Source organism: Notechis scutatus, chromosome 2, assembly GCF_049901735.1.
Source record: "Notechis scutatus isolate UNSWTSFEM ecotype Mainland chromosome 2, rNotScu1.2, whole genome shotgun sequence".
Taxonomy (NCBI): Eukaryota; Metazoa; Chordata; class Lepidosauria; order Squamata; family Elapidae; genus Notechis; species Notechis scutatus.
In genome coordinates, this window is record NC_142010.1 from 79,292,030 (window position 1) to 79,364,118 (window position 72,089).

The following is a 72,089-nucleotide window of genomic DNA, read 5'->3' on the forward strand; positions in this document are numbered from 1 at the left end:
CCGAAAAGCTGAACAATAATTGTACGCTATGTGTTTTTAGCTGATTTAATACAGGCACGGCCTTAATATGGATGTTTTGGTTAATACAGGTGCTTTCGCTTTCCTTCGTGCACAATCTTGCTCTCCTACTAGCGGCTCAGCTCGTAAAGCTTGCTCAGAAGGAGTCTAGGGAAATGCAGAGCGCGACGTCAGTTAACGGCCAAGCGAGCTCAATCTTTCAAATAAACCTCGTCATCTTCATTGCGCTATCAACCCCGCCCAAGGGAGAAGAGAGCGCTCTAAGAGAAAGCGCGCGCTTACAAGCGGGATAGCTTATTGGCTGATGCTTTTGGCCATGGGCGTATCGGCGTGGCTTTTGTCTCCTTTGGATTTCGGCTCAGTACGTAACCGCTTGTTTCATGCGCGGCTGCTTAAAGCAGAATGTGATAGGTTCGTTCCGGGCGTCAATTAAAGGATTCACTCCGCCTCAAAGTTTTTAAAACGCGCCTCGTCGCTCGGACGGTAAAGTTGATTGGCTTTGGGATCTATCATTCAGTGGTAACGTAAGAAGGCAATGGCGGACGGTTGTTGGCTCAGTCGATACTCCAGGAAAGGAGGTGTGTCTCGCACTGCCACGGAAGGCGGGCCCTTTGGCGTTTCCTTTGTGTGGGCACCAGTGGCTGGCTGCGAGCGCGCCTGAGGAGGAGTAGAAGTCGTAGACGCCATTTTGTACGTTTCCTTTCCCCACCCCCTTTCCCCGTTCTCTGCCGGTGGATCTGGGCTGACCTGTCCCACCACGAACATTGCCTCGTAGCGCCTGTCGATTTTTATCCGGCGGCAGCTGCCCCCTACCGGCGGCGGCAGCAGCAGCGAGGAGGAGGAGGAGGCGTGTGACGGCCGCGGCTCCGGCATGGAAAACTCCCAGCTTTGTAAGCTGTTCATTGGCGGCCTGAATGTGCAGACGACGGAAGCTGGGCTGCGAGAATACTTCGAGGCCTACGGGACCCTAACCGACTGTGTGGTTGTGCTCAACCCACAAACCAAGCGCTCCCGATGCTTCGGATTTGTCACATACTCGGCTGTGGAAGAAGCCGATGCCGCCATGGCTGCCTCCCCGCACGCTGTCGACGGCAACGTGGTGGAGCTGAAAAGGGCAGTTTCCCGCGAGGATTCCGCCCGTCCCGGCGCCCACGCGAAAGTGAAGAAACTCTTCGTCGGCGGCCTCAAGGGGGATTTGGGGAGAACGACCTAGTGGAACACTTCAGTCAGTTCGGCCCCGTGGAAAAGGCCGAGATAATCTCCAACAAGCAGAGCGGCAAGAAGCGGGGCTTCGGCTTCGTCTACTTTCAGAACCACGACGCCGCTGACAAGGCGGCCGTGGTCAAATTCCACCCCATCCAGGGCCATCGGGTGGAGGTCAAGAAGGCCGTGCCGAGAGAAGACATCCAAGCAGGAGGCGGCGGCTCTTCCAGGTCGAGTTGGGGCGGACGGGGAAGAGGAAGGGGCGGAGGTGCCGGCAACCGGGACCATAATGGCCTCTCCAAAGGAGGAGGAGGAGGCTACAACAGTTACGGAGGCTACGGAGGAGGAGGCGGCAGCGGCGGCGGAGGAGGCGGCGGCTACGGCTCGTACGGTGGTGGCTCTTACGGCGGAGGTGGCAGCGGCGGCGACTATGGCAACGGGTACGGCGGCTTCGGCAGCTACAGCCAACACCAGTCGTCCTACGGCCCTATGAAAAGCGGCGGTGCAGGTGGAGGCGGTGGCGGCAGCTGGGGCCCCCGCAGTAACAGTGGACCATACAGAGGCGGTTATGGCGGGGAGGTTATGGAGGCGGCTCTTTCTAAGCGGGAATTCCCACCGATCCTTCTGGGGGACATTAGTTTTGTCTGCATGGAGTATGTTCTCCGTTTGTACCGGGCCGGGCTTTCAATACTTCCCCTACACTTCGCCTAAAGGCACCTTCATACAAAAAGGTTCCAGTGATGCGAAGCAGATCTCGAATGTTCCTGGTGGGGTCGCTCTGCTGCCTGTGTCACTTTCTTGAAGATGTACTGGGTCTTTTCACACAACGATTTTGTGTTAGTCATTGATGGACTCTATTTTTTTATTGCTTGGACATTAGTCGTTTTTTATACTAGGAACAAGATATTGTTTTAATTTTGGTTTATTGGGTTGGGAGGGAAAGTCATGATTCTGAAGTAAAACTTGGGAGGGAAAGGGAATTAACTTTGTAAGGACTTGGAATATCTACACATTTTTTTCTACAATGATTCCATCGCTGTAAAAGAGGTTAAATCGTTTTTACATTTTTATTTTTTAAATAAATCATTGTGTTCATTGACCTTTACATGTCTTTTTTCCTAGGGTTCATTCCGTACATTTCAAACAAAAGTTTAAGCCAGTAAAACTTAATGATGCTTTAGTGGCTACATGTGTTTAAAAATATTACTTTATTTCAAGTAAAGAGCCCAACTCTTGCTGCCTCACTACATTGGTTTTCTTACTGCTAAAGAGTTTGTGCCAGTTTTTGAAATATGTTGGATGAAGTTGGTTAAAATACCTTATTCTACATCCGCAGTTTTGCAGTTGGGCATTTGCCTTGCAAACACAGTTGGTCTGTTCTTTTATATAGGAGTTATTCATAAAAATGTTCTAACATTTAAAGCATGTGCTTTTTTATATATACATGTTCAAAATGTCAGATTTCTTAGTTTCACATTGTGTTATTTATTGGCTTGTCTGTAACAATCCATTTTTAAAGGGGAGAATGCTTTCCCTTATAAATATTTTGTTTGCATATTGAAGTCATTTCAATTGGATACTATCTTAATTGTTCTTATTAAAAAAGCCAAGTATTAAATAGAGTGCCATCTACTGGCAGGCTAGTTGACTTGTGTAAGTTTTATTAAAATGAATTGGCTCTCAGAATTGTAGACCATTAGATGGCCAGAGTTAAATTAACATGCCAATAAAATATATTGGCTAAAATACAAAAAATTATTGATTGACCAATTTAAGTATTCAATTTTTAAAATTTGTGCTCAGTGAACAATAAATGAGCCAGTAACTTAGGCCAATTGTAAATCAAAATTTCTGTAGTCTGCTTGATGTATTTGTAGCCCTTTCACATAGAATTAACGTTGTTTGTTCTATTAACAATGTTCTAGACAGAAACTGACTTCCTGAATAGAAATATAGAATAGTTATGAATATTGCAAATAAAGAATTGAATTCTTCACATGCTTCAGTGAGTATGTATGAAATGACTAAAATATTGATTTTATATTAGGATTTCAACCAAAGTATTTTACTTGAGCTGCTTTATATTTCAACATTTGCTAAATCAAAATTTTACATAGAACTGAGGTGTTAAAGACAAAATAGGTTATATTTTAAAAGTTTATTTGACTCAGTAGATTTCATTAAATAAAGTTCGATAATTTTTAATAGATGATAGTCATGGTTGAAGATAGGAGCTAGCTACTGAATGTCCTGATGTGTCTTTGAATACACATTTTTAGTATCATTTACTCTGAAAGGTCTGTTATATTAAATTGAAATAACAATAAGTTGACTTACTTTGATGCCCTACACTTCTATGTGTACACCTGTAAATTTGATTTCTACAGCAAATATTTGTTCAGTGTGATAGGGAAATTGATTAAATCATCTGCAGCTTTGTTCTACATAAGCCTTAGCAAAGTTCTAATTCAGTTAGAACTGTACACGTACTTTATCCATCAATACATTCAATTTTCTAGATTTAACAAAATATGAAAAAAAAATTATCAAAAGTTACGCTGTACAAAAAATCTTGGGTTAAAACAGTTTGAAGCAAATTAGAACTGGAATAGGTGGCTTAACCATGTTGAATAAAAACTATTCTGGTTATTTCATTAAATTTTAGCAATTTACTGGTGCCTTTATCTTTTGAGGGAAGATAAGGTACTACTGAAGTCAGATCTCTGGGACCCTTGCCTAGAACAAAAACTGGCTTTTAAAAATTATTTGCCTTGTAGCTATAATTTGTATAATAACAACCTTCTGACTTTTCAGGCCCTTAAAATGCTTTATTCTAGGCTTGATATAAAGGTAGGCTGATTATGCTAAAATTAAGTGTAAAAAATCCAGTGAAAAATGCCATTGTCTTTTTTAAATGTGTGGTTGGTTGCATCATTTTCTTTATCTTCAGCATTAGAGTTTACATTTTTTTACACCTGGGGTATGTTTGTCTAAAAGAACAGGACTATACACAGCTCTCAATAATGTATATGAATACTCCCCCCATAAGGGGTAAATTAAGCTGTATTAACAGATTTGGTGAAGATAATGCAGTGATGTTGTTAGAAATTGTTATGTGCAGACCTTTGCAAGCTACTTTTTTGGACAGTAAAATTTAAATGCTTATAATACTTTTCTGTTTTCCAAAAGTACATCATGGTGATAAAACACTGTTTGTTATAATAGTAAAAACAGTTGTATATTGCCTGTAATGCTGTCTCCTCATATTATGACCTTTCAAATCTTCTGTGAGATAATAATCTCATATAATGAACTACAGACTTTTAACAGTAATTCTTAAATAACAGGTGCTATACACCCACACAGAGGTTGATTACCAGCAGGAAATACTTTTTGAGTCCTGAATGTATAAAATCTTACCTATATATTTGGAAATATGTACATGATTCAATCATACTGTTCATTACTGTTTGGTTAGGTTAGAATATCTGGTTTCGTCTAGTTTTCATATGACAGAGGCAGAATTTGCCAATTTTTATACATTATAACTGGCTCTTGAGTATTACAAAAATTAACAGAGTAAAAAGTTTTAACAAAACAAATTTAAATTCCACTATTTGAAATTTCAATTATGTATTTTATTGCATATATTCTAATTATATAAACCTACCTTCTTTTGTATTGGATGCAAGAAGTTGACTACCCTAACATTTTGTACTTTATGAAAGAATGAGTTAGCATAGAACATTGAAGACCAACATTTGGCATTAATAATGACAAGTCTAAGAACTGTAGGTAACCTGAAACTCTTTAGTATGTGAACGGTATCATAGAATCCAATGACACTTCACATTCTTTTTGCAAGTGTTTCAAGATAAGCTGTGTTAGGCTGTTCATGTATGGCAGTGTGCATTGAAATGAGGGCTGTGTCTTCATAGACCATAAATTTGAACTGTTGTTCATTTGGAAAATAAGCCTGGTGATATTGAAATAAATTTCGCCAATCAACCTTAATAATTCTATTTTAGGCCTGTGACTGTTAATGTCTACCTGGTGAATTAAGAACAGCATTATGTTTTATTATGTTTGCTTTCTCTGTATTTTATTTTAAAGCTATGTTGAGAGAATATGCACATTTTTCACAATTTTGTACTCTAGATGATGTGGACTTAAGCTCCAGTGATTTCCCAGAGCCAAAGTCCAACATATCTGAAGGCAAAAGGTTAGGTGAGTCTGGACTGCAAGCATAATTAAACTATAAAGATACCAGATTGAAATGCTTTATATGAGTATATTATATGAGTTTATAATCTCTGACCATAACATTTCTGCAGTTTTGGACATTTGTCAGTATTAGCAGACTGGTCAGCCATAGAAGTACTGTTTCCTTCTAGCTTGAAACCCAAAATTTGTAATCTGCATATCAGTATGTATGAGGGAGGGAAGGAGAGGGAGAGCAGTTAAGTTTCCTACCCAATGAGTTATGCAGAAAAAGTTTTTTATTAACAGTACATTGTGACACATTTCATACAAGATGATGTAATTTCAACATCCTGTCATGGCATCCTGAAAGAAAGGTACAGTTTAAGTTCAGAATTTACATGAAAAATTCTATTTAAAACTTACCTATGCATTATCTGATGTGAAGTTGTATCTTTGAACTATTGTGATTAGCTTTTAGTATTTTTAGACATTTTAATTTCAGATCTAACATAATCTGAGGGCCTCAGAGCATTCACAAGATTGGCAAGTTTAATTGCTCAAAATCCTTTGGGTGCTTGTATGTGTTATAGTGTTGAATTAAATGCTTCTGCTTCTCAGAGGCTTGGTGAACTAGTACGTTTATTCATATAGTTGCATTCTAAAATTCAGGCACTTTTTGGTTACATTGTATGTTTCAATGAATCCCTAAATGAAAAGTGACACAGCTTCTAAATAGTACAAGTAACAAATTTCTGTAAAGGTGAAGACATAATATAAATGAAGAAAATTGAAGCCAAAAACATTCAGTAATAAATTATTTGAAGTATATATGGAAATAACCATGAAATGTAAGAAAGGTTTTCAAATAGCCCTTGGATATTAAATTCAGAGTGGGCCGATCTCATGCTCTTAATATTTCTAAGGGAAAGTGCTTCTGCAAGGAAGAGTGAAAAATTCCAAAAGCCATTGCAGAGAGGCTTAAATGCAGTGACATCTGTGTGTAAGAGTGTTAACAAAAGTCAAGATGATTGTACCGGGAGTAGGCCCATCAAAGCCAGGTATAAAATGCTGTATGTGTTGTAAAGCATTAAGGTATGAATTCATTTGTGTTGTGACTGACCTGGGTTTTTATTTGTTTTATATTCTCCCCTCCATCCTCAGGCACTGCATCTTAACTGGCTATCAAAGACATTTTTATTAGATTTTTATTCTGCTTTTTAAAAAACTTTATAAGGAACTCAAGGCAGTGAGTGTACCTAATACTCCTTTCTCCTATTTTATCATAACAACCCTGAGACAAAGTGACTGGCCCAAAGTCACCCCAGTTGGCTTTCATGCCTAAAGTGGGATTAGAACTTTGTCTCCTGGTTTCTTTTTATAAGCATCTCAAGGCAGTGAACATATCCAACACATCTTCCTCCACCTTCCTCCAACAGCCCTGTGAGGTGGTTTGGGCTGAGAGAGAATGACTGGCCCAAGGTCACCCAACTGACTTCCATAACTAAGGCAGAACTAGAACTCAGCCTCCTGCTTTCCTGTTTGCTTCCTTAACCATTAGACTAAACTGGCTGAATATGAGGACAATTTCAGTAAATCTTGATTTCAGTTGTCTATCAGTAGTAATGATGTATTTTAAAAATTCAATATTACACAGGAAAATGAGTAAATCAATATGACCTATAGTCTGTTCTGCATTATAGATTTTATTATATGCTTGTATGGACTAAACTCCACTGGCAGCTCAGTATTTCTATATCTGTAATCTGACTATTGGGCAGATGCTAAACAAACAGCTTAAAGATGCTTCTGCAGGAAGTAGCAGAATATTATGGTAATGTCTGGCAATTTGCAAAAGAACAAATCTTACCTCATTAGGGAAAAAACTATGCTTTAATTTACATTTTTAATTTAATTTAAAAATGTAAAATTCTTAGGATTCTAAGATAGCTTTATTTTATCCAAATCTTCCCATTGGAACCAGTATGGTAAAAGTAGGGCATATGTGTACTGAGTTTTTATTTTTCAAAGATTTGGGCTATTGATAATTCTGTTGCTGAGTTTTGCTATAATGCACCCTTCTGCCCATGCCAAAAATGTTAATGAAGATTTAAAAAGACTGAATGCATAGGGCTGGTCAGGATCATATACTGAATAAAATTGAATGAATATTCTGTGAACCTATACCAGGGCAATAATTTTATACTGGTAGATATATATGTGACCTGTTTGTGGGTAGTGTCTTGTGACTGTGGCGAACGGCTACAAGAAAGTTGGTGAGATTTCTCCCTGCCACCCCACATTCCCTTTGTTTTTGGGGCAGTTGAATACGCAAAGCATTGGGTTATGCTCATCTGTTGTTATTTTTAAAGGGTATCTGTAGGGTACATGTGGTACTCAATGGCATAATAGCAAATGAAGATGCCAGAGGGCCAATGCTTGGTTGTAGTATGTCACCTTTCCTTAGGAAAAGAATATAGTGGAGCCTTGGGTCGTGACCATAATCCGTTCCGGACCCTGGTTGTGACCCAATTTGGTCATTTGGAAGCATGACCGACTGCGCATGTGCGCTGTCAAAAAATTGGCGCCGAAGGGGAAATCGGCATGGAAAGAGAATCTCTGCGCTGATTTTGTTCGCACCCGATTTTTGAATCATGACCTGATTATTTTGTTTTGTTGATTTGGTTGCGAACAGGAGCATTCGTGAGCTAAGGTTCAACTGTAATAGGATAGAAACCTAGCAAGTACTAAGGTTCATATTTATTTCTGTACTCAGTTATATATAAGTACTGATTTTGGTTAATTCACTTGCTATCTTGCCAGAATGACATGATCCACATACATGTAATTGTTAGAAGTCTAGAAAGCAGAAGATTGCAGAAATACAAAATACAGTAAATTTGCCTGGGAGACAAGGTATAAAAACTAGTAAGTAAGCAGCCCCAGATGGTATGTATGGACTGCCATTTGTTGGAGAGAGCAACAGAAGACATTCGGCATGTAAAGTCACATGTACAGATAGTCCTTAACAGACTGCAACGAGGACTGGCCACTTCATTGGTAGACCATGCAGTTGTAAAATGGAACATCATTTGACCAAGCCTGACTTACATTATCACCTTCAGGTCTCATTAATCGAATCTCTGGGTGTTAAATGCAGTGTCACATGACCACAACTTGTGACTTCCTGTCCACTTGTACGTTGATTTTACCTGTTGGAAACAAGCTGACAATTGCATGATTGGGATGCTGCTATCATTGTAAATCTGCACTGGTTGTCAAATGCCTGAATCACTCATGTGGCTGCAGCATTTTTCAGTTTTAAGGAGCCATCATAACTCATTCTTTTTCAGCACCACTGTAACTCAGGGCTGTCAATGTGTCACCTGCTGCCTATGTCCATGCCCAATTTAGCGAGGGGAAAAAGTTGCTATATGTTCCCATGATGACACAAGTTTGACGCTCCTGCTGTAACTGAATGGTCACTGAATTAATGAGTAAAGACTACCTCTAATAATTATGGGATAAGGGTAGAAACTGGGAGGTGGAGCCTTCTGGTCCTGCCTTAGACACAACCAACCTGTGATTCAGGGCCATTCTTGGCTCCTGGAATAAGCAATACACATTTGAAAATTGCCAAGGAAACTTCAGGGACTAATCTAGAAAATTACAAGGAGTCAAAACTGACTTTAAAACAAACAAACAAATGGTTTATTTGGTTTATCTGGTTTATCTAGTTTATTTGGCTGGCTGCAAACTCTCAAGTCTAAAAATACATGCCCCATTATGTCTTTTCCAATTCCAATAGTGCATTGATGAAAGTGACATGTTAATATAAATAAGGTCAATATTTTGGTCCTGCATCCATATTTGAGCTGGTAACTAGTAACTTCTAGTTTTATGACTGTTCAGCTAATATACTAATATATAATAACTGCATGAGATCGGATTACGAGTAATTATAATTTACATTGTTCTAATCCAGAAAAATTAGGTGTTTTATTTTTTTACAAAACCTGGGTTAAGTGTGACAAGTAAATATCAGATGTAAGAATTGTAACAACACTAAAACTATGGTTTCCACCTCTACATTTGAAGCTGGCAATCTCTGCATTGAATATGAAAGCGTATACCAACTAACAGTCTTGTTTATCATTTGTATTTGTATGATCAAAGATTCAGTAAATATTTAAGCTATTTTTCAGTCTCCATTCTATTGCTTTAAACCAGCCTGAAGTATAGCAAGGTGTCTATATAATTTCAGTTGAACATGTGTCATTTAATCCCTGCTATGTTGGAGAATAAAGGTATTAATAGCCTCTAAACCCCATTTTGATTCTATGTCTTGGTGGGGATATGGTTTAATTGAATTTAAGTTGCAACTTATCTATTTTTTTTACTGCTCTGACCCTGACAATCTATCTGAAATGTAAATTATGTGTATAGAAGAGCACGGAGAATGAAATAGTTGGTACTTTACAACTGAAATAAGAGAATATGGTTTTTTTAAAGGAAGTCCCCTCCCTCCAATCCGTGCTCCGTATACAAGCTGTATACAATGCTGACACTTAACAAACTGGAATGCCTTTATCTTGGTTGCCAAAAATGATTCACCTGCTTTTACTTAAGCTAAAAACTGGCCCTTAGTAAGAGGGCAAATGGATGTGCGAAGCTAATATTACACTCACAATAGAGCACATTTCGCCCTAACAACCCTGCCGCCTTTTAAAGCTAGGTTTGTTTCAAAGAATGCTGGAATTGCTTCCCTCTTTTTAACGCACCTTTTAAACATGGGTTAAATAGATTTCCCTAGCCTAGAGTTTTGGAATAGGCGAGACCGAAATCCGAAAAAGTGCGATGTAAGGAGCGCGTGTTCCGAAACACGCCTCCCCTTCCCTAAGCCATAAACCACGGGACCAAGACCAAAAAAATCGCTCCCTTCTCTTTCCGCCCTTGCTGCATTTGCTTCGTTCCCTTTGTCGCTCTTTTTAAAACCGAGCAGAACCCCGCCAAAAAGATGCCTCGGGCAAATGCAGCAGCCGGGGTGGTGCAATGTACCTATCCGCACAGCTGGTGTTGCCAGGAGACCGAGTCGCATGCTCGGAGCGGGAGAAAGGAAGGCAGAAGGGAGTGGGCTGCCGAGGCTGGAGGCAGAGTAGCGGCGGCGGCGGCAGCGGCAGCGGGGACCTCTGGGAAGGGAGTGTTCTGGCTGCTGTAAAGTTAACCTGCCGCTGTTGCTTTAGGCGTGAGAGGAAACGGCGCAGGGGCGAGAAGGAAGGCGGCCAGCTGAGCGCAGCCAGATCAGCGGTTCGCTGCGGCAGCGCTGGAGAAGCGAGCGGGCAGGAGGCGAGGGCGCATGCAGCAGGGCTCCGGCTCCGCTCCGGCGGCGCACAATGGACGACGAAAGGTTGGTGCGATGCGCTCGGCGAAGAGGGCAGGCTCCTTTTTTTTTTTTTGCTTGCGTCGGGCGCGGTAGGGGTGGGCGCGTGGGCGCGGAAGCCTGGCGGAAGATGTCGCCGGCCGGATTCGGTAGCATCCTCCGAAAGTTGGCTGCGGTCCCCTCCAAGCGACGCCGTTTATTTGCGTCTCCTGCTGGATCGCGGGCCCCGGAGATTGATCCGCCGCCGCCGCCGCCCCGAGTTGGGAGAAGCTCCCTCTGACGAATCTTCCCCTTTTCTTAGTGGCGTTTCCTCCGGGTGACTTTTTTTATTTTTCATTTTTTTTTAACCCAGGGTTCATTCACCGCGAATCTCTTTCATCAGTTTTACCACGCGCACACAAACACACACGCACGCAAGCACACACAAACACACTTCCTGTCTCCGGTGGCCCTTCTTTGAAAGTGTCTCCCTCTCTCCTTCCGTTCCTCCGCCGAGCCTCGACGCGCACTTTCTAGGGTCTCCTTCGAAAAGCGGTCGGTCATTTTGGGCAAGCCGGTTCCTTTTCGGCGGGGCAAACTTCGTGCTCCGGGTTTTAATACGCTCGTCGGAAAGATGGTGAGGTGAGGAGTGTGTGTGCGTGCGTGCATGGGTGTGTTTGACCTGTGAGTGAAGATCCCGGACATGAAGAGACAAGCGCAGTGATTAGATTCGGTGCTGCCGATTCGGGCACGAACTCCGCTTTCCCTTTTGCCTCTGTATCCCCCCCCCTCCCCTTCTTTCCACTGTTCTGCAATTCGTTTTTTAATCCACACATACACGCCTGCTTAGTTGCTTGGCACGGTAATTAAACATAGGTGAAAGGTTAAATTGTTTGGGTTTAATGAATCTCAAGCTGCAGGAAATATGTGTGAGTGGGTGCCTTTGCCGTTGCTATGGGAACATTTTTGTACAGCTACACCGGGGAGATTCACACAATCTGTTCTCAGTGTGGGATGCTGCTTGCTCTTTGAGAGTTGTGGTGGTTAGTTGTGACTGAATAATAGCTCCGAAGTGGGGAGCAGTTTCATATATATACACACACGATTTCCAAGAGGAGCTTCCATATGATCCATTGGCAAGTCCCTAATATTTAACCATAATCATAAGTTATGACTAAAATACACTGTGTATCACAGTGAGTGTTCTTGCTCAAGGATAGTAAATTATGCAATTCATTACATAGGTAAAAAGCTGAACTCTTGTTTCCAGCTGAGTGCCAAATGATGTCTTCCAAAACATTGTAACCTGTAATTTTTCTACTGTTTTTGATGTTTGGCATTTCTTTGATGTTTATTTGGGATCTTCTTAACCTGCCTATTTTTTTAAAGAAATCTAAGAAAAATACAATATATTTACAAAGATATTATTGCAAACACAAAGCCAACACTAGTTATGACTTGTAAGATGCCAGATGAAGATGCATTAACATCTAATAAAAAGATGACTAACCTATATCAGAATGCATGAATTTTGGGGCCCAAGGCCAGAGTTATGAACTCAGAACTAAATCCAAAAGGTTGCCAGAGCCAGAACAATGACTAAATTTGATGTAATTTATGTTTATGTTTAATTACAATTAAATTTAATGAAGTGCTGTTCTTATGATGCCTGTATTTAACGTGCCATGTCATGTTGCACTTTTGGAGGAAGTCTGAAGGATCCATTTAAAACTTTTGAGTCTGTATGCAATTATGGGAACTTATGTTACAATGCTATTAAATGGCAAGGTGTATGAAATAAGATGGGAAGTTGTATTGTTATTTCCTAGTAATAAAATTAGAAAAGTGTTTTCCTGTGACTGTGGGAGAATTCAGATTGATGACCCAGTGGCCATTCCTACCCAATGCAAACTCAAATCTTGCTCTCTTGAAAAAAAACAGGATATGTCAAGCACTTCCTTTTTACATTGTTAACTGGACTTGTTCAGGAAAAAAATAACACAGACAGACTGCTGTACTGTAAGATAGAACAGCAACTGCTTGCTTTGCTACTGTTAGTATGGGGAAAAGTGCTCCTATTCAAGTTATTTTAATGCTTGGGAATTAACGCTATTAAAGTGGGTGAGACGTGCCCTCTTTTTCTCTCTTTCCGTGGCCTGGTTCACTAAGCCGAAAGGAGAGTGAAAATGTTTTGGGTCCAGTATATTTTTCAAACCTAGACTTTTTTGACAATAAATTATAGTTTTGTGACAAGGTACAGTGTGTGAACCCAATCAGTTGTGGTTTATTTGGCAAACACTGATCTATAGTATGATTTATAGTATTTATAGTATGATTTGGCACAGGAGTAGGCAATATTTAGAAGCATATTTAGAATTTCAAAAGCACATAATTAGGATACAGTTACTCCTCAACTTACAACCATTCATTTAGTGACAGTTTGACATTACAACAGCACTGAAAATGTGATTTATGATTAGTTTTCACATTTACTAGCATTGCAGCATCTCCTTGGTCATGTGATCAAAATTCAAGTGTTTGGCAAACGCATGTATTTTACACTGTCCTGGGATCATGTGATCACTATTTGTAACTTCCTTAATCAGCTTCTGACAAGCAAAGTCAATGGGAAGCTAGGTTCACTTAATAACCCCATGATTCATGAATGACTGCAGCCATTCGCTTAACAACTATGACAAAAAGGTTGTAAAATGGGATACACACAACTCATTAACAACTGTCTTGTTTAGATCAGAAATTTAGGGCTCAGTTGTGGTCTTAAATTGAGGACTACCTATATTCACGAGACATCTGTCATAATACATATAGTCCATCACAAAATTCCCGCTTATCAGAAGAGCGAATGTGGTATATTGGTTAAAGCACCAGGGTAGAAACTTGGAAACTGAATGCTAATCAGGTATGCCAGGAATCAAAATTGACTCAAGGGCTTGTGCGTACATACAGAAGGCAAACTAGCATACTAAAGTGATCACTCCTACAGGACAATTAAACGTTAAAATGAACAATGATAGATAGGTTGAATCATGCCTAAAAACCCCTAAAAGCTTTTGTAAAATGACAGGTGTGACAGGTGGAGAATTTCAGGTCCTGCTTCTGAATGGGGAAGGGTGTTTATGGAATTGTCTTCTCTGGAAATCAGATTGACCACACACATTGGCTTTCCCTAAGCTTTTAAAAAACAAATTGTTTTGGAGATCCTAAAGAAGAAGAAATTTATCCCACTGATTCGTTCCTTGATTCATTTTATTTTATAATTTTAAATTTTATATTGTGATTTTGTTATTGTAAATTTACTGTACTATTGATTTTACATGGCTTTTGTTAACTGCTGAAAGTCGAAATGGTGGCAGGGATAAATCTACCGGTAATCAATAAAAACCAACATATGTATTTTAGAACAAGCAGTGTTTTGACAGTTATGCCATAGTTAACTAAATACATAATTAACATGAAATAATAGGGATATGGACACATGAATAAAAAGCAGTTCTCTACTTCTCCCCATAACCTCAAAATCAAATTCAAATAACTAAATGGATTGCTCATTTCGGTGATTAAAATAATGTTTGCATTAGAATGATAACATTCATTTCCTTGAAAGTGCAATAGAGGATAATCGTGTTTTAATCTGATAACTAAAAACAGGTTCCTGTCTGTTGAGGTATTTCCCGTTAGGAGAATGAGTGCACTCAGGGAAACGTAGTGAGAGTGGTGAGGAATAACACACAACCAGCATACAGATACACTGAATAGTAAAATGTAGGTTTTACTTCCTGTAAATGGATAAACAAAGTCCAACAAACAGTCCAAATCATACATGGTTAAAGCAGGTAGTATTCAATACAATCAGTCCAGGGATAATCCAAAAACGAAGTCCTTTTCTTTACCAGTATCATAAACAAAGTTCAGTAAATGGAATTTGCGAACAGTTGCAAGACTCACAGCAATTCAGGCAGTATGATGTTCAGGCAAAAAGCATAAGGGAAATGCAAGAAGAGAACAAACCATCTTATGGCTGTTGGAGGAACCTCAGCCAATCACAATTACATCATTCTCTTAAAGATATAACCGTATTAAATGACTATCCTGGTTTATATATTGCCAACCCAACTGTTAGGTGACTATCATTCCTAACACTGTCAAATTCTTCTATGAAAGGAAACCCATATTTTGGATACCAGAACTGGAAAGGGGGGAAGAATCTTATTGTTGTCCTCTCATTTTTTGTGGCTGGTGGCACTTTGAACCTACCCACTCCAAAACTGGCAGGAAGAGCAACTGTATATAAAAGGGCAGTCAGTGAATCCTATATTCATTTGGGAATTAAACTGTTTTATTATCATTTCTATGACAGGCAAGGTAAAACTATATAAACAGTCAGCAAAGCCCTTATTTATTTACACTGATGATGTTACCTGTTTGGGTAGTAAAATATCTATAAGCAACAACCAAGCTGAGAGAGCACTGAGAATGCCACAGTTCAACCCTGAGCTACAGATATTCTCTTCTCTTGAAGTTTACCCTGATCATTTGACATGGGTAGAGATTAAAGGAAATGTCCTCCACCCCCCACCGCCCCCAATAACTCCTTGCATCAAGAGCCTGTAGTTCATTTTCACCGACTGGCTTTTCTGGTTTTAGTGGAATTGCTTTCTTGTCCTGGCATTTACTCTACCAACTGAGGACAACAATTTATATAGCATGTTACACCTGATTTTTTATTAGCCTGCAGGTAGGGATAGATGACTTGTCCTCTAGCATTCACATTTTAAAATTCAATAACATATTTTGTATTTTATAAAGAAAGCTTTGTTAGGATACAAAAATGGTTGCCCTCCAATATAGCTTGACTTAGATGGACAAATGGCTTGGCATTGCTTTCTTCCAAGATGATCAGGAGTCGGTGGGTGGTTTCATTTTTGTTTTTTACTCTAACTACTCTGTACAAGGAGAGATTTAACCTGGAAATAAGGAGAAACTTTCTGACAGTGAGAACAATCAACCAATGGAACAGCTTGACCTCGGAAGGTGTGGGAGCACCATCACTTGAGACTTTCAAGAAGAGATTGGACTGCCATTTGTCAGAAATGGTGTAGGGTCTCCTGCTTGGGCAGGGGGTTGGACTAAATGACCTACAAGGTCCCTTCCAACTCTGATTATCTGTTATCTGTTACTATCATATTATTAATGCTTCTTATTTTGAATGTCCTATATGTCCATATACTGTATTTTTAGTGAAGCCACTTCTATAGCATTTGGGTAATTCCAAATGGGTTTTTTTTCTAAAAAAAATTGGAAGAAAGAAGCTTGGCTAGAGAAGAAAGAACATACTTTCAATTTATCTGTTTTTTTCTCCCTTGCCCATTATGCATAACTCTTTTTTTAGTAAATGGACATGTACGCGACTATGCTGCTCTCATTCTGGAGGGGAACAGTTTCCATTATAGATAATATGATATAGATATAAATCTACATTTAATCAGTTCATGGCAAGAATCCTGAGCTTGTAGAAGGATAATCCACTCTGGCTTCTACCATTTCATGTTACTCTGATCTGACATTCCAGTGGAGTGTCTCTTCACATGGTTTATTCCAACGAAAGATATGCATGGCATGTAGATTGTTTTAACTCATCCGCTATCCTTGGAATGTGTTTAATAGCTATACACGCATAGATCCTTCTTCATTGAATTTTCTGTTGATTATGCATTATGTAGTATAAAGTATGTTTTAATGTTGTCATAAATGTTGGCAGGTTTCCTGCTTTTCAGTGTTGAAAGCAAGTTAATTTTGCTTCTGGCAGTTTGGAAAACTGACCCGTGCCTAAAGCTGAGATTTTTCCTTTTCTGGTAATTAATATATTGTGACAATTAGTGAATGCAGGAAAAAGAAGGAACTACCATAGTCTCCTCATTTTTCATGAGAGCATTTTAAAAATTATTTAATGTAATTTTAAATTTATTTGTTAAATGTGTATCCTGCCTTTAGTTCAGCAGCTCAGAGTGGTAAAAGTAGCAGATTCAGATTTAAAACAATAATGATGTCTTCTCTAAATCTTTTAATCTACCTTTTTAATAGCTTTTTGTTTTGTTCTGCAGTTTTCCCTAACTTTGTATGTTTCTTGATTAGCAACTGATTAACTGAATAATCCCAGTTAATCAGTTATATATTCCTATTAAAGGCAAAGTCATTAATATAACATGCATCGTGTACAGATTAATTCTATGATATTTGCAAGATCTAGGACTCTAGCCTATTGGAAGAATGTCTGAAGAGAATGCAAAGCACTTACTGGTAGAACAGAATAAGTTCATACTGCTTTTTCTAATATCCAAATAACACAACAGAGCACCCATAATTGTTAATTTCCTTTGATTGTTAGGATTTGTTTGGTAAAGCTTTCCAGTCCATGATTATCTGGGATATCTGATGTCTGGGATATGTTTATTGTCATTCCATTTTACAATATCTCCAGAAAACATATGTTTTCCATTGTTTTTAGTCATGTTAGTTTGTTCAGGAGGAAGAAATCTGAAAAATTGTGGTATTTCTATTAGAGCTGATTAAATCATACAATACCAAGAAACCTTTCAAGTTCTTCAGAAGCACATATAAAAGGAGAGGGAGAAAAATGCTATAGGAAGCCCAGTTTTTCCATTGGAGTGCTCAGTTTCCCCTTGGTGCAATAAAATAGTTAAAAGACAAAACCTAAACAATACTAACAAGAGAAAAGGGGGGCGGGGGGAGTTTGACCCAGCCAAGCACATACTGTATTATTAGTAGTTGAGAAGTATTACTGGTCCTTGTGGTTTTAGACTGAAACAAAAAGAAGCAGAAAGAAGGAAGTAAGACAAAAAAATCCAACTACCCCAAAGCAGAAAAGCTTCTTTTGTGGCTCTTGGGAAAAAAAGTTTTCTAAAATGTAAAAGCTTCAGGGTGTATCTAATAATTTAAAATAACAATACAATAAACCTTTGATTTAATGGAAAATCTCTACTAGATCAAAATTTTGTCCAAATTTCAGTCTGTAATACTATTCAAACAAAGTCTGTTGTTTAGTGGATTGGTATAGATAGTAATCTCTGTTTACTTTCAAAAAGTTATTAGTTTTTATCTTTTATCTAGTTATTACTAAAATAGGCTTTTTCATGTAAGAGTATGTTTTTGTCTTTAACAGGCATTTAATTTATTTCCATTAGTCCATTATTATATTAGTGATTGTTTCTGAATTTGGGAACTGAATGCTTCTTGCTTTTTAAGCCCATTTCTAAAACAGCAGATGTTCTGATACACTAACTATAATTTTTAATTCAAGTTATGGTTTTACTCTACTCCATTTCTTGCTATGAGTCTTGAATGTGCTCTTACAAAAGTACTTAAAGTGTTTTGGTTCTGTGTTTTACTTTATTTGAAATTCACATGGGCAGAATTTTGATTTGCTTGCTGCTATCATTTTTACGTTTCCATAAAACATCTTGAGAAAAAAAAATTCTAATTAAGTCTAGGTGCCTATAATCTCACAACACATGAGGATTTTGCAGGAGATGAGATTGTCAGAATCTTGCAAGATCTGGACTATTTTAAAATTGGGTTACTGGAGGATTGGTACTTGTTAGCAGGAAAAAAAATATCTGATTGCTGCTGTAGGATATGGCAAGGATAGGTAATTACTTTGTGGCAGTCATTAACTATTCTTTTAATTAGTATCTTTTTCTGCCTACATCATGTTATGATGGAGTACATTATAAAAGAGGGTGAGGCTGATTTTTTTCAACTTTTTATATGGTGTGTGTGTGTTGAGTTTTGTTTTTTAACAGTTGAAGCTTAAATCTTAAAATACTGGAATAATATTCAAATGATAGACCACCACACTGCCAATTTTCAATATTTTCTAGTTGCATTTCAGTAGTGTTTGTGAGCTGCAGATTGATTGAGATTAAATGCTTCCAGTCAAAAAGAGGCATATTTCTATTTTAATACCCTTTGTAGCATTGCTTCAAATAAGCCTTGGGGTGAAAAAGTGAATTGTACCGCAGTCACCAATGGAACTGAGCATCCATTATGAACTCGGCCATATATACATTAGAGCTGTCTTCATTCCTGAGATTACAAATAGTAAAACATAATTTATTTTTTCCATTGTTTCTGTTTGTATTTTCTTCTTATTTTTGTATGTTGTGGATTCCTGCTGGGTAGATCATGGACATAGGGTCAAGGCTTGGGCTAAGTCTATGAATTCCAATCCCATCAAAAAAATCTCCTTGCTTTGCTAGGAAATGGTTATACTTTATAAATCATTTCTTTTTTACCCTTTAGGTGCTACACTTTGATAGGGCTCAGAAAATATGTTGCTATCGAAATAGAACAAGCTGTTTCTCAATTAGTGTTCCAAAAAATTAAAAATATAATGTTCATATTGTACTTGGCATTTCTTATTTTAGAACTCTTCCTTATTTGCTTCCTTTCAATTAGTTCATCTGTTCAGTTCTTTTGCATTTTATTCATGGCTCAGGATGGAAGCTGTTGGGTTTGTTATGGACAAAGCAACACACCTTTAAAGTATGTTTACATTTGTACCACGTAAACTGAATCTAAATTCCTGGCATTGAAATGGTCACAATTAATTACAGGTAGTCCTTGACTTACGACCACAACTGAGCCCCAAATTTCTGTTGCTAAGCAAGACAGTTATTAAGATTTGCCCCATGTTATGACCTTTCTTGCCACAGTTGTTAAGTGAATCACTGCAGATGTTAAGTTAGTAACATGCTTGTTAAGTCAATCTGGCTTTCCCACTGACTTTGGTTGTCAGAAAATTGCAAAAATAGGATCACGTGACCCCCACAACCATCATAATTAACATGCCAGTTGCCAAATGTCTGACTTGATCATGTGACCCTGGGGATGCTGCAATGGTCATAAGTGTGAAAAACAATCATAAGTCACTTTTTTTCAGTGCTGTTGTAACTTTGAACAATCACTCAATGGACTGTTGTAAGCCAAGGATTACCTGTAATGAGCTGTTTGATCAGTTTGAAGAAAAAGGTTTTGTATGTTGGCTTTACTAAAACTTTGATCTAATTGGAAGGGAGTTTTACTTGCCCTTCAGGGAAGTGCTATAAGTAACCCGAAAGCACATAAATGCAACTTTAAAGCTTTCAAAACATGAATGTGGGGAGAAGAGCTGTTTTTCTATGTCTTGGCTAAGTGGAAACATTTTTCCCACTTTTTTTCCACAACAAGCAAAATGTTCAAAATGTTTTTATGGGTTAGGCCCTACTGAAATATGTCCCATTTCTTCTCATGCTTGGATCCTGTGTATCGGTTGCTTTTGGGCCAACACTTGTGATTTTGCTTTTAAAATTCTGCTGAAATTTCGCACTTGGCTCTAATCAACTGTTTTGAAAATCTTGTCTGCCTTTGTTATCGGTGTTGCATCACCAGCAAATAAGAGTCAGGTTGGTCTACTGATTATAAAGTGCTGGCCTGGAAACCACAAGACTGTGAGTTCTAGTCCCGCCATAGGCATGAAAAATTGGATGGATGAGCTTAGGCCAGTCATTGTCTCAGCCCAATTCACTCCACAGCAGGGGTGACAAACTCACGTCGTCATGGCAGTGTCACGTGACATATCGGGACTTTTTCCCCCTCCGCTAAACCGGGCGTGTGTGTGTGTGGCCAGCGGGTGACACATCTGTGGGCCAGGAGTTTGACAGCCCTGCTCCACAGTATTGGTGGGGAAAATAAGAAGAAGGAATATTAATTAACTTTGCCACCTTGAGTTACTTATAAAAATAATAAAAGCGGGAAACAAACAAACAAGCCAGCCAACAAATAAATGAATGGCTCTTTTGTAAGGGTTTGGGTGTCCAGCTGCACTTTCTTTTTCCCTCTAATAAACCATCATTTTATTTAACATTGCTTGCCCTCTCTTTTTTCTCCAATCCAAGACAATCATTCTAAATCTACCAGCCTAAGTATATAAAAACCATCTTGACTGCTTTTTCCCCACCCACTGAAGAAAACTCCATTGTGGGCCATTTTGCCTGGTAGCCTGGGCTGGTACATTGCACAAGCCTTCAAAGGGTGAAGGGTGAGGGTTGAGAGATGCTGTAAAAGTTACCTGATTGCTAGACTGTTTTCTCCAGGTTAAGGAGAAGCCTTGAGGGGAATGCCTGATTTTCTATGGAGCCTGAGGGAATTGAATACAGGTAGCCCTTGACTTACAACAGTTTATTTAATGACCATTCAAAGTTACAGTGGCACTGAAAAAAGTGACTTATGACCGTTTTTTTCACACAACCGTTGCAGCATCCCCTTGGTCAGGTGATCAAAATTCGGATGTTTGGCAACTGACTCATCATTCCTCATGGTTGCAGTGTCCCAGGGGTCATGTGATCCCCTTTTGTGACTTTCTTACAAGCAAAATCAATGGGAAGCTAATAACTGCAGTGATTCACTTAACAACTGGCAAGAAAGGTCATAAAATGGGGCAAAATTCACCTCAGCAATGTTTCACTTAGCAACATAAATTTTGGGCACAAGTGTGGTCGTAAGTCAAGGACTACCTGTATTGCAGGAGGGAGACACCCAGTGGGATTATTTCCAGGGGAGACAAGTTTTGGAGAGCATATGAAGTTGTGTCTGAAAGGACAGACGGGATAGGAATGAGGGCAAGGAACAGCTTTCCTTAAAAAAAAACCCAGAGGAGGAGGAGGAAGCATAAGCAAAATCATCCAGTTCTCCTCCATGCTGCATCGAGAGCCCAGGATGGGTTGACTCTTTCCGATGACATCATAGCTGAGTCTGTACTAAGATATAAAAGCCAGCCCCCGGGAGAGACCCCAGCTTTTGACTCAGCTCCTTTCAGTCAGTAGCTGTGTCTCTGAAAGCGTTCTGTTAGATAGCAATCACCAGCGATCTTCAGTACTTTTTTCCTCTCTTCAAGCAGCTCCCAGGGATCTGGGCAGCTGCTCTTCCAGGAGAGCAGGGCTCTCTCTCTCTTTCTCCTGCAACGTTGGGAGCAGCGTCACAGAGCTCTGTGCAGGGAAGCTGGGCAGCGTCTGCAGACCTCCCCCACGCCTGTAGTTTGGAGGGATCGTAAACACAATCAGCAAACTGATAAGAGCTCAAGCCAGCTGATCGTGTAGCTGGTTGCTGTGTTTTTCCCTCGCTGGAAGGAGTCAACCCACCCTGGGCTCTCTTGCAGCATAGATAGAAAGGGCGTTCACGGTAACTTCTACCAATGCCCATTCCCAGTCTCTAATGATGGTGGCTAAGGGCCCAGTTAAAAAATGAAAGCTGGCTTTGTGAGATGCTACGTGGGTAGGTTTGCTGTTTCTTCAGGCTCATGATGCCGTCTCTCTTTAGGGAATGGTTCAATTAGCCTTCTGTCTTTTCAGGAAGCATTTACCTACAGCTGAATTGGCCAGTGAATGTGTTTTTTGTTTTGTTTTGATGGAACCAGTTTGGCAAGATTCTGTGTTTGTTTCTGGCCTGTGTGTAAGTAGAAATTGCCTTGCTGTAGAGCTATTAACAGATGCTTTTGGATTAGGTAGTACATTCATGCCAGTAGTCCTCTCCATTTGACCTTGAGCGTGCACAAAAATATTGGGGAAAAATGTATGAACTGCTTTTTTATGTCAATGAATGAAGTGCTGAATATTTTATTTCAGGTTGTGGCTGCAGAGTGGTGGTTGTTAATTGTGTTGCCATTCAGATTTGTAAATCCTGGTTTCATACACTTGATGTGGGTATTTCATGGGTAAAAACAAAAACATTTCCTGATGGTGTCTTTATTTCAGGTGCAATAAATAGATCAGTTGTAATTCTGACTTTCTACTTTTTAAACCAGATGGCATACTGTATTTACCAAAAAGATGGTGACTACATTTTCACCAAGAAGACTTAGATAGACAAACTGATCTGCCTTCGTTACCTTATTCTTAGTAAATCTAAGAGTCAGGGAGTTAAATACATTACTTTCCATGTGAATTTTATTTTTAAGAATTCCACATACATGTGCATAGTTCTTTAAAGCCTCATGTGTGCTATTCACAAATGCTTGTGCTGATTAAGCAAAGAATTTGTGCATGTGTTCTGAGCACATAGTTCACATAGTTACATCAAAAGCATTCACTTTGGCACAGATGAGATATTAAAATAGGATTCCAATTACACTAGCAGACATAGTATGGACAGCTGGTTGTGTAAGCTAAACGCTTGTGATCCCTTATAACATGTGACAACAAATGGGATGATGATTTCATGTTAAATTTTTAGGTCATATTTTATCTTAGATCTTGTAAATTATAAGGAAGTGTTTACTTGCTTTTCTTTCTTGTCTTCAGCATCAAGAGGTGCTCCCAGTCACCTGAGGCAGATGGAGATAAGGATCAGCGGACAGTGACCATCAATCCTTGTCATATGGGAAAGGCATTCAAAGTCATGAATGAATTAAGGAGGTACTTCTTCATGCCCAGTTTGCGTCTCTGTGCAATTATTAGGCACTTGCTGGCTGGAGTTGGAGGCATCTAACTTGTAGAACACTTTGTTCAATTCAAGCATGATCTTCAAATCAGTTGCTGTACTTTGTATGAAGTTCTTCATTTGGATCCCCCAAATTATATGGTGCTTCAAAATAGAACACAATCACCAGTGTTGTTGTACAAATTAACAAGATTGTTTAAGCGATTTGTTGGACATTGTACTTTAGCAATATAGATACATTTATTTATTCTGTTAACAGTAGATTTGCCTGAGTCAACAACCTAACTGGGAATCTACAAACCAGGACTTACCTTGTTTTTACAGGACCCTGATAGCCTCCTTTGCCTTCCGACTCTGCTACTGGATTTTTTTTCCTTCCCCACTTCCACCTTGGAAATAACCACATATTTGCTTCTCCTCTCCTCTCCCTGTAGCTAGTTTGATGTTGGTTGTAATAAACTATAGAACCCTAGCAAAAGGGGCAGGGAGATGCTAATCTAGAAAGCAAGAACAGATTTCTCAGGTGCTGAAAGTATATGAGGTCTGTTGTGGACTGCAGCAAGCACTGACTTGGCTCAGGAGGATCTAATGTCTGACTAGGAAAATTCAAACAGTAGGACATTAAAAAAAAATATCAAAGGACAGGAACTGTATAGTACTGCTTTCAATTCTGAGGTAGTGCAGTTAAACTTCAATAGTGTACAATTGAAAAGAGAAGGCAAAATAATTTGGCCAATAATGCCAAGATGGGTACTCTGCAGCAATCACAGGTGGTTGCCTTTATAATAAAGTGCAGTATTGTAGAATGGTACTAACTGAATTGCCACATATTGTCCAAAAAAATGGCCAGGACATGGACCTAGTCCTTTCCAGAGGTACCTCTGTTGCATTCCTTGACTGTGTCACCTACGGAACCACTGTCCAATGAGTTCACATAAAAATCAGGAATTTAGCCCCCATACTTTTTATTAACATGTCTTTTAAGAAACCATGTTAGTAGGAAAAAGTATTACTGGGCTCCTGTTTTGTTTTGATTTTTTGCCCCCAGAGACTAACATAGCTCTTCCTACAATGAGTTCACAGAAGTGCAACTGAAATGTTTAACAGCTCATCATCAGCCATTACTTAGTGATACACAGACCTTGCTTTATAACACAACAGTCATACCATGGGATGAACACATGGAAACCATTCTCATCCCTTGTCTAAGAAGGCACCAATCCTGAGTGAATTATCTTGGTAACAAGTTGCTTTTGCCCCTTCTTTGCTGGCATAGAACGTGGAATGCTGGAGGACTGTGGATTGTTTGGTACAAGCAGATTAATATGTTAAAATACTAGATTATTCTATTTGTAACTTAATGCTATGGGGGATAATGGGAGAAGACAGCCTTCTTCTTAGAGGAACTAATAATATATGCTGCCTATGATGCCCTTCTAAACAAGTTACATAGCAGCTGCCCTGAAATCCCTCTAATTTCTTCCCTTTCCTGCTTACCACTGATTTATTCTCAATACTTTTGCTGCTGCTGCTGCTGCCGAGCCATGGCAGAACTGAAGTTTGGCATTTGTTGAATACTTTAAAGTGGTAGGTGACAGCTGATTGCCAAAAGCAGGGTTATGTAGAAAAGGAACTGAGGGGCCACTGAATCAATATAGGGACAGGAAAAAGAGAAAAGCCCATCTGCCTCCAGTAACATTCTTTAAGAAAGGGATATACTCTACCCATGAAAGGAGGAAGAGTCTTAGCTGGGAAGACTTGATGCTGCCATCTGCCCATATAGCTTGGGATTCCTTAGTGCCGGTGACCTTAAAAGTCAGCTGCACTCTGGAGTCTTCCCTGTCGAGGGAGCTAGTCCAAGAATGGCTAGTTGATTTGACCTGCCATTTTGTTAGCTCTGGAGCTGGAAAATTCAGACATCATTAAATTATGTTTACTTATTGATTATCCTGATGTGTTAATGTTTGCCAATCCCCAGATGAGCCTACGCAAATGCAATGTATACGAAACAAGTTTGTTTCAATGAAGTTTTCTGTACACTTGAGCCTTTATATAGATAAATAAGAAATGTGATCTTTGTATTTTAAAGTCAAGCAAGCAGCCGAAATAGGACCTGTACTAATCCTCTTTTAAATAAAGAAACTGATGCTACTCACCCAAAGCCTTGTAGGTTGAATAACAGTGTCCTTGGGGTCATCTATTTTAGTTTGCAGCAATTATGCAAATTCAAAATAATATAAAAGTGGATGTTAAATATATTGATGGAAGTACGGGTAGTCCTTGACTTACAACCGTTTGTTTAGTGACTGTTCAAAGTTACAATGTTACTGAAAAATGTGGCTTATGACCATTTGTCATGCTTAGGATCTTTGCAGCATCCTCATGATCATGTGATCAAAATTCAGATGCTTGGCAACTGGTTCATACTTATGACCTTTGTTGTGTCCCAGGGTCATGTGATCACCTTTTGTGACCTTCTGACAAGCAAAGTCAATGGGAAAACCAGGTTTACTTAACCTTGTTACTAACCTATGAACTTTAGCGATTCGCTTAACAACTGCAGCAAGATAAGTTGTAAAATGGGCCAAAATTCACTTAACAAATGTCTCACTTAACAAAAGAAATTTTGGGCTCAATTGTGGTTGTAAGTTGAGGATTACCTGTACCAGTTTAAAGAGGGAAGACCAGACAGTCACGGAGTTAAATAACGCTGAAATTAACTTCACCTTTAGTTTTGGCCAATTGTCCTGCTCTAAACTAAGCTTTAAAAACAAAACTAGAGGGTCTTTAGAGACAGATGAGGGTGAGCTAGTGAAAATTTTATCCAGAAAGATAGAGTTTGTAGGGATTGAGAAACAACCTATTTCAGATTGAGTTTTACACCAGATTTTAATCTGGATTGTACTTCTGAGGGGCCAAATACTGAGTTCTAGATTCAACACTAACTGGGAAGTCTAATATAGCAGTGAAAGTTGAGAATGTTTTTTACCAGCTTAGATTGATTTTAGTTGTGCATGCTTTGTAGTCCAGCCTTCTCCAACCTGGAGTGCTTTTGATAAATTTGAACTGCTGCACCTCAAATTCTTTGTTGAAAAAACTAGAATCTGAGAGTTTTTAGGAATTGTTCCAGTAACTCTGAAAAGGTTATCAACTTGAGTAGGAGGCTACTCTGAGTTGTCATGCTATAATTTGCAGTAGGTAGGCCTATCCCATTCAGAAATTACAAATGGTACAACTGTTGCTTGCTAATGCATGCAACCGCATTGTGTCACATTATATCACTTTCAGATTGTGCGCAACCACTCTCTAGCCCACATTAAATTGCCTATATTTGTAAAGAGAGAAGCAGTTTGAGTTGAAAAATCAGTCGACCAATCTGCATAATAAATAGTTGGCACTGTGGAGCCCTGCTTTTGTAGCTCATTATTTGTTTCACCAGATTGAACAAGGCAAGGGAGTGCTATTTCTCAGTTGTGACTTGTTTGTGACATTGTTTTCCATGGGAAATTTGTTAGGCTGTATCTCTCTAGTCCTCTTAAAGCTTACAAGACTACCTTAGCCTGTAATTGAAACTGAACTCAGTCAAGGGCACTGCATACATGACCCAGACTCATTGGAATTGGGAATGGGTGGGGGGGGAGGTTATTGTATAATTGATTTTCTTATTATTGTCTTGTTATATTTTTGTAAATTTTATTATCTGGGAAGATTTATTCTAATAGGTGGCATATACTGTAGATCCTAATAAAAATGTAAACAAGCATGGCAACTATAGCCTAGTTGCCTAGTTCATTTAGCATTTATTTAATAGTTCTGTATTTGCCAGATTGGTTCTGAAACCACCATTGTTGATATGTTCACAGCAAGCGGCTTCTTTGCGACGTGGTAATTGTTGCTGAAGACATTGAAATCGAAGCCCACCGTATTGTCCTAGCAGCTTGCAGTCCATATTTCTGTGCAATGTTTACAGGTAACTTTGTTTTCCAAACAAATAACTATTCTTATTTCGGGAAGAGTAAAGAGAGAATGTTACTTGGTGGTGTTACATGAGATGCTGTTATATGGATGAGGGATGTTAAAGAAGTGTTCTATCAGAAGAAGGAAAAAGGAGCACGAAGTATATCACTTACAGTATAAGCCAATATTCCTCATTGTTAGTGAATGTCTTATGGCTATGGAGCTTCACATTGTGGATTTGATTGTGGACATTGTGGAAGTTAAAATTAATATACTCTTCTTAGTTTAGGTTTTTTTTTTGTTCTTTGCATAAAAGCTGCCATTGGACTGGCTTTGATGGTAGAGCCTAGGTGTTAAAACCTTTTGGCTTGCCTGGGCAGCATTGACTGAAGTCAAATATATACGGGTGGTCCTGGACTTACAACAGTTTGTTTAGTGACCATTCAAAATTACGATGGCACTGAAAAAAGTGACTTATGACTGTTTTTCACACTGCATCCTCCCCATGATCATATGATTAAAATTCAGATGCTTGGCAACTGGCTCATGTTTATGATTGTTGCAGTGTCCTGGAGTCCCTTTTTGTGACCTTCTGACAAGCAAAGTCAATGGGGAAGCCAGATTCACTTAACCAGCCATGTTACTAACTAATCGACTCCAGTGATCCATTTAACAACTGTGGCAAGAAAGGTCGTAAAATGGGGCAAAACTCACTTAACGAATGTTTCACTTAACAACAGAAATGTTGGGTTCAATTGTGGTTGTAAGTCGAGGACTACCTGTAGTTAATGTATATAAATCACATAAAAATATTAAAAGTTTACAATCTTTGGATTTTAAAGAGCCGGAGTAGTGTAGTGGTTAGAATGTAGTACTGCAAGTTATTTCTGGTGACTGCCAGAGGCTCAGTTCTCACTGGCTCAAGGTTGACTTAGTTCCATCCTTCCGAGGTGGGTGGGTAAAACGAGGACCAAGATTGTTGGGAACAATATGCTGATTGTGTAAACTGCTTAGAGAAGGCTGTAAAGCATTGTGAAGTGGTATATCAATCTTAAGTGCTGTTGCTATTGCTATCTTGCGAGACTGCATTACTGGGTATCTAGGGCTATGGGCTGGACACCTGTGATAGAGGGTAAGACTGTTATTTGAGCATCAAGGTGATGACTGGAACTCATCGATTTAAAACAGATACAAGCTCCATGAACTTTTGTCTCTCCTCCATTTTTTGCCTTACATTATCACCTCTTTATGGCAACTGGGGTTATGACATCATCCCAAAAAAGAGAAAAAAAATCATTTTTGAGTATAATATCACCCTTGAGGTGAATCCTCTGCGGACTATAATTCACTAAGTATCTTACTTGTGTTACTACGTGCCATCAGCATTTATTTTACAATTAATAATGAGCTCTTTTGGCTTTTTGATCACAGTCATTAAAAAACCATGGTTTCTTTTTGGTTGAGCAAATGGCATGGAAGAGTGCGTGCATGTGTATGACATTTGATACTGGTAGATACAGTCTAGATTTTTAAAACATTTTCCTTGTATGAAGTGATCTTCAAAACACTTAAGTATTCTTTAATGGCTGTAGCATTGCTATTGTACAGACTGATTTGGCTGCCTGCAAAGCGCTAAAAAAGAAACCAATCTCCATTTCTTTGTTGTTCAAAGTACATGAATACACAAATGTTAATTGATCTACTGCTAATTAATCCTACCTGCTCTATAATTTGTTATAGTATCTTGCTACCAATGGAGGGATGTTTATGAAAGCAGATTATATTCTTGCTATCTTAAGAAATATCCTCACTGATAATGCTTATAGTTCTTTCCAAGCAGTATGCGCCTATTTTATAAGGCCTTTAAAAAACAAAAACAAAACTAGTCTCTCTTTTTTGTGCATGTGCCCATAAAGGCTGTGCAGATTCAAAGGGAGAAAACATATTCAATGCTCTTGTTCATTTTTTCAGCAACTCTTTAAAGCAGGTGTGCCTTTTCCCTCCCGACCATGTATATTCCCCATTGCCTTTTTCTCAGATCTACTGTGTATCATCCTTTGAAAATAAAAAAAGCCTCCCCAGATAATTACATTAGATAATAAATTACCAATTTTCAGTTGTTGTTTTTTCCCCAGATCAGGCAATGTTGGCTAGATGTTGCCACACATTACAAGTGACATTAGCCATGGAATACAACAGTGAACAACAGGAATAGTTTCTGTGCTGAAATACTTTGCTATGATAATGCAAAGTACTCCATGATTCAACTGTATGGGCAAATATTTTACTACTTGGTGAAGAGCTAAGGATTTGCTATATATCTCAATGTGTGACAGGAAAAGAATAAAGTTCACACTTCATATATTAGTGATTTAGTAGAATATTTACTGAGGAAATTCATTGCCAATAATAGGTTGGAATTATGTTGTCCTCCATGGTTAAAACTTACTAGTGATAAATCCAAATGAATGATCTACAGCCTGGAATGCAGGGATTTTGTCTTATTCATGGCATTTGGCCTCATTTTGAGTAATGGACAAAATCGCTTTTTGTGTAGGAGAGGCAAGAAAATATTTTCCTCCTTCCTAGGAATATCAAGCAAGAAATATATTTGGGAGAAAAAGGAAAACATTTGGGTAATGGATAAGTGTACTGACCTCTTTTTCAAGTCAATTAAATTTGAGATGAGGGCTATAAATAATAAAACTCTTCATTTATGGACCAGAAATTATAGAATTTAGCAACTTTCATATATAGCGATAAGAATTTATAATGGAAAGATACAGCTTAGATTTTCAGATTTAATTATACAGTACTATCCTCAGTTTTTTATCCCTAGCTAGTTAAAATCCATTCCCAATCATATACCAAATACATTCCCAAATGCTGTATTTTTGTCTACTCTGGATTTACTCAAACTGTTTATTCTGAGGTTTGGATGTAAAGGAATACAGAAATTGAAGAACTTTTCACTATGACAATCTCAGTCATGTTCTTAATCAGAGGATAAACACATTTACCTAGTTTTGTAGCAGACCCCCCGAATAAAAACTGTGTTGAGGGCATAAAATTTATCATTTCAGAAAAGAAACAAAAACATGTCGGTTTTGACTTTTTTTGGTATAAAATTAGGTAGAACGCTACAGATTGTAAATGATGGAAGGGATTTAGAAGATTGCCTAGTCCTAACCTCTGACCATTCCAGCATACTCAATAGGTTCTTAATAATTGGTTCAAAAAGAGATTTGGTCACTTTCCCAAATGTATTTTTGGCTATTCAAAAGGTTTGTTTTTAAAATAAAAAAAAACCTGATGGAACCTAATGGGAACTCTGCCAGCTCAGACTCTGACTGCCTCTTAAAATAATGTCTAAAATTGCATTTCAGGAGATATGACAGAAAGCAAAGCAAAGAAGATAGAGATCAAAGACGTTGATGGACTAACCTTAAGCAAATTAATTGATTATATCTACACAGCAGAGGTAGAGGTCACAGAAGAGAATGTCCAGGTGAGGGAAGCTGACAAGAATTTCTTGGTTACTATGTGGTTTTGGCAGCTCCTTGATGCTCCCTGCCTTCAAATTATTTTTGAATCAGCTGTAGAATACCTTCTATCTTATAAGGCTTTTGATGATGATTTTCAGCTGATTCTTAATTTTAGTATTTAACTAAAATAAACAATGTGTCAATAACTCCTCGAGTATGAAATATGGCAACATAAGAAAACAGGTAAAACTATTTCAAAGTATATAACATTTGAAATATTAAGAAATAGAGCCATTTTAAACTTCCATATTCAATATTAGTATGCAAAATAACAGGAAGCTTGGAGGTAATATATATTTTCAATCTTACCGATATAAGTAAAATGCAGAGATCAATGTGGAACAAGCAACATTTATCGACAGTAGGGTTGAAGTGAGGGTCCTTGGTGAGCTCTGAGTTTGGTTGTTTTCTTGCAGGTGTTTCTTTACTCGAAATAGGTAACATCATCAGAGAGTAGCAAGGACACCTCAAGCAGTATTTAAAGAATACCTGAGGCCTATTTGCTAACTCGTGAAAAAATCTCTTTCGGCCAATGCTGTTTCCTATATTGTTCAAAATCATTCATCTGAATATATGTGTATTTTAGTTCTGTAAAATTTTGCATAAGAAAATACTTTGTGTAAATTATTGGAAACTGAGGTTAATAAACTATGACAGAATTTATTACCAAAAAGAGTCTTTTTAAATATTTTGTTCTCATTATTTTGTTGCTATTATTGCATTTTACTGTATTATATTGTACACATCTCAGTCAGAAGATCCACTAATTTCAGGACAATTTATCCAAAGTAGAGAAAAAAATTACTGCTTTTCTTATGTAAGCCGCTTTGGAAAGTTTTCATTTTTAATACTGGGCAGAAAAAATAGCAAAGTGCAGAATACATTTTAGGTTGAAATTTAGAATGAATCATTGTCATTTTATTTATTATAATGTGTGCATGAATGTACACATACAAAGTTTGTATTGTCTTTTGAAATTGAGTATCGCTGAAGAGATTAAAAATACAGAATGAACTACATTTGACATGCAATTGAAAATATAATAGCTTTGTCTAGTTTGGTGTTTAAGATTTCAGTTCAGGCAGCGTTTAATAAGGAGGATGAAAGTTGAGAGCTAAAGATTTGAAATGAAATTTACAGTCCACTACAGTGTGATTATGCACACCCAAAATTTAGCGTTCAGTTCATATTATCTGGCTTTGTACATTCCACCACCTGGTGCTATATTCTAGTTGAGATCATTTTAAAACCCTCTCCGGGTATTATAAAATAGGAAGTATGGCCAGGAGCATGATAAGAAGTCATCTCCATCTGTTCCTGCTCCCTTGAATTGGCAGGGAAAGTCTGTATTGAGCTGTCACTGTGTCTGTCTTCTCTGAGAAATTATTCACCAGAGAGAGAATCAGCAACTCGCAGTTTAGGATTTCCAGTTCCAGAAGACAATGAACAAGAGATGAAACACCTTTAAACCTTTCCTCTCAGTTTGAGGAGATCGGTGAAGGGGTTTCTAAAGGATAGAGTCTGGGGAGTCCAGTTTGCCAACAAATTTTGAACGTGCTGGCTCTTGTTCTATGATACTCCAATAATTTAACCATTGAAATACAACATGGATGTGGATGCTCCCCTTCTTGGGAAGCGTGCTGTTAATTGTATTTACATTTTGTCCTTCATCATTTGAGGAGAATATTAAAACCTTTTAAAACTGATGTTAGCTGAAAAAAACCCCAATTATTATTAGTTTCTATTAACCAATTATTCTTTAGTTTCTCTTTACTAATCTATTCTAAGGATCAAGGTGTATTGAGGCCTAGAGACTGATAGTTTAATTTTATTGATGCCTGTTGGGGTTAGTGCTCTCTAAAATAGTTACTGATTTGTAATATTCCCGTGTGATCCAGCTGGGTTGGATTGTTCTTGCTGGAATAAGAGAATGAATGCACCCCAGGGTATACTGCAGTTTTATTGTTCTGTTTGGCTGAAGTATGTTAAAGAAGTAGAGAAATATACTGTTGTTTTTTTCTTGCTCAGCTGAGTTATGGTATGGTTGGTTTTTAATACTTTTAAAAATCATGTTTTAATCTTGTTTGTTTTGGAGGAGCCAACGTGGTACTTCAATTGCTAATTCTTTGTTGCCTTTTTTTTCTTCAAATTTCAGGTTTTACTTCCAGCTGCCAGCTTGTTACAGCTGATGGATGTTCGACAGAACTGTTGTGACTTTCTTCAGTCTCAGCTCCACCCCACAAATTGCCTTGGAATTCGCGCCTTTGCAGATGTGCACACCTGCACAGAATTATTGCAACAGGCCAATGCCTATGCAGGTGATTGTAACAGCCCTCAGATGTTCCTGGCTTTAAAATATAAAAATATTGACGTCTTGAATACTTGTACACAAAATCATGGCGATCCTCTTGCGTAATAAGAGGACTTTTTACAAACATAAAATGCTACTGGTGAAATTCAACTGATGATCTAAATCCCTCAAGTAGAGAAAGGCAACATGGCATCTCCTACCTATTTCATGAAGAATTTTCATAATTCTTGAATAATGATCATGTTGGGTGAAGTATGTCAAAGTTGTAGTTTGGAGGTCAGTATGTTTCATATTCTTAACCTAGAACAGCCACTCCAACCTAGATGCCCTTCACAAGTTGGACTTAAGCTCTCCAAATTCTTTAGCCAGCATGCTGAAATGTCTGGAGGGACAAACATTGGAAAAAGCTGCTATTAAGATATTATCTAAGTATACATCTGGTATTTTAAATACACCTTTTCATGCTAGATGTTCCAAACAGACATGAGAATTACAATATGCTTTCAACTTACAAGCGGGCAATTTTACAGAATCTTTTACAAAAAATATATCAATGTTTCAAGGCAGCAATGTTGAGTAAAATGACCATTGTATGTTTAAGATGTACTGAAACAACAATCAGCCTTATCCTTCCTAATAGTAATGGTCTGCTTCCTAGCCAATTCTTAAGTTAATATATCATTAACTAGAAAAGGGTATGGGGGAAGTTAGGTATAATATTGAGGTTCTACTTGGGCTCATATCTTTGCTCTCTTGGACATACCTTTCACTACAAGAGCACCACTGAGTTTAAAAGTCAAGGAACATTTTATCTTTTGAACAGGAAGGTGGTGGAATCAAGTTACCATAGGAAAGAAACACCATGATGATTTTTTAGGGAATGGCCTAAAAACCAGAGAAGGTTAAGAGAGCTATGGAAGGAAGCAAATTTATAGCCAGGTTTCTAATATAGAACCACTTGGAAGAAGAAAAGTACACAATATCTAATGAGAAGTAACCAAAAAAAAAAAAAAAAGATGTAAGTAGAGAGAGCAAGCTACAATGAAGAGTTTGTGTCATAAATAAGCAGATATTGAATGAGTTGAAGTTACAAAGAAGAGAATTTTATCATGTGTAAGTGGTTGTTTGACTAGGAGTTGAATAGAAGGAGTATTAGGAAAATATAAGATCAGGTTGAAGGGCAAGTTTTTAGTGAAAATATGCTCTTCTCTTTCTGCTGCAAACTTGTCTCAAGTATTTCTATATTGAAATACTTCTACTCTCACCTGGGAGAGTAGGAAAGGGAAGTGTTTTTTGCCTCACTAGGGTGCCTCTTAGTTGAGCTTACAACGCTTGAAGCTAACTGATAGTTTTCCACAGGCTCGTAATAGGATTAAAAGGTAGTATTTTTCTGCAGCTATAATATTAAAGAGTTTATACTCTAATCACTGGAAGTGAGCATACAGTATTTGGGAGAAGTTGCAAGAAGATGGTCTTGTTCAATTTCCAATTGGCAGGTTTCTGATATGGGGAGCACTTGAACCACATGGTCTTGTTACATGCTGTGAGAAGAATAAATAATTATAGAAAGTTATGGGTCAAATAGTGAAGCATACAGTAGTGAATCTTAAAGTATCCTCCCACTATTGTAATTTATAGGTCCTGAAGTCAAATGCTTCAAGCAGATCTGCATGAAATGCTTTACACTGAAGCAAATTCTGTTTTTCTCCAAAGATTTCAGATATGTTATGAATTGGTGCATTGGTTGAATTGCTTATCAATAGGAATTCTGCTCTGACTTCATTACATTAGTAACAGGACCTTACAAAAACTTCTTCCATAGTCACACCGGAGCTTTCATCATAATTGTACTCACCTGGAGCTTTCCTTAAAGGAATGGAAGTGGTGTCCATATCAATGACAAAGCCTTCTTTTTTGATGATGGTGGTGGTGGTGATAACAGTAGTACACCATAGGATGATTCTATATAGCTGTAATTCTGTTTCTATTCTCTTTGTCCCAATAAAGTGGACTTGGCTGGTAAATAAGGAATTTTCAGTGTGAATCAAGTTAATTTGCAAATCCAGATACAAATCTTTTCAGCATAATTTAATTGATGAAATGCAGTGGGCATGTGCTAAGGAGACAGATGCTTTGATATAGACCAGAGGTCTCCAAACATAGCTGGCTGGAGAATTCTGGGAGTTGAAGTCCACAAGTCTTAAAGTTGCAGAGTTTGGGGACCCTTGATATAGACAGACAATTTTCATATACCAGGATCTCTTGAAGAGTGACTAAAAGGAGAATTTTGGAACATGACAGATAGGTCTAGGCAAACATAAGTGCATTCTCTGATAAGTGTAGAAAAGAAAAGGCAAATTCCAGACTTAGAGGCATTAGGATAATTATTAGCATAATTTGTTTTATGTACTTTTGTATTGACATAGTCACTAAACAAAGCAGATCTAAAGGTTTTTACATATCTGCAATGTTGATCTTGTGTTTTCTGTCTTTACTTAAGTGCAGACGACCTTTTTCACATGTATAAAATAAATTTTTGTAAGGTCTTGTTACTGATGTAATGAAGTGAGAACAGAATCCCTATTGCTAAGCAGTTCAACCAATGCACCAATTCATAATATATCTTTGGTGATACTTGCACTTAGAGCATGTATACAAGTTTTCATCAAACCTTGGCTAATTTGAGAGCTGGGAAAGATATAACCAAGGTCAGTTCAATATGATAATGGGGAGCAGCAGTTTTATTTAAAAAAAGCTACAGGGTTTAGATCTGTTAACTTGCAGCAAAGGTAGTTAAGAGGGGAATGTTAAAGTAGTGTTTTCAACTTGCACAAATCCAGATCTTGTGGACTTTATCTCCCAGAATTCTGTATCCAGCAAGGTCATTGCTGATAATTTTGGGAGTTGTTTACATATCTGGACTATAGCTAGGCTGAAAAATGCTATCTTTGAGGATAGTAGGTATTTATTATCCAAGATAGTGGATAGTAAAATGGTGCATTGTATAGACCTATGAGTAGGGAGAGGTTTTTTTTCGTTTGTTTCTTACAATGTCAAAATTGGGGGTCATTCAGTATAGTGAGATTCAACCTAATATGGAGAGATTTAGGACCTGTAAAGAAAGCACTTGCTTAATAGCACTAGCATTAGCACTTAGACTTACATACCACTTCACAGTGCTTCACAGCCCTCTCTAAGCAGTTTACAGTGTCAGCATATTGCCCCCAACAATCTGGGTCCTCATTTTATCAAACTTGGGAGAATGGAAGGCTGAGTCAACCTTGAGCTGATCAGAATCGAACTGCTGGCGGTGGTGGGAATGCAGAGTCAGACTGCAATACTGCACTCTAACTACTGCACCACCACGGCTCCTTCAACCTTTGAATTGGTGATGGTAGCTATCAGTTTGGGTAGCTGTGCAGGTAGTCCTTGACTTACAACCATAATTGAGGCCAGGATTTCTGTTGTTAAGCCAGGCAGTTGTTAAGTGAGTAGTGCCCAATTTTATGACCTTTTTTTGCCATACTTGTTAAGCAAATCACTGTAATTAAGTGAACCAAATTTCCCAGTTGACTTTATTTGTTGGCAACTGGTTTGGGGAGATTGCAGATGATCACACGCAGCAGCATCCTGGGATGCTGCACGTGTTGTAAATATATACCAATTGCCAAGTGCTTGAATGTTGATCATGTGATTGTGGTGGGGATGGGGTGTCGGTTGTAAAAGTAAAAACTTGTTGTAAGTCTTTTACAGTGCCGCTGTAACTTTGAACGATCACTAAATGAACGGTTGTAAGTTGAGAGGCTGCCTGTAAAAGATTCCAGGGAAATTATGGATTATCATTGTCAACAAAGATGTTTGTTACAACAGACCTGCCTTGAAAATCAAGCCGCTAAGTTTAATATTTTTATTGCGTTTTAAAATATTGTAAAATACAAAATACAAAAGTAAATAGAAAAGCAGTTGGGGGGGAGGAGAAGTGAGGAAAGATAAGAAAAAAAAGAAAGAAAAAATAAACATTGACTTCCTACTCTCTCTGTTACAGTAAAATAAGGCACTAATATGAAATCACAACTTTTTTTTGCTTTTTTTCATCATAATATGAACAAGCCATTTCTGTAAAGGTCTATCAATCTCCTTGGTAGAACCCAAAATCAAAGTTTCATACGTTTTCACATCAAGCACAAAGTTCAGAAGCGGTCTCCATGTGGAAACAAAAGTACTTATGTTCTTTTCTTTAATCAAAGTAGTCAGTTTTGCCATTTCAGCCAACTCCATCAAAATCAGCGGCTAAATGAAGCCTGTTGCTGACTTTGTCCACATTTCTGAACTTCTTGAATGTAGGGCGTTTAGAGCTTTGCTTACTTTCTTATATATGGGACAAATAGTTAGCTTTAAATGCTCGATTTCTAAAACCATTTAATCTTTAACCAGACCAGCACTGAACAACATTTAATTTAAATCTGGTTTAATTGCAAGAACCGCTCTTGAGGTTTTGTTGCCCTTCATGAAGAACATATTACTTTAACATCCCCCTATGAAATGTTAATGAAAATATTCCAGAAATGTATTTAAGATTCCTTTGGCTATACATTAACTGTGTATAGTGAAATAATTTGCATTTTAAAGCAGCAGAAAGCAACCTATGAGCTCATTGAAAACCTTCTTTGAGAAATGCCTAAAGCTGATAACTTGTGTTATCATTGTGATTTATTTGATTTTGCTTTAGTGTGCTGTATGGTCTACAGTTTAGTTACCACTAGAGTATAAATGTTTGTCTTCATGCAATTTTAAATATTTCTTCAGAACACTATTCTCATTTTAAAAATGGTTTCTGTAATAAGATACTGAATAACTGTGATAGTTCATTATAATTATTAAAGTTGGGTTGAGATGTCTGTTCTCAAGAGCCCCCTGCTGGTGAACAGAAATATTTTACAGAGCCACTTTAAAGAAATATTTGGAACTGATACTGTAAATGAACAGTAGTATCTGTATTGCAGATATTCTCTCCCTCCCTCCCTCCCTCCCTCCCTCCCTCTCTCTCTCTCTCTCTCTCTCTCTCTCTCTCTCTCTCTCTCTCTCTCTCTCTCTCTCTATTATGGAGTACTTGTCTCAAGAGAAATTCAGTTTCTTTATGCAGTTTTCTATATTAGTACCAGAAGCTTCTTGAGCCTGACCTCAGAAAACATCATTATCAATGTAGAGTTATTATTTTATATGTGTAAACAGTCTTTACAATTATAGTTTTTACAAGCTTTTTCCAACCAAGCACTTCCCAGATCTTTTGGACTACAGTTATATCACCTACAGTCAATGTAACAGGTTGTACATTGGTTGATAGATACTTCCTGCAAGGTTTCAATTAAATGTTTCTTCTTGTTATCTGTACATGGTTGAACCTGAAACTCCTTGCATGTCAAGTATGCTCTAAGCCAGTGGACCCCAACCTTTTGGGCGGGGACTGGTTCTATGGAGAGAGGTTTTGCCAAGGACTGGAGGGGACGTGGTTTCATGTGCTGCCTACATCCTGTGGATGGGGCTTTGCTTGTTTGCATGGCCCGGTTTCTGGTATGTCCTGGCCCAGTGCTGGTCCACGGACCAGAGGTTGGGGACCCCTGTTCTAAGCTGTGGCTCTTCTCAGTATGTGTACGAAATTCAAAGTTTCACACACTCATAGCAGCAGGTTATACATTTTCTGTTGTGACAGTGGAGCTCATTTTCTTTAATGGTGTCACCCTTGAACACCAGTCACTCTGCTTTCTTTTTCTTCATACGCTGTAATTCCATTGTTATTCAAGCTATTATTGCTAGTCCTTCGTGTTGAACGAAAACTTGGATTTTCATTATGATCTTCCTTTTCTTAATTTCCAATTCTTTGGAACAGAGCAGCATTTTCCTGAAGTGATGCTTGGTGAAGAATTTCTTAGCCTAAGCTTGGACCAGGTTTGCAGCTTGATATCAAGCGACAAGCTCACAGTGTCATCAGAGGAAAAGGTATTCTTGATTTGTGTCTTCTGTAATATGGAAATAGAGCCTGACTGTGTAGACAGAGGAGAAAAAGAAAGATCTGAGCGTTCAGAGAAATGACAGCTTTCGCTAGCTGTCATATGGATATGAACATAAATATTCTTCTTTGAGAAGAGCCTCCCCTGAAGTTTCCAAAGCACAGATATGCTGCCATAAATAGGGAGTGATGTTTTTTTAGGTATTTGGATCTCAAGCTAATTAAGGTTTTAAAGACTGGCACATTTATGTTCAGAAGCGTCTGCAAATGATGCTGTCCAGAAATAAAAGAGAAACGGAATAAACTCCAGCAGGCTTTGAAAGTCTCTAACTTAAAAAAAAATCCAGTGTGCCTAAAGGTAGAAGACTTCTATGATGAGGAAAGGGATATACCAAAATGGCCACTAATGAAGCTGAAAAAATTAGAAAGCATACAGATCAAGGCTCACAATTTAAAACATTGCTAAATGAGTATTTGATTAACCTTTTGTAGAAAGTATAACAAGCTGGATGGAATGCAATTAGTGTCACTTGCAATTTAATGTCCCATTTCTAATTTACACTGGCTGAAGGATTCAGTTTTTTTAAGTGGCACAAGTGTACAAATGTGTGCAAGAGCATCAGCACCTTTAACCTGGACATCTCACTGGCGAGTTTTTCCTATCGCACATTCATTAAATGAAGCTTCTTTTTTCATTAACGTTCTTTCTGATGCTGTCAGATGATAGGTTCCTATCATAGCTTGGAGGTTCCTTATCAGGTACAACTCCCTGTATTGAAAGAAATTTGCAGTTGCTGGTGATTGGATGATTTCAACACAAACCAAGATTTGATATGTACAATTGTTATAGATATTTGATTACATTTGTGAACTAGACTATTTGATTTTCTTTCTCTAACTCTCATCTGTTCTAAACTAAAAAGTAGAATTTCCAATGGCTGGTATACATCTTTGTTCATTTCATAGAACTCCGTGATTTTTCCATGCTCCTTTTGTATTGCCTGCTGTCACATACTGTATACTCTAGTATCCTCTTTCCTATTATCTTTTAGAACACTATAAGTCATGCAGAATACCCCAAACAGGCACATTAAGTACAACTTCCAAGCACATTTTTATTCTAATGATGAAATCAAAATATGAATATGTATTACTTATGATTATTATTACATTCATTGTCAAGAGTACAACATGTATACAATGAGATTGGCTGAGCCTCCCTTCGTACACAACCCCCTCCCGCCCCACAAACACAACTCACAGTGAGAACAGAAGTCCCTAACCCAGTCCCAATCTTATTACACTATGTGACCTTGTTGCACAACGCTCTGGCCTTATGATCCCAATTAGGCCCAAAATTTCCATTGCTAAGCAAGACAGTTGTTAGGTGAGTTTGTTCCACTTTTCTTGCCACAGTTGTTAAGTGAATCACTGCAGTTGTTAAGTTAGTAACATGCTTATTAAGTCAATCTGGCTTTCCCATTGAGTTTGCTTGTCAGAAGGTCTCAAACGACGACCACATAATGCTGGAACACTGCAGCTGTCACACATATAAGCCAGTTGCCAAATGTCCAAATTTTGGTCGCGTGGCCATGGGGCTGCTGCAATAGCCATAAGTGTGAAAAATGGTCACAAGTCACTTCTTCAATGTTGTTGTTAACTGCAAATAGTCATTAAACAAATAACTGCTGTAAGTCAAGGCCTACTTGTATTGCCCTTGAGGTTTTAAATTAGATTCAGAATGCTAACAGTTATAATGTGTACTTATTGCACGTGAAAACAAATTGAGATCTCTCTGAACTGGAAGTGTGCTACACAATTTGAAATCTAACTGTGCAAGGTATGGCTTATTTAAATGACTGTATTTTCATCCTGCGCACGATCACCTTTCCCCCCCTGGATTTATAAATCTTATAATGTCACTATCCTTCTTTCTTTTAAAAAGTGCTTAACTCGTTTCTGCGGACTTAATGTTACATAATTGATGAAATCACTGCTTCCAAATTTGGGTTCTGTAATGGCAAATTAGGTCTCTTTTAGGCAAAACAAGTTTTGCTGTTTGCAGGTCTTTGAAGCTGTCATTTCGTGGATAAATTATGACAAAGAATCTCGCTTGGAACACATGGCAAAACTGATGGAGCATGTTCGTCTTCCTCTCTTGCCCAGAGACTATCTTGTACAGGTTAGTAGTCATCAGATCTTTGCACAATTAAAAATATTACAAGCTCCAGGTGCTTCTTTATGACTTGACATCCATTCATCTATCTCCCTTAGGAATCAGAATCTCTGTAGCCTTCCAATGCTTTTTTCACACAGAGGCTTGGTTGGATAGAACAGGGATTTCATTTATCTACAATAAATGGTGCAAGAAAGGCTGCCATTTGGTATTCTAACAATACACAAATTTGGAATTTTTAAAACCAACTTCATGTAGGATAGGGTTTTTTTTAGTGGTGTAATCACTGAGAGATCATTTAGGGCAGGGGTGTCAAAATGGATTTCTTGATGGGCTGGATTAGCATTGTAGTTTTCCTCCACGGGCTGGCCTGGGATGTGGGGAGGAGACGGGCTAGCCGGCCTCCAGTAGCACCCTGCTGGCCACAGCGAGGCATGGGGGGCTGTGGGTGGCCCCTGTGTGCCCCGTTTTTGGCCTGGACAGCCTCCTGCAGCACCCTGCCAGTCAAAACAGGGCACAGGGGGCAGTGAGTGGCCCCTGCACGCTCCATTTTCGCTAGCAGAGGCACTGCTGATCAGTCCTATTTCCAGGCTGGTCCCGCGGGCCACATCTAAACAGCCCATGGGCCGAATCTGACCCACGGGCCTTGAGTTTGACACCCTTGATTTAAGGTAAAGGTGTAGCCATGTGCTGATGATAATTATTTCTACATCTCCACCTCTGGCTGAAGATGAGAGGTTATCAAGATTCAGTTCTAGCAAGCTGAAGTAGCTGTGGACTTAGAACTTAAGCATTGAATAAGGTTGTGCTCCCATTCAAAACTCACCCATAATCTGGCAGGTCCTCTTGGATTCATGGCTCTTTCTTCAAGAGCAGGTGGAGTCCATGACATAACTCCATCCTATGAACCAATTGTAGCCATTTGTGGATTGAGATATTTTGAGGACTCTTATGCCATTTGATATTGGGACTGTCATAATTTGATTTAGATGCACCAGGCTAGAAAGTGGGAGATGGTGAATTCTAGTCCTACCTTGATCATGAAAGACAGCTTTGGGCCAGTCACACACACTCAACCCAGCTCACCTGACAGAGGTGGTTGTTGTGGGGAAAATAGGAAGAGAAAGATGTGTTAGATATGTCCGCTGCCTTGAGGCATTTGTAAAAACAATAAAGGCGGAATACAAATAAATAAATGCAGTAGTCTGAGTAGTAATGGGCAGTAGCTGGTTGTTCCTCCTTTAAGAGCTGTACCTGTTGCCATTGGGCTTTCCAAAACTTTTTATACCTTAGAATTTTCATTTCTACTTTGTTTTGGTGGAAGTTTCCTGTTATTAAGACCAAGTTGGGGAAGCTTGCTGTAGATTCTGGTTCCAGAAGTGTACTGTTTTGGAGTGACATAGAGGCTCAAATACCTCTATGCATGTATGAATGTACAGCATGTTACTATTATTCGTGCTGCTGCTAGTTGCTTTTCAGAGAAAAAAAAATCCAAGAGAACGTATAGAATATGATAATACAGATTTTAATGTTATTTATTAACATTGAACAAGTTAATCTTTTCCCAAAATTTGAAAGCAAACGCTGTTAAAAAAATTAAGATCAAGCGCACCAACGTGCCTACCGTCCCTGTCCTATTGTTTCTCTTATTCTTCTTTTATTTTTCTTATATGTACCCATTTCATGTATTCACAACTATGTATACACTTATACTTATTATCTTGTAAACAATTGGCAAATCAAATAAATAAAAATAAATAAATAAATAAATAAATAAATTAAACTTTGAGATCTTCCTAAAGACCCGTAGAGGTACTGTTTGAGTAACTTCCAATATAGGAGTATAATAATAATAGAAATAATAATAATAATAATAATAATAATAATAATAATAATAATAATAATAATAATAATAATAATAATAATAACAATAACAATAACAATAATAATAATAATAATATGGTTATCTCGTCTGCTGTGTATACTGTCATTTTTGTCTACAGCTGCAGCTTACAATTTCATAAATAGTCATTGCACAGTTTATTTAGGTAGTCTTAGGATTTGGAAGGTAATTCAGATCTTTCCTAGTGTGCACAATTTGGCTTTACATGCCTTTTCCCCCCCTCTTGTCCAAAATCTCTTGTGTATACCCATTGCAATATTGTCCTTAGCAACTGTTAAGATGTGTGGACATCAAATCCCAGAATTTCCTAGGGTGGGATTTGAAGTCCACATATCTTAAAGTTGCTGAGGTTGGCAAACACTTAATGAGATAAGATTGTAGCACAATTTCATACATAGAATATGCATCAGTGCTAACTTGAAAATAGAAGTAATGCAACGAATGACATATGGAAATCACTTAATGAACTAGATGTTAAATAGGCAGAATGGCCTATAGCTTCGTACTGTTACATCTAAATCCTTTGAAACAGATCCAGCAAACTTCTCTTGGAGTGTATTTTTTAATATTTACACCTATGTTCATTAGTGAAATGCAGCCATTGTGCTAACCTGTTTTGACATTTAGACAGTTGAAGAAGAAGCTTTAATCAAGAATAATAATACATGTAAAGACTTCCTCATTGAAGCCATGAAATATCACTTACTTCCTCTGGATCAGAGACAGCTGATAAAAAATCCTAGAACCAAACCAAGGACGCCAGTCAGTCTGCCAAAGGTAAATAATGTTTTCTTGTTGAAAAATTCAATTTTAATTAAGAATTATAATATATACAACAAACACTGGCAGTGATTCCAGCCCAAGTGTAAAAATATGTTGGCATTGTATTCCAGTAATTAACACCTTTTCTACCCAAATAATTTTTCTATTTAGTATTGATTCAGACTTACCCTAAGTAATTTAGAATATGTTTTACCTATTATAGGATAGGTACAGTGCAAAGAAATCACAAAGGAGAGAATTACATATAATCTTCCTATAGATGTAATTGGATGACCACGAATATCAGTTCAGATTAAGCAACTTGTGGAGGAATTGTTTAGTTTGGGGCAAATGTGAATTTTTGAACTTTTTTTGTTAGGTGTATTATTTATTTCTTTGATTTCTATAGTATCTATCTCAACAAGTGACTTACATAAGAATGCAAACAAATATTAAACAGATTTAAAATGTGGAAATATTGTTTTTATTAGAGCTTGATTTCATTCTGTCTTTTTTCACAGTCTAAGTTCATGTGTGTTAAAACTACTCTCTTCTGATGTTAATCACCATTGCCAGGCATTCATAGAATTGTCATATGTTTCCAGGCTGTTAACGAAAACCTGTGTTTTAGATTCTAAATTACTGGCCTTTTACAAAGCAATATAGTTTATTAAGCCAAAGTGTAGAGGCCTCATCCAAAGAAAACAGCAACAATTTTCTGGCTATACTTTTAATTTTAATATTTTGCATATGTCAAATTTGCATGCTTCTATTATAAAACATTTTTTCTGGAGCATTTTTTTTACTCCATTTAATGTGCTCATCTGTTTTGGGAGGTAAGTTTAAGAATTCTATTTTCTAAATGTGTATTTCTGTTGAAAAGGCCACAATTCTATGGGATTTTTTTTTGTTACAATAATTACCTTTTCTTTCTCACCAAGATAATGATTGTGGTGGGTGGGCAGGCACCAAAAGCCATTCGAAGTGTAGAGTGTTATGACTTTGAGGAGGAGCGATGGGATCAGATCGCTGAACTTCCTTCTCGGAGATGCAGAGCAGGTAAATTTTGTTCTTTATAACTGTCTTAATCACTATTTAAAAATTATTTGTTCTATTATTTATATATTCGGCCACCTATAAGTAGTTATGTAATATATCCATCACCTTACTGCCTTTCTGAGTAAGCAATATTATGCAAAGTACAGAAAAATGGTAAATTTTGTAAGAAAAGAAATTGGACACAAGACAACAAGACAAACAGCTTATTCATGTTTCTTACAAATGTACCACTTGAACCTGCTTCATATTTAGTCTACCTTCAATCAATATTGATTCATTGATTCATTCTATCTGTTTTACAGACTTCTTAAATAAGCAATTCTCAGTGCATTCAACTTCTATGTTGTTCATGACACATCTAGTGATTGTTTATAATAAAACGATTTGCTCATATAGATAGCAATTATTGCTTTTATCAACAACCTGCATACTACCTACACCTTTACCACTAGCATTTGCACATCTTAAAATGTCTGTCTTTATTTCCCCATAATTAGCATGTGAGGCACACAGATTCATTACCTCACAGTAGTGTTTTAATTTTGACTTCATGTTCTGTAAAGATAGAACACAGCTATCAGTAAATGTAAGCTTTACATTTGGTATCTTACTTTCTGAGATTTATCAGTCAGCCCCAGAGTGGATGGAAGCCTCTTCGTTCTGGAATTGAAAATCTTCTGTGACTGAAAATCCTGCTTGGATTTCAGTGGGGAGTTTTTTCATCCAGCCCCAGAGTCAAGAGGCTTGCTTGTTATCTCTGGGGGCCGGCTGAAAACGCTGCTCATGGAGTCCAGGCTTCTGGTCATAGCCACCTTGAACAGTTTCATTTTACAAAAAGCCAAGTTGCAAAGCCAGGCCCAAAGGTTCCAGTCCATTCTTAAAAAATAAAACCAGTAGTGTTTTATCTATTTATTTAAAGAATGTATGTGACTGCTCACCTTAACTAAATAATTCTGGGCAAGTAACAAAACAAATTCATAAATGACACATTTATGTGAAATACTTCAAAGCAATAGCAATAGGAGTTAGACATATAGTGCCTCATAGTGCTTTTACAGTACTCTGAGTGATTTACATTGTTAGCAATTGCCCCCAACAATCTGGGTCCTCATTTTACCAATCTTGAAAGGATGGAAGGCTAAGTCAAGCTTGAGTCTTGTCAGAATCGAACTCCAGGCTATGGGCAGAGTTTGCATGCAATACTGCATTCTAACCACTCTCGACACCAGGGCTCCATAACATAATTATCTAATTAAAAATAACTTTATAGCACAGAACACAACAAAACACACAAAGTAGGTTTCACTAACATCCTGGCCTCAGTGCCTGAAATTTGCCAGATCTTCTGGACCATCCAGACTTTGGTGGAAGGCGGTTCCATAGGACGAGTGCTGTGACAGGGAAGCCATTTGGATCCCACTGGATGACATTGGTTCCTAGAAGGGACACTGACTGTGCCAGGTCTGATGGGACAGGCAGAAGCCAGGGGAAACAGTGAGTTTTGCAAGTAACCTTCCCTTGAGCCATGCAGGGCATTAAAGGTGAAAAGCAGCACTTTGAAATGCCCTTGGGAATCAGTGCAGTTCATTAGCAATGGTATTATGTGAGCATATCCACATACCCCTGTGGCAAGCCCCAGATTGCACATGCTGCTGCTTTCTGGACTAGTCCTGGATAATCACCTATTTGATGAGGGTATGCTTTCCAAACTTGCCTGCTGCTCTCCCCCCCTCCCCATCCAATTTTGAGAATCACTGTAATGAACATTAATAATAATTAGAATTGAATTAGTCTCTGCTAATAAGTTCTTGATAAGTACATTGCAGCAGCTGCTAAAAGCTATTTAATACACTGCGCTAAAATCTTGCTGAGTGTAACCAACACATATGCAATTGCAGACACTTGTACATCATTCAAGGAAAATTCATCAGAAATTACAGGTGCTTATTGAGACTACTTGGGGTCCAGTCCAGGTTTATATTTGTATAATATTTGAAATAACTCATACTGGTTGTTATCAAAGGTGTCTGGTGGATTATACCTATTGAATATAGATCATGTCAATGCTAAAAGCTGCCAGAAATTGATAACACAAAGGTTAATGTAGTGAATCATGCAATCAGAAGCTGTTAGATGAACAGACGCTCTCTTGTATTATTATTATTTTTTAATGTTGGAATGTAAGAAGTTGGAATAAGAGTTTTGTGGTAGGCCAAGGTTGCTTTGCTTAAACCTTTGCTCTCTTTTCATTTATTTTTAACAGGAGTAGTATTCATGGCAGGCAAAGTCTACGCGGTGGGAGGTTTCAATGGTTCCTTGCGTGTTCGGACGGTCGATGTGTATGATGCAGTGAAAGATCAGTGGACGTCTATAGCTAGTATGCAAGAAAGACGAAGCACTTTAGGAGCTGCTGTGCTCAATGAGCTCCTGTATGCTGTTGGTGGATTTGATGGAAGTACTGGTAAGTTGATGCACAAAAGCCAGCCCCAATGGGAAAATATTCTTTATTCTTAAGAATTTCTTTATTATTATTATTATTATTATTATTATTATTATTATTATTATTATTACCTTTATTGTCAGAGTACAACATATGTACAATGAGATTGGCTGAGCCTTCCTTAGTGCCTCCCCCAAACAGAACTCACAGTGAGGACAAAAGTCCCTAACCCAGTCCCAGACTGGAGTAAGTTCCTCTGTTCATAAATACAGACTTTGGCATTCTATACCTATCTCCGTGATGCCCCCATTTATTTTAATAATAATGATCTCTCAGGAAAATGGATGGAGCTGAAGCCTAATTTTTGAGGATGGTTAATTTTGGCATGCCCGTGGGAAGAAAAACTAAGTGTTTACTTAAGAAAATTCATTACTTCAAATTGCCACCATAATGTAGTTAATCAGATTCTACAAAAGCCCTCCAGTGAGCTTCTCTTCCCTTTGAGGAAGTGGTTTTAGAATGCCCTGTTAAGCATAGATCAATAATAAGAACTGGGATGTTATTCTCAGGGGTGGCTTCTTATTGCAAAAGCTCGTGATGATTGCAATAGGTAAGGATAGCGTTAATGCCTGAAAAAAGAAGAAGCTTCCTCGTTAGCAAAGGAGCTCTGGCTTGCTTCCTCCCCTTTGTTTGCCTGAAGGGAAATGATCATTATGAGATGAATTCTGTGATAGGATAACAGTGTTATGCGTTTCCCCTTTTCATGTTTTCAAACTAGGTCTGGCATCTGTGGAGGCTTATAATTATAAGGTCAATGAATGGTTTTTTGTGGCGCCTATGAACACAAGAAGAAGCAGTGTTGGAGTTGGAGTTGTAGAGGGTAAGAATTTTGTTTTGAAGTCACTCATATTTTATTTACAGTGATGCAACATTGCAACTACCAATATCACAAAATCACATTCAGCCAATTAAACGAGTCTGAGGATCCTAGATGATTTTCTGTAAATACATCTCTGCTGTTCTGTAAGTACAAATGTGTCTGAAAACTTAGTTGGTCACATTTTCCCTATTCCCATATTTTCTTCTTATTAAGAGGGGCATATATTTTTTTAAATTTCCTGTTCTGGAAAGAAATCAAGAAATTAGTGAAGGAAAGAGTTACTGAATTGGTTAATATGTATCATATAGGTAGTCCTCAACTTAAAACCATTCATTCAGAAACTATTTAAAGTTACAATAGCACTGAATGAGGAGAGCTTAAGGTCCTTAAGGGGCTTAAGAGTTTCGTCCGATTTTAAAGTGTTGGTAACTAATAATGCTTCCAATCTCCACTTTATAATAAGGAAAAAACTCTGAAATGATTGCTGCTTGTAGCTGGAGCTTTTAAAAAGCTTCTTGCTTTATAAGAGTTTCCCATTGCCTTGATATTTCATTGGAAATGCCTAATAGAAACATAACTACTGCCACCAAATTTGTAGATCTTCAACAAGCTTACGTCCGTTATGTGATAATCAGATGAGCAGTGATTAAAAACTGGTTTTTAAATGTTCACTATATATTTTCCTTTAATTGATCCTGTTGACGGCTGATGCTGACATTTTAGGTAAACTATACGCTGTTGGTGGATATGATGGAGCATCACGTCAGTGCCTTAGTACTGTGGAGCAGTATAATCCATCTACAAATGAATGGTCTTACGTTTCTGATATGAGTACTCGGCGCAGTGGTGCAGGTATTCTATTCCAAATCATCATTATTTATTTAATTAAAGTGTTAGACTTCTGCAACATATGCCAATATTTCTTTTTATGTTGTTTTTTCTCAGTTCTTTGTGTCAACCTCCTTATGGCCAGGTTGATAGGCATTCAAGTCAAAGCAGATAATCTCATAACGGGCTGGAGTAGATAAATAGGGACCATCTAAAGAAAAGAACTAGCATTGACTAGCAAGTTGAAATGTCCAGTGGACTTAGTTTATAAACAACTGTCATGATTATTGATGACTAGCCTGAAGTCTGCTTCAGATTGACAATTCAATCTAGACAGTATTAGGTTCTGGTAGTAGCCAAGACTGACATATTGACACTGGATGTGGAATATTTATAGCTACAGCTATTCCTTTTCATAAATGCCCTTACAGATGTCATGAACATGATTAGAACATAGAAGTGACTTGTGTACTTGCCTCATGGCTAAGGCTGCTTCCAGAGAGTTGATTTTTTAAAAAAATATTACTTTCACTTTTCCATGGTACACATAATGAAATAGATTACTAAGGGAAAACTTCTAGTTGGCCGCTGTGGGAAGCACAGCACTTGCTGGCTATAACATCTCTTAATGCTTAAAAATAGTTTTAAAAAGACAAGTTGTCATGTTGTTCTGTCTCTTACTTCCTCCTGGATTGGAAACATCGGCCCACTTTTGAGAGCGTTTGAACAAGTTCCTACCTCATCCTTCAAAATGCCTAACATGACCCCCAAAGAAAGAAAAATAAAAGAAAAAAGAACCTAGAAATATCAATTCCCAGGGGCTGGAAAAGGGTGCTAGGTAGTCTCAGGTTTTCTCCCCATTGTAGGGCGATTTTGTCATCCTTTCAAAGTGGATCAGTCAAGAAAACCAAAGTTATGAATACTATTTTTATTATAAAGGTACAATTTACAGAATCTTGCAAGCCTGTATATGTTCCCACTTCCCTCCCTTTATCTTTATGTTAATTAGAGAGGATTAAGTCAAATGCTTTCTCAGATTACATTTTTGCCCTGGGCTCAAGATTTATTTTATCTGACCATTGGTTTGACTGTGGCTTTTCCTCCTGTTCCTCATGGTTATTCTTTCTGCCTCTTACAAACTCTCAATTTTGGATAATAGCTACCCCCAGTGGATACTGTACTGTTTAGCGCTGTCAGGGCTATGCTCTTGGCACAGCGATTTATCATCCCTGACTGGAAGTCGATTTACAATAGATCCTGAAGTTCCCCTGTTTGGCTTTTTAGGGGTTGGTGTTCTTAGTGGCCAGCTATTTGCTACTGGAGGGCATGACGGTCCTTTGGTGAGGAAAAGCGTGGAAGTGTATGACCCTGGAACAAATACATGGAAACAAGTAGCAGATATGAATATGTGCAGAAGAAATGCAGGTATTTTCCTCAAATTTCTATATCACTGTTCAGGTGTAAACAAAGCAGTTGAGGGAAATATTAATACCAAGGAGATACAATAATAAATGTGTGAGTCTTTAAAGCACTGTAGCATTTTTAGTTACTTTAGTAATAAAAAGGTCATGATGTCTTTATTTTAAATTAATGTTTGATTAAGTCTACATATTTTAAGTCCAGCAGATTTGAAAATATTAGTAGAATCACTGTCAAATAAATGCAGACCATTAATACCCTTTTAAATTACAGGTTTTTATATCTTGGATTTGTAAAGAAATAAAATAATAACACACACACACAGAGAATATTTTAAATATTAAAATATTTTAAAATCACAGTTTACTTTTATAAATGTTAGGATAGTCTACAAGAGGTACAACTTAAATAGTGATAGAACTATGGAAATTACAGTAAAATGTAATTGAAAAGCACATGTAAGAGTTTGGTAAGAGAAGGGATAAAACTACAAGAATAAATATATTTATTTTAAAGGTTTTCTAGTTATCTGAAATTTGACACTTCTGCCAGGCCCCAGAACAAGCATTTTAAATAGGGTATACTTGCTTATTTTTAATTAATTAAATGTTAAACATAAGGGGGATATAGTTCAATTCATATTTATTGCAGAATGGATGCCATGGCTAACAAATGAGTAACATGGGGCTTCATTCTGTATTTATTTATTTAATTCAATTCCAAGGCCCTATTTCTATTCTTAATAATTCTGGGCAGTTGACAGAAGAGCGGAAAATATATATAGGCTTTTGCTAATAGTTTGTTATTTTAGTTTGTTTTTGCAATTAGGAATGACTAGAATTATATAGATTACTATTGAGATCTCATAAGTAACAAGAATTTTTAGATCCATTTTTCATTGTTATTATTTTTCATTTTTATTAAGGATTACAAACACTACTATTAGTTGTCATCATTTGTTATGCATGAGGGCAGGTGGGCTTTTCATAAATAATGTCTTCTTAATGGTTAGAAAAAAAGAGAAAAAAGGATACAAGCAGAAACCACTAGTATGACTGATAAAATGTGTGTGATTTCAGTAAATTGAGAAATAACAGGTGTTAATAATAAAAATCAATGTTAAATTTGCCCTTCTGTCTTGCCATGACAGCAGCCTATAAAATTAGGACTTCTGATTGTACTATTTTTGTTTTCTCTGTAGGTGTGTGTTCAGTGAATGGACTTCTTTATGTAGTTGGGGGAGATGATGGCTCTTGCAATTTGGCCTCTGTAGAATACTATAATCCTGTCACTGACAAATGGACACTATTACCAAGCAACATGAGCACTGGAAGAAGTTATGCAGGTAAGCAGTGTATTGGTCTAGACAGGCATAGAAATGATAGGCAAGTTGATTATATGTTGCTTAACTTCCTGCTATGGCTCTTGTTGAGTATTGTTGATAATTTTTCTTAACTGAATCTGGTAGGATCCCAGATCTTTGCTACGTGTTTGTCTTCATTAGATTTACCCATTGACGAAATAGCATTGTGCCAATGGCATGTATGTAACTATGTAATCTCCACTAACAGGTATATTAAATTGTTCTGGGTAGCCTTATACTTAACTTCTCAATGACATGATTTCTAACTGGGTGGAATGATGCATCAGATGGCACCAATTTTTGAACCAAGGTACTTTAGAAAGCTAATTTACATCATGAGTCCAAAATCTGGGACTCATGACAGCTGAGGGAATGAAACGTGGGAAAGCTGTGGCTCCTTCAGTGCTATTGGCTGCTGTTCTTCATTTTCTTCATGATCTTCATTTTCAACATTAAGTGACAGTTTCCCAGTCAGTCCCGCAATCCCTGTCTCCCTCCCACACACAGCAGCAGGCATTTATCTATCCACTAGAAAAGGAAGGAACAGGGAGGAAGGAACTCCCGTGCACATTTTCTGGCCCATGCCACCTACTTGTGCACTTCCCCAATCTGTGCCAGCCCTGATCCATGCCAACCCCATACACCATCCCTGACCAGCATGTGCCTTGCCAGACCCATGTGTATCCCTACAAACCTACACCATTCCATGCCTGTCCTGTGTGCTGACCTATGCAGCACCTCTTGGGTATATCACACACCCTTCATATGGCACCTCTTGTGCCATATGCCATGTCTTATTTGCACACATCCCACATGCTCCCTTCCCTCCCTCACTGAGCATCAGCCACTTACCTGCCTACTGGCCTTTCACAGTCTCACCTGGTTCATACAGAAAATCTTGGAGATTCTATCTCTCAAAATAGACAGAAGGAAGAGACCATTAAGACAGGCTCTAGAAAATGCTTTCAAAACTCAGGATAAGTACATGATCTTTTGACCTTTCAAGTCAATCGTTTTGGGAAAGGCTCTGTCAGAGCACATGACCTATACCATTTGACCTATAATTGTTCAATAATATTAATAAGAGCCCAGTTGAAGTATACTAAATGAAAATGACAAACCAAACTATAGCTTTTGACTTTCAGCAGCTCAGTTTCTGTGTCAGAATATATTAGGGACACATCCACGAATAAAATAAAAGACATCAGAAAAAGACTGCGCTTTTTCAAAGGAATTGAAGTTAGACTAAAAAAAGATTCCCCCCCCCCACCAAAAAAAAAATGATATTAAAAAAGACAGTCTGTAGTTTTTCAAAGAGGATGAAGTTAAATAAAGCTCTAATTGTACCCCATGTGGTAATTACATGATGGCAATTGGAATGAATAATAATTTGATGACAGCTGGAATAAAATTCTCTCTCTGCATCCACTAAAACTGCTGGGGTGCTTTTGGGGCCATGGAGAAGGTGTAATTCATTGTAGAGGCTTGAAAAATATCTCCCACAATTTTTAAAACATCTCAACTACACAATGTCTTTAGACACAATGAAAAGTATGTTTAGAATCATTTACTGTTTGAGTCTGTTACTAACACGTGGAGATGTTTCTCAAGCCTTTACAATGAATTACAACTTCTCCATGATCCCAAAAGACTATATTTTTCTATTTTTATTAAAAATGCAAATTCTCAATTAAAACACAATGTATTTTTTTTCTTAGCAGTAACAGTATAATAGAGTTGGCAGCGACCTTGCAAAGCCAAGGTGGCCAATCACTGAACAAATGGTCATAAGTCGAGAACTACCTGTATGGTCATTTGTATTGTTTTTCATTTACCATTTTATAACCAAACAGTGTATTTCTTAAAGGGACTGAGTTAGCAATTTCTCATACACTTTCTAGTAAATTACTCGGTGATTAATTTAACAACTGTGACAATTTTTGCTGATTACTTCAGGACAGGGTACAATATTATCCTTTCAGTCAATAATAGCTCCCATTATTGACTTCATATGTGAAAGATTCACTAGTTGAAGGCTCAAGATCTTGAACGTTTCTATGAAGTGAAAATTAGTCTCTAATCAACTTGAATGGAATACATTGAGTACCGATTTACTTTTCTCCCTTGCAGGTGTAGCTGTGATCCATAAACCATTGTGACACCCGTTTGTGTGAATGCAACGCAAGGAATGATGTCTGTCTGGTTGTGTTTTGGAAGACACTGGGGATTTTTAATTGCCATACTAACATTGCACTTCTAGCCTGACAAGCATATACTAAGAGCATCCCTTTCTTCTCAACATGCCACTGCTGGGAACAAATTCCAGAAATAAGGTGTTGCTTATTTTGTGGGTGTTCTGTTCTTTTTTTGTGTGAGCTGTTTTATGTACAGCCAGGATTGAGATTGAAGTGAGTTTCTCAAGAAAGAAGAAATGCTTCTCTACAGCTTGTGACTGGGAGAAACTTTTTTAAAAGAATTCTTTACTACTGACAGTGAATTAAGTATTAGACATAATTTTTTACTTGGTTACAAATACTTAATTACACCTGTAGAAACTAGAAATTTCAAAATACCCAAAAACTGTCTGGGAAGCAGTCCGGAAGTTTATTTGCTTGTATTGTAACCAATCTGTGTACATATCCTATTTGACTACTGTAAATTTCTAATTTTGGGTGCTGTATGATTTTTCTCTTGACACAAAAACCCAATTTATCAAATTGGCTTGATGAGCCAAGTAGTGTGTTTCTCTGAACTTCAAATGCCCAAACACCAGAAACACTATTGAAATGCAATGTTCTCCTGCTTTTTGAACAGACATTTTTTTCCTCAAGGTTGACTTTGGTGAAGTGGAGTGATGGGGGAATGTAATATATTCGTTGGCAACAATTGAAAAACTAATCAGAAAAAGCAAGCTGAACCTGCAGTCTGTTTTTGGTACTGTGATATTGTGTCATCTTCAACAGTGTAGAATGATCAAATATCTAAATTCCAGGAACTTTGCAACTTTTACGATGATTTGGGGATTTCAGGTGGGACCATAAGCCACTTGAGGAACAGAACCAGTAATATGCTGGGATGATAAGGTACTGCCAAGTACAAGGGCAGAGGGAATTTGGGATGAGGTTTTCTGTGGAAATGCATCTTCAGAAGACCAAAGGGGGATATTAAGAAGACTGGAACAATCATCTAGGAAATCCCAGCTAAGCTTTGATTAGAAGGAACTGGATTCCTGCATATACCTTTCATGCATTTGACCATACATCATCAGTGGCCCAAGATATTTAGAACTTTTAAGTGTCCTTTACTTCATCATTGTTTAACTCTTCTAGCTAGAGCTGTCCTTCTAAATGTTATCCATACGTTTGCTGTTCTATGTGTAAAAAAAAAAGTTATTTGGAATTAATTTATTCTAAAAATGGAAAGGTAAGTGACTTCTCAGAATAGGGAAAATGTCCAGTTGTACAAATCGATCTGTATGCAATCCCATTCTAGCTATTTTTTTTAAATCAAAACTACCACCACATGGAAAATAATTCTGATGTCAAAATATATTCTTATTTGCTTCCATTTTTTGAGTCAGGTAACATCCCCAAAGCACCTATTTCCCTATTCTCCACTATCTTTTTCTTGAATACATTTTCTGTTTTATTTTGATTTAAGAAAAGCATTTAACTCATTTGTCTTGCTTTTAGTTTTCCTGTCACTTAAAGCAACTGTGAAACATTAGTGAAGCAGAAAATGCAATTGAACATAATTTTCAGTAAAGTTTCTAAAGGCAAGACTGGGTTTTTTTAAATAAGCGATTTCTTCTTTTAAAAACAAACTCTTTACATCTAACAGTTCCTTTTTGTATATTGGCAGAGAGGGTTATAGTACCAAAGGGTAAGAATGCACACAGAACAATCCTAGCTACTGTTTAAAACTCTTCAAGCAGTAAACTGATTATTGTCTGTTTAACACCTATTTTAAGGTAAAATATATGGCATTTTCTTTATTTGTCTTTCTTCCTTTTTACTAAGGTTGCCTGTCACTAAGGAATTGTCTTTCCAAAGCGGGAACAATAAATACATTGCATCAATTGCATTTTCTATACCGAGTTTGAGAGTGAATAAAATACAGCTTCCTTTTCTCCACATAGGAGTTCCATCCAAGAGCCATTGAATATGGACATCCTGTGGCAAATCTCTAGTCCTTCTGAGGAAGATTTGGGAATGCTGTGGAGATTTTGATAGGGCTTAGCCAGGCCTGGCTTGGATGTTTATTGCTGAGCAATAAATGAGTTGAGTTGACATAGTTTGTTTGGCTAAAAGCAAACAAGTCACATCCTGCCTGAAAGTTAAACTTGAACTAGGACTTTGCATGTGATGGTAGTAAATAACATTTAATGCTTTATAAACAAATAGACATGGAACAGGACTTAAACTTCATATTTTTCCCTCACTACCCACACAAACCTCCCTAGAAGATCTACTGGACACCATAGTTTTTGCTCAAAAATCTCTAGGATGATGTCTGAGTATAAACCCTGTCATCCTCATTGGGCAATCATCTGGGTATGGTTCTGTTAATCCTGCTTGTAGCACATGTGAATCACTTAACAGGTGAGAAATGCTTCCAGTAATCTGCACATGAAGACCACAGTACGCAAATCAGTCACGGCTTTGAAATACAATGAGATTGTTTTTCTTCGTTTTTACTCTGTGATGCTAAGATGCCGTATTTACCTCATTTGATGATGCAAGTATGTCTACAAATGTATATGCACTAAAATCCAACTTCTTCTCAAAGCTATATGCATGCTACATTCCACCACTGATAGGCACTGTATTTTGCTGTCTAGCTCTACTATAAAGTGGCCCCTAGGTTCCCATGTGACAAGCTGGGGTGGGGGAATTAGAAACTTGTGTGGTGGCTGTTCATAAATGGCATTGGTTTCAGCTAAGAGCCACTTATCACTAGCAAATGGTATGTGTCACTCTTCTGTGGGTAAACTTGCAGGGTTAATGCAAGTCAAGTGACCTCATTTCTCAGCTATGCAATATTAATAATTGTGACACAACAACCAGCTGCAATTGCCCTTTCAAAGCGCTTTTGAAATAACTTTCATTTGCACCATGCCAACTCTGAGCCGCAGCTTTTCAAAGATTGCCTTTTTATAGGGCTTGGAAATACAGCTTTAGAGCTGGCAAATTTAAATGTAATTATTTTTGTAAGATAATTCTTAATGAGTTCTTGGCTCTCTTTTGATATTGGTGGCAATTATGATTAGTGTCTAATCCTTACACCATGGGCCCAATTCTCACCAGCCATTTATTTATGATGGCTTATGGAAAGGACACAATCCTGCTCAATGTTAATTAACAGTGGACTGTTACCTCTATATTAGTAAGATTCTGAACTAAGGCACACAGCTATGCCCACATGTTTATTGGCTTTTTTTTAAAAAAGAAATAATTTGGCTTCAACTTGTACATCAGGATTGCTTTATTTTTCTCTTCGGTTTTCTAGTAACAGTGTGCTCTGCAACTCAATACTAAAATCACATTTAGAAGTGAAGTCTCTCTCATCCAAAAGCTGACTCATTTCATTGTGAAATGATCTTCCATAAATCCGGGTTATAGATGCAAAAGTTAAAAACCAATGCAAAAGACTGTTTTTAGGTCTGTGCTCAACATATGCTCCTAAACATAGTGCAGATTTTCCTTCTTGGAAGCTTCTGGCAGAGAATCCCCTCCCCCTCCCCCCTCCCAGTATTTTAAAGGAAATCTGTATGTTGCCAACTAAATTAGCATGGATATACTATTAATTTGCTCATTTCCAATTGCTGTTGCAGTTTATTAGATAGTACATAACGGGCTGCAAATATCCAGAGTTTTCATGTGTCTTTTGCCATCTAGTTGCTGCCTGGACATTTTTTTTTTTAAACCAGAGATCAATGAACTGCCCAATTCCATTGATGTTTCAAACTTAAGCATTTCAGCAATTGAGATTTGCAACCAGCTTATTGGACAAGCTTATGTCCAGATGTTAAAGCACAAAGTACTACTGTATTTAAAATGAATTCTCAATAGACCCTAACTAACATTGCATGATTAAGCAGTAAAAAGGAAATTATTTTTATTTTTTGCACTATATGTATATTGAAGACTTTGGATATTATTTACCTTTTCAATCAAAGGAATGCACGTGTCCACTACTTTAACGGGCTTGTTTCCTGTTTATGGGTAGGAATCAAGACTTACTTGAAGGCACTAAAAAGAGACACCTTTTAAAAGAATTAACATTTGGTGCATAACTGAATTAACAGATTATGATAATATAAAGGGGCAGATTGCTAGTAACTCTTGCATAATATTTGTTTCTGAAAACATGAAATGATTACTTTTGGTTGAATTTCAGGTATTTAAAGATTGTCTTTTGCCAATCCAGTTTCCAATTAGATTCCATAGTTTGTTCCTAAATTAGTACTCCAAGTTAGAGTTTAATCCTGGATTATGGATAGATGATGATTTGTTGCCATGCAAAATCAGGAGGGAGTCTGTAAGTGTCAACCCTGAAGCTAGCCTGACTGAAGGCATTTTGTCTGCTGCTGGTGCTTAATAATGGTTTGGTTAAGGATGACATTTGAATGTGCTCAATATGTGATAAGTATATGATAAGAATCCAAAACACTCTTTTTTCCCCAATATCCTAAATTATTTTATTTTTCTGTGTGGTAGCAATAAACTCTTAAGATGTTTAATTTATAAATATGATGTTTAAGATATAGTTTAAGAATAACAGAAGAGCAAAGCTTTTTTTTATTTAAAAAAAAAACTAGACTGAGATAAAATGTAGCTGTGATCCTGTACTATTTACAGTCCAATCCTTTGCATGTTTACTCAGAAGCAGGTTTTACTTTACTGAAACGAGAGGTGTCAAATTTGTATTGTCACGCCGGTGTCACATGATGTATTGCAACTCCCCCCCTCCTTTGCTAAGCTGGGCGTGGGAAACGCATGATGCATCCAGCCTGCAGGCCATTAGTTTTGACAGCCCTGCTGTAAACAATAGGAGTTCAATCTAAATAAACCTGTGCAAGATTGCAGCTGTAATTAGTTTAATGAGTTTTCCCCTTCAATCATACTGCCCATGATATTGATTTGATAACTCTTTATACCTGATTACTGCTGTGGGAGTAACTGGTTGGTAGTGCGATTCTATTTCCCCCCCTTGCCTTTCTTTCAGCTTCAAAACTTCATTAAAATGTTAACTTGTCAACAGGAAGTTATATGTATTTTCCAGCACATTGAATTTTGGTTGAATAAAGTTGAGCAAATGAAACTGATCTTGTATTTCTTCTGATCCTGTCAAGGATTTCAGTGAGAGAAAATGTGGTGTGGGAGTGTATTCCCCCCCCCCCCCACCAATGATGAAGCTTCAATACTATCTTTTTCTGCATTCATGCAATTACAATATATGCACATTATAACTTAGCTAGCTGTATGATTAAAAAGTCAGCCTTGTTGTTTCAGATAGTGTAGAGTTGTAATTGCAGGAATGTTCCAATCTCGGATGGCAAACCTCAGATAAAGAATGTTTCCAAGCAAATACAACTCAGGCAAACAAAGTCACTAATCTATGGATAAAGGAGGATTAGAGAGGGGAAGTAGACATATGTTAGACTTTAACTAGAGATAATTAATTGTATGGATTACTGTACTAAACAGTAACGAAAGTTAAGCAGTAACCAAAGTTAACCAATGATGGAGGATAACTAAAAATGTATATAAATGCAAGACTATACTCCAATAAAGATCATCATAATTCAGTTGTTCATGATCAAACAACTCAACTGCCTCGTCATTACAAGTGGCGCCTGAACAGGGACCCTCTTACTTTGTCCGGCAAGGATTTGGTGCACCTTCAACCCTTTGTGGTTTCTTCAACCTTTTGGTTTCTGTAAGTATGGGGTCTTTGCTTTCTGAGGAACAAAGGAAGCATGTAGATGAATTAGGCTATTTGTTGAAGAAAAATAATACTGAGGTACCACAGAGAAATCTCTTAAGGCTGGTCCAGGAGATTGCAGCTCAGTGCCTATGGTACCCAGAAAAGGAGTCTTTAAAATTAACTGATTGGGAAAACATTGCATACTGAACCTCGAGCAAAAATAGAAGTTTTGCATGTGTGGCATTTATGTAGGCATGCAATTGAAACATTTGGTCACAATGAACTTTCTCTTTTAACACCTCCACCTTCACGTTATTCTAATACTGTCATTTGTCCCCCTTCTTCACCTGAATATATGTCTTCAATTCCCTCAGCTCCTGCAGATAACAGGACAAAAGCCTCCTGACTCTATTGTTCAGTCTTCTTTTCAGAAAATGGTAGAGACTTGTAAAAGGGATGCCTCTGTCTCAGGAACAGAACTTGCAGAATTAAACAGAACTTGTTTGTCCAGTACAATATCGTCCTGGTCAGGGGCCACAGCTTGGACTGCAAGTAGCAGAATGGGAGGGTCTGCCTTATCAGATCTTAAGAGAGTTTAAAAAGGCAGTTACAGACTATGGGATTAATGGTAATTTTACAAGAGGACTTGTAGAAGGAATAAAAAATGTTTATACAATGATCCCTGAAGATTGGAAGCAAATATTTCACATGATTTTAACATCCATGCAATATGTGGTTTGGGAGAGTGAATATATGAGACATGCTCAAGCTGCTGCTTTAGGAGCAGGAAGAGCATATACAGTTGAGCAGCTATTTGGTACTGGACCGTTTGGTACAATTCCTACTCAAGTTGTTCTTCTTCCAGTTATGTTAAGTATTGTTTCTGAATGTGCCTTTCGTGCTTTTCTTAAGGTACCCCAAGCTGGAGAACTTAGAACAAATTTTTCAAACATTTGACAGAATGCCAATGAGCCTTATGCTGACTTTGTTGAGCATCTGTCCAAAGCAATAAGACAGCAGTTTGATCATCAGGAAGCTGCTAGTGAACTTCTTCGTTAGTTAGCTATTGAAAATGCTAATGCAGATTGTAAAAGAGCTTTACACCATTAAAGGCTACTGCTCATTACACTCTGGCAGATATGCTGCGAGTCTGCCAGGATATTGGATCACAAACTTATAAAATGCATATGTTAGCAGCTGCTATTCAGAAAGGACAGCGACCAATTGGTAACTGTTTTAAGTGTAAGAAGCCTGGCCACTTTCAGAAGGACTGTCATTCTACACCTATGCCTCAGAATCGTCCTTCTAAGAAGTGCCCTATTTGTAAAAAGGGATTTCATTGGGCCAATCAATGTCGATTTCGGTCGGGAAACTTGCCAATGGGTGTGGCACCCACCCAGAATCCAAAGCGTGCCTTTCCCATCACTCTGACTCCTCCAGCAGTCTCTCTCACTCCTCCCCAGCCACAGCCGGTAGTGCTGGGATCGATTTAATCACTCAAGAGAAAATTGAGTTTAAATTTCCCATGGAAGTTAAAATAGTTCCATCTCAATTTAAAAGTCCTCTTCCTTCGGGATTAGTTGGCTTAATTTTGCCTCGTTCTTCTGCACACAAAAAGGGCTATTTTGTTGTGCCTGGGGTAATAGATTCAGATTACACTGGTATCCTCATGATTCAGATTTGGGTGAATCTTCCTCAAGTTCTTCCTTGTAATTCTTCTGTTGCTCAATTGCTTCTTCCATATGAAATTCCATCTGGTATAGGTAATCGTGGGGATGCAGGATTTGGATCAACTTCTTTATCTGTAGGCTTACTTCATCAGCTGAACTCCTCTCGTCCTTTGTTAACGCTCTTCCTTAATAAACAACCATTTCAAGGGTTATTGGATACTGGAGCCGATGTTACTGTCATCTCTTTACAGTGGCCAGTACAGTGGCCAAAAATGACAGTTTCTTCATTGTGGGGAATAGGAGGTTCTACAGCTGCTTGGCAGAGTGTTCAAGAAATTAATGTTACAACATCTGCTGGTAAGTCCTTTTTCCTACAACCATATATTCTAGATATTCATACTAATATTTGGGGCCGTGATATCCTTTCTCTTCTTAATGCCCATTTGATTCTTGATGATGGCTCTTCCTCTTAAATGGCTCTGTTCTACGCTGGTTTGGGTGGAACAATGGCCATTATCAAGGGAAAAACTTGCTGCTTTACAACAATTGGTTCAAGAACAATTGGCTGCTGGTCATATAGAACCTTCTACTAGTCCTTGGAATACTCCTGTTTTTGTTATCAAAAAGAAAAATGGGAAATGGCGTTTCCTTCATGATTTAAGAGAAATTAATAAATGTATCCAACCCATGGGTCCTTTACAATGTGGTCTACCAAATCCTAACTTAATTCCTAATTTTTATAAATTATTGGTAGTTGATCTTAAAGACTGCTTTTTTACTATACCTTTGCAGCCTCAAGACAAAGAAAAATTTGCATTTACTGTCCCAGTTTTTAATAATAGCATGCCCACAAAACGATATCATTGGCGAGTGTTGCCTCAGGGAATGCTTAATTCCCCTACACTTTGTCAATATTTCGTGGATAATGCCCTTCAACCCTTTCGGAATAAATTTCCTTCCTATTTAGTTTATCATTATATGGATGATATATTGATAGCAGCCCCGGATTTTGATGAATCTAAGTTGTTAATAGAGTTAACGGATATTGTGGCACAACAGGGATTGTATATAGCCTCAGACAACATTCAAAAGGTAGAACCTTATACCTACTTAGGACATAGAATGTTGCACAATTCCTCCATTCCAATTCTTCCTGAATTACAAGTACAGAAATCATATACATTAGTACAATGGCAAAAATTACTTGGCATTATTAATTGGGCACGCCCATTCTTCTACATTACAACTGGTGATATGTTGCTCTTATTTCAGTCTTTGAAGGGAGTACAATCACCAGGAGATCTATTTGTATTAACTGATCCTCAAAGAACATGCCTTCAAGAAATATTGAATAAGTTTAAGCATCGATATGTGGACAGGATAACATCCTTAACAATAGGACTTTGCTTAGCTATTCTTCCCACTACACCCTTACCCACGGGATGTCTTTATTCTAATGTGTCCCCGCAAGCAGTCAACATTCATGAATGGATTAATTTGTCAGCTACTCCACCTAGAAACATTTATCCTTATCAATCAGCATTAGAGGATTTGATTATTAAAGGTTGTAAATGAGCCTTACATCTTACAGGACAGGATCTCATTAGCATAGCTTTCACTCGTACAAAAGTTGAACATGAGCATTTGATGATGATTTCAGAATCATCAGGGAGGGTTCTGCACGTTAGTTGGACACCGTGGATGTACTGTGCATTTTCTTTGAATAAAACTATTGAGGATGAGCTTGCCAATTTACAATCATACATTCAAAATAATATCCATGCTCATTACTCACCTTTTGAGTGGCTAATCAATTGGCTCCCTGATTGGTCTTGGCTCAGACAGTTTTTCTTTTATGATATAATTATTATTATTGTACTAATTGCAACCTGTTGTTTTATTCAATATATTCCAAATTTATTTGCATTGTTTCATCCCGCTTCCCCCTCTCTTAACTCTCTTCAATTGCGATACATTTATAAATCTTTGAATCCTCCATTTAAAATAAAAAACGAGGATATGTAGAGTTATAATTGCAGGAATGTTCCAGTCTCGGATGGCAAACCTCAGATAAAGAATGTTTCCAAGCAAATACAACTCAGGCAAACAAAGTCACTAATCTATAGATAAAGGAGGATTAGAGAGGGGAAGTAGACATATGTTAGACTTTAACTAGAGATAATTAATTGTATGGATTACTGTACTAAACAGTAACGAAAGTTAAGCAGTAACCAAAGTTAACCAATGATGGAGGATAACTAAAAATGTATATAAATGCAAGACTATACTCCAATAAAGATCATCATAATTCAGTTGTTCATGATCAAACAACTCGACTGCCTTGTCATTACAACAAGATAGCTAATAGAAACATTTTTGGGGGTAAAATTATATGAAAAACTTTGGTAAGGTGCCTATTAGTTGGAATGAGTAAGAAAAGGCAATTGGTTGGCTGAAATGAATTCTGCCTGCAGGAGATGCTCAGGAAAAAAACTGCTTAAAGTTATACGGAAAGTAGCAAGCTGTACCTGCACTGCTGTGGAAATTAATGGTTGAGAAACATGGATACAAATAGCCTGAGAAAGTTTACAAACCAATCTCTTGAGAACCTAAGTTGCTTCAAATGTCAATGCTTGTGCAACTTGATCTGTAGACTTCCACAACTCCCCTTTGGGTACATATTGAACCAGCCTATGGCAATGAAAAGCAATTGAGTGAATTGAGCAGGATAACTTTTGTATATTTATTCAGTTTATAACTGATACCCGCTCACTGGCTCTTATGCTCAGATGTAAATAGCACTGTAATCTACATACACAGTTGTGGAAAATAACATATTAGGAAGTAGTTGAGGTGATTTCACTCTGTATATACATGTAGTCCTCAACTTACAACAGTTCATTTAGTGACTGTTCAAACTTAAAATGGCACTGAAAAAATGTGGCTTATGACCATTTTTCACAGTTACGACCTTTGCATATTTTTCATATGCTAAAAATTCACACACTTGACAACTGGTTCATATTTATGACAGATGTGGTGTCCTGGAGTCATGTGATCTTCTTTTATGACCTGACAAGCAAAGTCAATGGGGAAGCCGGATTCACTTAACAACCAGGTTATCAACTTATCCAACTGCAGTAATTCACTTAACAACGGTGGCAAGAAAGGTTGTAAAATGGGGCAAAACTCACTTGACAAACATCTCACTTAACAAAGGAAATTTTGGGTTCAATTGTGGTCATACGTTGAGGACTACCTGTAGCTGTTTCTTCTATTAGCAGTTTCATTGACAAGCAATATGTATACTAAATCAGGGGTCTCCAACCTTGGCCACTTTAAGATCTGTGGACTTCAACAATTCTGGGAGTTGAAGTCCACAGGTCTTAAAGTGGCCAAGGTTGGAGACCCCTCTACTAAACAATATTCTTTGAGGACAGGCTTACAAAACCACCCCAAATGGTGTATCCAGAGGAATGTCCACCTGTTCATAGCAATCGTGTTTCCTTGGTTGATTAAAATGGAGGTGGTTGTCTCAGAAAAATTGAAGATATGTCCAAATGCCAAGACTCCCACAAAGAGATGAATAAAATTTACCATCTAAAACCTTTTATTTTTTAATAATCCATTTTTAAAGAATTTTACAAAATTATTGGTTCAAATAAAGCAAAGGTCCTTGACCACAGATAATTTTAAAACCTCGGGGCTAAGGGACAGTTATGCACAGCAGTATTTTTAACACATCAGAATATACTGTATTAATCCAATGAAAAAGCAATGTGTACAATAGAACCTGTCCACTTTTCTTACTATTGGAATTATAGTTAAGTACCATTATTCATTGGAAATAATGTTCTCAAAGGATAATATAATTTAGTACAGATTTTCACAAAGAAGGTGGTGCAGGTTCAAGTCAAACACTTCCCATATGTTGTTTAAAATTCTTTGCCATTTCTGTGAATCCAGCTTTGTGTATCTAATTTTAGAATTCAGAAGTTGTGTACCTAAGCCTAATTTTGACAAGTAACAATTAGAAGTCAACTGGAAAATCAATCAATCAATTATCAAAAATAGCCTTTCCAATAAAAATAACACTCCACAGGAAAAAAATTGCAGTACTGTAGTTTTAAGGAGAAAGAATTTGTAACCAGACACTAGAGGTCGCTAGAGCCAAATAGAAAAATATGAAGCTCAGTGATTGCAAACTGCTTTCTCAAAATACCTTGCCATATAAGATATTTACAGAAAAGTGAATGTTCTCTAATTGTGGGTTGTCATAATAGCCTTGGTGTAAACTAGAATTATCATGTCCATGTTGGTTGCTGTTACTGTATGTTTTCTCCAGCTAGTTCAAGTGCCAGCTAGTGAAAGTGTGAATTTCGAAAGAAGCACTTGTTTGACTTTCAGTTCTGTCTTCAGTGCCAGTTTATGGTTTTTCTAAAATTCCATCAGATCAATGGGTAGAAAACCTCTGCTTTCAATCATTTCACCTTTTTATTGGCAAATGATTGAAAACCAGGAATGTTGTCTCTTTAAAAGTCTACTTGTATGTAGGCGTGCATTTCATGTCACAAAGGTGGCAGAAATCCTTTCATAAAATGTGATGGATGTCTGTACATAATATGGCAACATGTGTAATTATGAAAGAAGAAAAGATGGAGGCAACCTCTCTAGCCATCTCTCTATTAATTCTGCAAAGTGCTTACACTTACATTATGCAACCTGGATGTCTTTGACGCTTTATATGTAGTTTTCTTGTATTGAAATAGCACATTGCTTCCTCACCTATAAGAAAAGAAAAACACCAGCTAAATTAATAATTGGGAAAGTTTCAGATCCATTCAAAACTTTCTAACTTATAAATTTCTTCCAGCTGGAATATAAAACTTGGATGGAGGCTAGCTTGCCTTTATGAAGGGCAGTGTTATATTGCAAGTAATTTTTCCTTGATAAGAGGGGAGATAAGAATTCTTGGCTGGCCACAGTTGAATTTTTTTTGAACTGAATATTTTGCAGTGTATGCCAGATTGAAATGGCTGGCTTTTGCTCTGTATTAGATTTCAATTATTGAATCCATACCCTGTTCTATTATGGGAAGTAGCTTCATTGTTATCAGCCTTTGCTTGGATTTCTTTCTAATACAGGACAAAAAGCACGGAAAGAGAGTCAAACAAGAGCCAAGAAAGATAAATTATAATCTAAAGAAAAAAAATGGTGGTAGGTGTTTTTGGACTTTCATACTCTGACATATTGCACCTTGTCTCCCAAATGTAGAAGCAGGCTGGAAGTTGCCTAGAATTGTAACAACTGGTTCGCCTGAACTGGTCTGAACTGGCAGCAGCCCACTTCTGGTTGGAACTAGTGGACATGTTTTTTTTTTTTTAAAAATACACCTAACTTCTGTCTTCCAAATTGGGACTAATGGATTGCTTACTCTGACAAATGGACTAAATACAGGAGCTTGAAAGCATGACTGCATCAGATTTTTTTATCCGATAGCTGGGTTGGAAACAAAAGGGAAGGCATTGCCTACTCAATGGGTCAACTTTCGTCTGTTGCTTCTCTAGGTATTGGAAATTCTGTTCCTAGGAAATTGTAGCTGGACTGGAATGGTTGTATTAGGATTTCGTAATATAACCCCGAGTTCCAATTTGGTGCAGTGGTTAAAGCATCAGGTTAGAAACTGGGAGTCTGTGAATTCTAGTCCTCCTTGGGCACAAAGCCAACTAGGTAACCTTGGGCCAATCACTTTTTCTCAGTTTTGGAAAGAAAACAGGCAGTTTCCAAGAATCAGACACAGTTGAACAGAAGGAAACTATAACTCATTTCTCTCTCTTTCTCTCCCTTCTAGTATCTATTGTCAAGCTGGGCAAGAACCACAGATGCAGCTCTGGCATGTTCTGTTTCATGGCCCTGAGAAATCATCTTATTTGTTCCTGCCAGTTGGTGCAGTCTAGGTAGATGAATTTTCATTTAAAAGCAAGGATTTATACTGTATTTATTTGCAACGTATTTATTTCAGATGTCCTTTACACTTCAGCTTAGAAAAATCTTTCTCTTTTAGTGCCGTGTTACTCCTATAAGGTAAGTACAATAAATAGGTAGGAAGGTAAATATAGCCATTACCAACCATCGTGTTTCCTTTTACTGCAATTCATTTAAAGGGTAAGAGAAACTTATCTCAGTCAGGAATATCTGCAAACTATTTTTTTTAAGGGGTGGGATGGGGGAGGAAAGACACTCAAAGTGGCAGCCAGAAGGATGCCATCAAAGCATCATCTTGATGGTGATCACACCTCTCTGGCTACCACCGCCTTTTTCTTTTTTTTCTTTTTAACATAACAATATCTCTGTATTTCATAAATGGGTGATGAGAAAGAACTATTCTTTTAAAATCAATAATGGAGGAACCTGTTAACAAATGGAAAATAAATCCAATTGCCATGACTCAACCTTCAGACAATTTTATCTGAGCATCTTCATGGAAATAACAGGGGAACTTATTCTGGTAAGCATAAGAAAAATCCCTAAACCTGAACCTACAAAGTTCCTTTGGCATCTGAAGACAACATGTACCATTTCAAGTGCTGCTTGAAAGTAATTTTGGACTGTGCCTTCTTCCCTTTCTAAACATTGGTCACACTGACTAAGGTCACGATCAGAATGTTTGTTCTCACTGAACAAAAGGAACATGAAGCTGCATTGCAGCAAATCTGACCAGTGAGTAAAAAAGTATTTGGTGGCTTTGTATCATAAAGGATTTTATTCAAACATTTTGTCTTGCCTCACCTTCTAGGGGACTCCTATGTCTCCAGCTTAGGGAACCTCAAATATTGTTTGGATCTATTAAATTTAATTGAAAAAGATGGTTTGAAATGATTGATGTTGTGTCAGAAGTCTGGCACTTGAAAAAATTAATGATTGAGAAGCCACCAAGAATGGATCGTTGTATCCTTCAAAAAATAAATAAATCTGTGAGTCTAAGAAATTCAGATTCTGTCTCCTCAGGGCACCTGTGACTGGGACAATTAAACATTGGTCCTGACCTTTTGCTTATCCATGGATAACTTCAGAAATAACCTTACATTTCAGTCATGTGTGTGTGTGTGTGTGTGTGTGTGTGTGTGTGTGTTAATGTTCGATCACCAGTGCTATTCTCTACCTCTTCTACTTTATAATACAGAATTATTAGTTTCCAGCCCCTGAAAGCTGAACATTGCAAGAAATAGCTCAGCATGGAAAATGAGTTCTAAACTGGCCCTGCTAGAAAGGGCTTTTAAAAAATGGCTTGACTAATTCTGTGCAGCCATCTCTATACAGAGCTTGTAACCAGCAGTGGTGGCTGAAGAACCGCTGTTCTGTTCACATGGCAAGCTACTTCCTTCCCAAAGATGGTCATACAACTGTGGCCTTTGCTTCTTCTGCAAATTAGACCATGTTCAGGTCTAGAGTTCCATTGCTGTCATGCTGTCAGTGAAATACATTTTAGCTGTGGGTCGGACAGCTTAAAAGGCAGGATTTATTGTCCCTTTTAGAATACAGGTATTCTCAACTTACAACTGTTCCTTTAGCAACCTTTTCAAAGTTGAATGTCTATGGAGATTCTCAGCCATCCAGGTCATGGTTGTCCCAAAGGTGCTTTTTCAAGAGGCAACTGGACTTTCTGGTTTTTTTCTTTGAAGACATTTCGCTTCTCATCCAAGAAGCTTCTTCATAGGAGTACAAACCCATCAGGACTATATTCAGCAGTCCATCTGCATTAAAAAGATAAAGACCACTCTTTTGAAGACAGCAAAGCCCACATTTTGGACAGAGAGGACCGCTGGTTTTAAAGAGGGGTCAAAGAAGTCATCTATGTCAAAATTGAACAGCTCTCTCTCAACAGAAGGGAAGGGATACAACATCATCTATCTCCAATACAATACAGTCCTTTCAACAGTTCCAAGAAGACTCCATAGCCATTTGCACTACTCAGCTGACCCTGATGACACAAAATAACCTTCAGGTGGCCTCAATGACTCTCTTAAAAAATGCAAATGACCAGCTGTCTGTAAGGAGTATAAATCCTTCCATTCCCCATCATCCAGTCAGAGCTGAAGAAGCTTCTTGGTTGAAAAGCATCCTCAAAGAAGAAGAAGAAAAAAAACACCCAGAAAGTCCAGTTGACTTTTGAAAAAGCACTTTTGGGATTGTCAAAGTTGAACTGAAAAAAAGTGACTTACAATCAGTCTTTGCACTTACAGGCGATTGGTTGCTTGATCAGGTGATCAAAATTTGGGTGTTTGGCAACCAGCCTGTATTGTGTGACCCAGGGTAATTTGATCACCATTTGCAACCTTCCCACCCGGAGAGCCAAGGCAAAAACAGTCGTAAAATTGGGTCCAACTTATTTAACAACTGCCTTACTTAGCAATGAAAATTCTGGTCCCAATTGTCATAAACTAAGGGCTACTTGTATTTAGATATATTAAGCCTTACACTTCATACTTTTGCTTCCTATTTCTAATAAAAGTGTTTATATTTTTAATAGTTGCATGATACATAGAGTGAAGCTTTATACATTTAATTTATTCAGGCCCAAAATTCCTTCACAAGTTTCTCTGCAGGCAGAGCAGCATCAAAATGTGAAGAGGGCACCTGCACTTGTGCAACTAAAGCTCCACCCCTTCTTACACATGCAGGTAGTTCTTGACTTATAACAGTTTATTTAGTGACCATTCAAAGTTACAACTGTACTGAAAAAAGTGACTTACGATTGTTTTTCATACTTCCAACTGTTGCAGGATCTCCATGGCCACAGGAACAAAATTTAGATATTTGGCAACTGATTCATATTTATGACGGTTGCATTGTCCTGGGGTCATGTGATCATCTTTTGCGAACTTCTGACAAGCAAAGTCAATGGGGAAACCAGCTTCACTTGACAATCATGTTAACAGTTAACTGTTGCTATGATTCACTTAACAACTGTGACAAAAAAGGTTGTAAAATGGGGCAAAATTCACTTAACAAATGTCTCGTTTAGCAACAGAGATTTTGGGCTCAATTGTTTTGCATGTAAAATGTAGATGAAATTTCAGTTGTGTCGTTATAGCTCCATGTTTTGTTTAACTTTCCATGGATGTCCTTGCTCTCCCCTTATAGAGATCCTCTAAGATTACATTTTATTCTTTAGCTTTTAATATCAGAATTGAACAAGAATGTTGAACAACTGGTATATTGAATACTTTAATAACAACCCCAAATTCAGAAAGAGCTAAAATAATTGTCCCTTCTAGTGCCATTGCATCATTACTATGTGCCCTGTAGCTTTTCAGAACAACACAAACTGCATTTACTATACCAGTCAATTGTAGTTGTAGGTCACAAAAGGTTGACTTAATCTTCTTGTAAAAGGCTATAAGAACTATTTCTGTTCTTTGGATGCAATACAAATGGTTTGGCCAAAGTAATCTATATAGAGTGTGCTCAACCTTCACTAAACAAAAGAAAACAAAAGAAATATGTCTTCATAGGATGTCCTTGTCTTTAAAAGATAACATTACAGAGGAGATTTTATTGTGATGTCATAATGACCCAGAGGTGATCTGTGCTCCTCTTACCTTTAAAGACCCAATTCTATAAAATAACCAATCTGATTAAAATGCACAATTGGCTTGATAGCATATAAACATAAGAAAGGCTATTAAACAGGACAGAGTTTTATGATGAGCAGGAAATTAGCTTAATGGTCTCCATTTACACGAAGTTATGATTACCAGACTGCTGGGAGACAAAGTGTGTGGCTGCAAGGTAAGAAAAACACCTAACAGCTGAGGAATGGAGAATTACTCTGGGGCATATAGATGAGATGGCACAGGCAAGGAACCTTTGTGGTAATCACAACTTCATCATCTGCAGATATGACTGTTAATCTTTTATGTAAATATCTATCCTACTACTAGAACAGCTTTGGTGGAAAAATGATCTCCCCTTCTGGTGACTTTTTCTACATTATCTCAATTTGGATTTCTAGATGGATCTTTTCCCATCTTCATATCTGGCAGAGGAAGCTATTGCCATGACACCCAAGAATCTGGTAATGGTTAATGGTCCAAATCTAGATGACACCTCTGGAAGCTAAGGGCAGTGAAGAAGGCAATCTGTTCAGGATATGGAAATTGGCCGGACAGAGTTGAAATTTTGCAAACAGCATAGTCTTGTAAATACCATTAGATCTGTTTGGAGCAAGATGGCTGAATTTTAATGCAGGAAAAGTGGTTCTGAACCTGGAAGCTAACCACAGTGGGAATCAAATAATATTTTTGCCAGGAGACATTATTGACTCATTGTGATAAATCACAAGAGACGTGAGCAGAATGCCTTTACCAGGGTTGAAATTTCACAAAATATCAGCCATAGGGTATCTTCTGGTTTTTGTTTTGTTTTAAATGAACTTAACCATGGCCACAGGGTGGCTGCTATCTTATTTAAGCTTCGGTTAACAAATATAGACAAGCCTAAGAAAAACAAAAACAAAAAATGTCGGCAGCTGGTATTATTGACAT

General features: G+C 37.7%; 2 protein-coding genes and 1 long non-coding RNA gene across 4 annotated transcripts in view; 2 read left to right on the forward strand and 1 right to left on the reverse strand.

Moving 5' to 3' along the window:
• Positions 1-744: 744 nt before the first annotated feature.
• On the forward strand, positions 745-1,958 carry HNRNPA0 (heterogeneous nuclear ribonucleoprotein A0). Its single transcript, XM_087955261.1, is given in 3 exon segments — positions 745-1,214; positions 1,217-1,794; positions 1,797-1,958. Coding segments are annotated over 3 exon segments (930 nt in total). The 5' UTR covers positions 745-889; the 3' UTR covers positions 1,824-1,958.
• Positions 1,959-10,417: 8,459 nt separating this feature from the next.
• Positions 10,418-59,266, forward strand: KLHL3 (kelch like family member 3). Of its 2 annotated transcripts, none has more exons than XM_026686900.2 (15): positions 10,418-10,828; positions 23,155-23,268; positions 27,157-27,263; positions 30,637-30,758; positions 32,951-33,113; positions 38,994-39,103; positions 41,179-41,295; positions 43,820-43,969; positions 44,896-45,013; positions 47,277-47,474; positions 48,232-48,333; positions 49,057-49,185; positions 50,446-50,586; positions 51,782-51,925; positions 54,074-59,266. In XM_026686900.2, exons 1-15 carry the CDS (start codon positions 10,815-10,817, stop codon positions 54,100-54,102), a joined length of 1,758 nt encoding a protein of 585 aa, XP_026542685.1. In that variant the 5' UTR covers positions 10,418-10,814; the 3' UTR covers positions 54,103-59,266. The 2 variants fall into 2 exon arrangements, with proteins under 2 accessions (XP_026542685.1, XP_026542693.1); XM_026686908.2 differs by lacking the exon at positions 10,418-10,828 and adding an exon at positions 10,891-11,422.
• Positions 59,267-66,254: 6,988 nt separating this feature from the next.
• LOC148132098 (uncharacterized) overlaps positions 66,255-72,089 on the reverse strand; it is a 55,815-nt gene continuing 49,980 nt past the window's right edge. The window contains exon 3 of the long non-coding RNA XR_015747581.1: positions 66,255-66,327. This is a non-coding gene — a long non-coding RNA (uncharacterized LOC148132098). The remainder of the gene's footprint in view (positions 66,328-72,089) is intronic.

Excerpts from the sequence above, each read along its gene's own strand:
- KLHL3 (XM_026686900.2), top strand. Across the intron at positions 23,269-27,156 it reads GTCATGAATGAATTAAGGAG|CAAGCGGCTTCTTTGCGACG; the intron begins GTACTTCTTCAT and ends ATATGTTCACAG. Across the intron at positions 41,296-43,819 it reads CCAGAGACTATCTTGTACAG|ACAGTTGAAGAAGAAGCTTT; the intron begins GTTAGTAGTCAT and ends TTTGACATTTAG.